Consider the following 71,552-nt stretch of genomic DNA (forward strand, 5'->3'; position numbering starts at 1 on the left):
ACCAATCTTTTTCTCTTCACATACCTGCAGAAACTTTTACAGTCAGTTTTTATGTTCCCCGCAAGTAAATATTGATATTAGGCTAAGATACAACACAAGAAATGAATTTATTTCATGGAGGTGCTTTGGGATGTTTGATAAGGAGGGTATGAAGCCATATGCTGTAAATGCAAATATATTCCGAGATCATTTATTTTGAACTGGACTGTACTCAGCAGGAAGTACTCGCTGCTGTGGTGCACAGGAAAATTCTGCTCTGTGTTTACATCTTACTGTGCTTGTGAGAGAAGGGTTTTATTCCAAGACTAAATAACGTGGGAATCAAGTTCGATTTCCCTACACTAACATTCAACCCAACTTTGCACAATATATTCAGAAGGATGCTAAGCTTCTGGCAGGATAATGACGGGTTGGGAAAGGCGTCTCACTAATCCATCCCATATGTTCCTAACACCACCGCCCGGATCTCATTGAGAAGAACAATTCTAAACATTGTTGAAGGTGAATTTGCAGACAGGAACTGAACGACCTTCATAAACATGCATGATGGTGGATAAAAGCAAAATACTGCGGATGCTGGAAATCTGAAATAAAAACGAGAGATGCTGGAACCACTCAGCAGGTCTGGCAACATCTGTGGAGAGAGAAGCAGAGTTAATTCCGAAGAAGGGCCACTGACCCGAAACGTTAACTCTGCTTCTCTTTCCACGGATGCTGCCAGACCTGCTGAGTGGTTCCAACATTCCTTGTTTTTGTTGTATTCTGGTGGAACCGCCTCCTGCCTTCTCATTAAGAAAGTGAAAGTGATCATTAGAAAGTGGAGCAGCGACTGGTTCAAATGGCCTTAAGAAAACACCTGGAAAATCTGAACAAAGATCTTTCCTGTTCTATCTGCCTTGATTTTTTCCAAGACCCGGTGTCTCTGGATTGTGGACATGTTTTCTGCAAAGCCTGCATTTTGATCTTTTGGGAGGATGGGAACTGCTCGTGTCCGGAATGTCGACTCTTTTTTCCAGGGAAAGTATTGAGACCCAACAGACCGATGGCGAATATCGTGACGACCGTCCAATCGCTCCTGGAGACTTCAACAGAGAGAGAGAATAGCGAGGGGCTGAATTTGTTCAGTGGGACCAGTCAGAACATCATTGACCCAAGTCTGCAGCTCACTGCTAACAGCAGACATATCAAGGTGCATTCAGTTTGCTTCTCAGCACTCTGCAAGTCATTGTTCAGCACCCACTTGTATCAGTTGTGGGGTTACACCTTTCTATATTTCTGTAAATGTCTAATATCTCATTGATTAGTCCTGATATCCTGGATTGCTCGCCAGTTCTGGGCTACTTTACAAGGGTTGGGAGATCAGTTTCTTTAACAGTACACGTCAGCAGTATTTCAGGCACTATGGGCGTTTCCAGCCAGAGGAAAATACAAAGCAAGTAGACTTTCTAGTAGTTTTGACTGAATGTATTTGGGCTAAAGTTTTTTTTCTCTCTGCACACTATTGTTTTTGTTGCGCTTGCTCACTCATTCTCCAACAAAAGAGAACTTCACCATTTCCCCTTGACATCAAATCCGCCCCCCCACCTTTCCCCCCGCCACCCCTGAACATCCTGGGGATCTCCGTTGACCAGAAACTTAACTGGACCAGCCATATGAATACTGTGACTACAAGGGCAGGTCAGAGGTTGAGAATTCAGCAGCAAGTAACCCACCTCCTGACTCCTCAAAGTCTGTCCACCCTCTACAAGATGGAAGTCAGGAATGTAATGGAATATAGGAACATAAGAGCAGGAGTAGGTCCTTCAGCCCATCGAGCCTGCTCCACCATTCAATCGGATCACGGTTGATCATCCACTTCAATGCCACTTTCCTGTACTTTCCCACTATCCCTTGATGTTATTAGTATCCAGAAATCTATTGAGTCCTGTTTTGCACATGCTCAATGATTGAGCTTCCACAGCCCTATGGGGGAAAAAATTCCAAAGATTAACCACCCTCAGAGTGAAGAAATCCATCCTCATCTCAGTCTTAGATGGCCTACACCTTATTCTGAGACTATGGCCCCTGGTTCTAGACTCACCAGCAAGGGGTAACATCCTATCCATTACGCGCTGTAAGAATTTTGCAAGTTTCAACGCGATCGTCTCTCATTCTTTAAAACTCTAGAGAATACAGGCCAAGTTTCCTCATTCTCTCTTCATAAGATAATCCCGCCACACCAGGGATTAATCTGGTGAACCTCCATTGCACCCCCTCTATGGCAAATATATCCTTCCTTAGATAAAGAAACCGAAACTGTACACAATTCTCCAGGTGCAGTCTCACCAAGGCTTTATACAATTGCAGCAATGGAATATTCTCCACTTTCCTGGATAGGCGCAGCTCCAGCATCACTCAAGAGGCTCGACACCATCCAAGACAAAGCAACCACTCGATTAGCACCCCATTTACTCACATTCACTCCCTTCACCAAAAGTGCATGCTGCTGCAGTGTGTACCATCTACTAGAAGGACAAGGGTAGTAGGTGCATGGGAATACCACCACCCACAATTTCCCCTCCAAGCTACACACCATCCTCATTGAAACTATATCGCCTTTCCTTCACTGTTGCTGGGTCAAAATCTGGAACACCCTCACGAAGAGCACTGTGGGTGTACCTATCCCACATGGACTGCAGCAGTTCAAGAAGGTGGCTCACTACCACCTTCTCATAGGCTTATAGGCAATTAGGGATGGGCAATAAATGCTGGCCTTGCCAGTGACGTACACATCCCAGAATGAATTAAAAAATTAAATATGCCTATGTAAAATGCAACAACATTCTGAATCTCATAAAATTATGATGATAACTTGTCAATAGTTAAGGGACATCAATTTGTAAGATGTCAGAAGCACTTGCTCAGCTGTGTAATTGTAGGGTATTACATAGAGAATGTAGGGATCTTCATGGTTGGAGCATGAATTATGAAATCCATGGAAAAGAAAAATGAACTGTTAACATCAAGTTTTACCATTTTCTTACTGTGTCCTGGAAGATGATTCCAGACATTAATCACTGTTATGTGAAGAAGTTACCACAGCCCTTAACTTGTTTTTTTATTAGTTTTTGCTCATATCTTCAGGGCATAACTTGAAATAGCACCCTCAATTTGTCTTAAATATACTTAGTATCTTATTTGACTCTATAAGGTCTCCTCTCATTCGAAGACTTTGGAGGTTGGAAATTGGAGTTTAAAAAAAAAACTTTATTCCTAACTCAATCCTCTGATGATTGGAATGAACCTCATGTCCATCTTCTGTTCTAGATAGAAGATGAATATAATACTGCATTATTACTTTTGTAGAGAAGGGTACAGCAGCTCACAAACCGCTTTGATGCTGAATTTGCTGATTTGCACCAAATTCTTAACCAAGAAGAAAAGGAACTGAAAAGACGATTCAACCAGAGAGAGCAAGAAATATTACACAGACTGGGGAGTGGCACCAGAGCAACGACCGAAATGAATCCTTCCTTCAAGCAAGTGATGTGGAATTTTCTGAAGGTACTTATTGAACCTATTGCTCCTGTTGACGACACAGTTATAAGCGTGACACACTCACTATTCAAAGCAACAAAAAATCTTCCCTCCTTTAGAAAGTGCAGATTTCACTTATCTTCTTCAGACAAATTTCATCCAAGCTTGGGGGAAATATGAGTTGGAAGGTTACAGAAAGAGAAGCTTGCTGTTTTACATCAGTGTAATTATACAAATATTCACTTGCTTTCTGCAAGGTTGGATTTTTTTTTTATTCAGAACACGCTGAGATTCAGATAATGGGACTGTGCAGGAGTGTTCTGCATAGAAGAATAGTGAGACAGAGGCAAAGTGCATGGAAGGAAGAAGAAGGGATGGCGTTGCTTTGTAGCAGCTACAAGTAGCAGAATCAGCTATGGAATTGTATTGAACTGATATTAAAAAAAACATGTTCCTCAATGCAATTGCACACAATGTACTAACACACAAGATGTATACAGGTTGTAGTGTTTGGCTTTAGAAGGTTTTGGTTTGTAGTGGGGGTTGTGTAGATCCACGATCACTAATATAACTTTATTCAGGTCTCATCAGAGGTCGGAGTTAATAGATATTGTCCTTATAGGGATGCTTCCCTGGAATTAACAGCCGCAACTAAAATTCTCAATGGATGTGGGCACATGGCTGAAAGTTGTTGATAATATGTTAACTAGTAAACTTTCCTATTTCCCACTGCTACTTTGTGCCTTTCTTTTTCTTTTTACACCAATACCTTAGGCAAAATGGTATTAAGGCATAATGTGTAAAAGAAACATTGCAATGCATCCAATTCATGCTGCATTAGAATTCATATTTCAAATTAATATTAAAAAGTGTATCCAGACAGTTCTACTTCAATCACACACTTTATCACATAACTGAATTCTTAACAGTGTTGATCAGTATGCTACAGAGCAGAGCTTTACAAAATGGGAAAGTGCCCCATCAATGTTATCATGCTGGGGTGGGGAAGAAAATAATATCCTCATGGTGTATGCAATTGTTTCTTAGATAGAGGAACCATGCCGGGGACATGAATCGCCAATGTTAGGCTCAGCAAATAAGTTTGGCAAAGTAGTGAAACATCTAAGCTCACTTAACGTACCAGGTTACCCTATTACTATCTAATCGAAAACTATCAATATTCGTAATAATGAATCTATCAAATTCATATTTTATATATTTATTTTTATTTCAGGAGATAAAAACAATTCTTAGTGGGTGAGTATTTATAGATGTTGTTACTTGATTTTTCTGTCTTGCACTATAAGAACGGTGCAATGTTGATCTACAATTATTAATCTATTTTCTTATTGCTTCTGAAGATCCGATGATGAGATCAGACAAGAAAGCAAAGTTCCCGTCAATATGCTGATTGGTGAATTTGGAGGCCCCCTTCAATACATGGTGTGGAGGCAGATGAGGAAATCGATTAAACCAGGTAGGCACCAGTGTTCCTTGATGTACAAAGTCAATTACTGATCACAGTCTCTACCAACATCCATCTACCCATTAAAATCCTGCTGATTCCAATCATACAGTACTTATGATAAGCTTCAAATTGTGATCACAGTTTTAAAATATTATCTGTTTATTCACCTAATTCAGAAGGATTCAATGAACATAATCAGATTTCCCCCCGGCAGGTAGCAGAAATATAGGGCGAATTTAGTTAACCCGTCGTGGGTTCCGGGGGCAGACTTGGAAGTGGGCCCTGTCGCCGTTTACCGCGGGTGTGTCCGTCCCATTGCAATCATGCAGTGGGCGGCCAATTATTGTAATGGAGGCACAAGGCCTTGTCCAATTATGTGACGGGGCGGGCTCCGAAAGTACTGATTATGGCATCAGATGACCATGGAGCAGGTGCTGGCACCATATTTAAAGCACTGTCAGCCCCGCTTGCATTGCTGCCTTTGAGTCATTAATCTTTGCTGATCACTACTGAACCCGGTGTGGTAGTGACTCCTGGACCACTGCCCTATTCCCCCCACCCCACCACCACCACAGTATGGCAGAGACAAGACGCCAGATGGACCCACGCTTCAGTGATGCTTCCCTGAAGATTCTCCTCCAGGCTGTAAGGGAAAGGCGGGAGGTCAGGGATGGCAAGAAGACACCCTCCCGCCTGACCAAGCAAGCCTGGATGGAGAACGTGGAGGAGCTCAGCAGTCCTGGGGTCACCCACCCTGAACATGGGCGCACTGCAGGAAGAGACTCAACAAGCTCCTTCATTCTGTCAAGGTGAGTCCTCCATACCTCTCTCCTCTTTGGGGCTTGCATGTGGCTACACGAGAGGCAGTGCGACATGGGGAGGGAGACACCACAAAGGTGCCGGCAAAGGGGGTTAGGCATCACCACATCCTGCCAGAAGCATGGCTGCATCTCAGCCACAGGCCACCTTCTTTCACTGCTCACCCCCATTAACTCCCCTGAGCGCTGACGTGGGCAGGAGCCAAGTAGGAAACCCTAGCAGGGGACAAGGGGCTGCCACTAGCAGAACTGTTCTCTCACTATTTCTATCTACTATGTCCCTCTTTCCATTCGCAGGACAAGTGGGCTCATAACAACAGGGAAACCTCAAGGACTGGTAGAGGAATTCCACACGTATGGCCTCTCTCGACAGCTGAGGAGGAGGCACTGAAGTTAGCGGGGACCCAGGGCGGTGCTCAACAGTGGAGCCTCCGCACAAGAAAGTGAGGATTATCCGTCATTCGACAACCAACACATTTCTGGAGATCCACATCACATATGGTTGGCATAACGAGATCGGCAATGACTCACCCACACACATTTGTGTTCTCTCATTCAGGTCGGCATCCTCAGGAGGCTCCAACAGAAGGGGGACAGCCATCAACCTCTACGGACGAGCGCTCAAAGGAAGCACCATCACATGACTCTCCAGCACCTTCCACCCGCGCAGATACCTCCATCTCGGTGGGACTGAATTCGGTCTTAGAATCAGGGTCACAAGCTGGTCAGAGAACCGCACTAGTGCCCGAGCAGCTGGTTGAGGCTGTGTCAGCCGAGGCCACTGACAGTCAGTGAACTGTGAATGGCCACGCCCATGCTGAGCCCCAGGCTGATGACAAGCCTCTGGTGTCGACAGCACAGGGCATGCTGGAGTTGCAGAGAGAGGTAAGGCAACATCTGGCAGAGCTTCCAGAGGCCATGCACTGCCATGAGCGGACGGTAGTGGAGTCCATCCATGCCATGTGTGCTGCCATATCTCAGCCATGTGAGTGCATGGCTTCCTCCATTGAGAGGCTGGCGACCCTCATGGAGAGCCAGATTCCACAGATGCATCCAGATGTGCACACCATCACCTGGGCCATGAGCTCAACACAGCAGTGGCAAGGAGAGAGAAGGACAAGGCACCTAGAGTCTTCTGTTCAAGTGATACTTGAAAGGAAGGAGAGGCTGAACTTCACAGCTGGGGTATCCCCTCAGGGCTTTCTGAGCGTGAACAGTGGCTCCTCAGCCCCTCCGCCAGTGAGTCCAGCTCCAGTAGCTGCGATGCCTGAGGAGAGTCCTGCATCTGTGCAGGAAACCCTCGGGCAGCTGTGTCCCTCCAGGCCTCAGGCAGCCAGAGGGCAGCTGCCAAAGTCAGCCCATGCCATGGGGCAGCCTGATTTACAGCCTGCCTCCAGCCCAGCTGCTATTGTAGGGGTCACACTTCAAAGAAACACACATAAACGTATAAAGAAAACCACCTCGACCCACTTGGAGTTTCAAGGGTGTCTGTCATTTGCCATTTGTTTTGTGCCTTAAAGTATTTTTTTGTTTTTGACGTTAACGTTCATTGTGGAAAATGCTTATTCTTGCGTGCCTTATTTGTGAGATGCTGACTTCACCCTTCCCTCTTATTGGGCTGCCAGTGTAGGCACAGCCCTTTGGTAAGCATCTCAGATGTGCCAGAGTGCATGGTTAAGCCGGGCACTCGGCATCGAATTCAGGGAGAAAGGAGGTGACTGACTGAATGCATTGAGATGAGACTTTATTGATTTCACTTTGAGGGCGCATCAAGGAAGCGGGTACATATGCGAATGTCTCTTGCCTTCCTGGCCCATTGCTCAATTATGCCTGGCCTCCAGAGCAAGGGGTTCAAAATCCAGTGCTGCCTGCTCATCACCCTCCTCCATGTCTGGCGATCAATCATATCCTCTCCATGCAGGGCCTCCCCCCTCTGCAGTGCTAGATTGTGCAGAACACAGCAGATTACCACAATACACAAGACCCTTGCTGGGGTATACTACAGGGCTCCACTGCATCGATCGAGGCAGCAGAATCTTATCTTCAGCAGCCCAATGGTCTGCTCTATGGTTGCTTGGATGGCAATTGTTATATCTCTCCTCTGCTGCATTGCAAGTGTTTCTCACAGGTGTCAGTATCCATGTCATCAATGGGTAGACCTTGTTCCCAATCAATCCCTGAAGGTGAGCAGGGGGCCTGAAAATCTGCAGCACCTGGGACTTTTGAAGTATGTAGTCATGCCGGGAAGCAGGCACACACCCGCAGGAAACGTTTTTGGTGGTTGCAGACCAGTTGAATGTTGATGAAATGGAAGCCCTTCGTGTTGATGACCGTTGGAGCATCGATGGTCACATGCGTGCAGTCTATCGTTCCTTGCACCCGGGGGAATCCAGCGATGGGCCTGAATTCAATGGCCTTCTCGGCCTGACTGCCAGGGTCGGTCCGGCAGCACACATAGTCACTGGCCCTCTTGAACAGGGCATTGCTCACCTCCTTGATGCAGCGGTGGGCTGCAGCCTGGAGACCCCATACATGTTCCCGGTAGATCCTTGGAATGATCAGGATGCGTAAATGTTAAGTGCCACAGTGATCTTCAGGGCCACTGGTATAGGGCATCCACCGAATCCCATAGGTCGCCAGTCATCGTGCAGCATGTGCGTAGTTGGTGACACCCTCCCTGGGGAGCTGCAGTCCTCGCTGACAATGCCACTGGGACATTTGGAGTTAGCTGAGTCAAGTCCAGTGCACTCTCTCGCGCAGGTGGGCCCTTCTTGGTATGGCTGGCTGCTGTTGCTCTTATTTTTATGGTTCTTCAGCTGCCTCTTGGCCCTCCCTCCATCGGAGGCACTGCATCACACCACAGTGGTCCACAAAGAGAGGGTGGATCAGAACCATGCCAGGTGATCTGTAGTCCACCAGAGCGCTGTCCTTGCAGAGACAAAATTGCCTTGGCACCTTTGCCTTTGCTACTCCTCTCGGCTTGTGCGCTAATGGCCCTCAGTGCCCACCCTTGCTGAAAGTCAACCCTCTCACCTGATTGTATGGCCACCCATACAGATCACCCAGCTGTATGGCCACCCAATACCACATACAAACTTTACTGCCAGCCAAGATCACGCCCACCCGGTACTGCCACTCGAGACCAAGCCCACCAGTGTCGAGTGCACAGCACTGCAGGCTGACAATGACCTCCACTCCCTCCTCTTCCCTATCCAGTGCTGGTCATGGCCATGGTGCCGTCACCTTTCAGCAGCGGGGGATTCAAAGGCATGTGAGGGCTTCCCGTCGTTCACTTTCTTCCAAGCCCCCCATTGAAGTTGCTTTCAATTACATGCACATGTGTTATAATTATCTGTTCAGCAATTTAAATTGCCAGCCCATCACCTCAAGGCGGCACCACCACCTTGGAGCTTTCCCTCACTGATTAAATCCGGAACCGACGTAACAACATCGGATTTCCAGGCGGAGGTGTCCAGCGCTATTCTCCGGCTCCCCGACATCTCCATTCCTGCTCCAAACAGCCTCACTAAATTCAGCCCATAGTTTCACCGTGTTTTGAAATTATTTTTGTTTCGATGGAATTAGGTGAAGAATTATGTTATAATCTTTCGTACGTGCACATGATAGTTCAACGTTTAGACCGGAAATGGTAGAACATTTAATCCCAATTGGGGGCAATTTTAACCAAACTTCCCCATCTGGAAACTGACGAGGTCAGGTGAAAGCAATAATTAATGTTCAGGTGTGTTTTAATGCTTTGAGTGGTTGATGTACTGTTTGAACCCATCAAGGTATTTGGAGTAAAATTTAAATGAAGCATGATATGTAATCTAAAAATTACCAATATATGTTCCATACTCAAGAGTACTACAGCCTATAGTAGGTTACATTATAGGTGCTAATCTTCTTGTTTCTTTACAGCATTGACACATTTGACGTTGTACCCGAATTCTGCTCACCCCAGTCTCATCTTGTCTGAGAGCATGACCAGAATGAGAGTTGGTTATGTGAAACAGCATCTCCCAGACAACCCAAAACGATTTCAACATTGTATCTGTGTGCTGGGGTCAAAAGGATTTACATCAGGGAAACACTACTGGGAGGTTGAGGTAGACCAGGGGGCCAAGTGGATGGTCGGCGTAGTGAAAGAATCAGTGAACAGAAAAGAGTTCAGAGCTCTGAGCACGCAGAATGGCTACTGGGTCATAAGTCCTTATACAACCAATTGGATGCAATGGTTGCTGGAATTCTTTGTACAGAAGGAAAGAAACTTGAAACAGGTTGATCACCTCACACTTCAAGTGAATCCAAAAAAGGTTGGCATTTATTTGGACTATGAGGGAGGGCAGGTGTCCTTTTACGATGCTGGGAATATGTCTCACCTGCACACACACTGTGGGAGAATGACTGGAAAACTGTTTTCTGTCTTTTCACCCGGAAATGCCTCAAATAATCAAATGAAGCTCCTTCAGATGTCGTCATAAATCCGATTTGCGTCGTTTTATTGCAGCGACAGTTATGCTGGAGAAATGAATTGCTAAAAATCAGATTTAACGTTCATATTTTAGAGTCATGTTGTAGATTATAAAAACAAAACACAACCACCATTCCTTTGCTGTCACTCTGGGTTATCTTGTGGATGTCTTTGGAATTATTAAGAAGTAATTGGCATTGTTCTGGAATGAATTATTGCTGTATTCCAGCTGAACTGAAACTGTGAGCTTGTATGTTATTGAATAAAGGACATAATAAGGGAAAGGTGTGATTAAATGCCTGTGATTTCATGGGTTCACAACCAATTTCAATCCAGGATGCTGGATTCAATTCATTTTGGCTGGTTTGCTTTACAGATTGTCAGGACTTTAGAAATTGAAGACCCTAGTGGTAAAATTTACAAAGTAACCACACTTAAAACAACAGCAGATACTGAGGGGTGGAATTTCATCCAGACAAAATCACAAATGCAGCAGTTCTTTCAAAGACAGAGCTCCCAAGTGCGTTGGCACTAATCAAACAGAGGCAGCTTCGGTGGATCGGGCACGTCTGCAGGATGGAAGACAGTCACATACCCAAGGACCTTCTGTATGGTGAGGTATCCGGGGCCAGAAGACCAGTGAGGCACTCAAAGCTCCGCTTCAAGGATGCTTGCAAGTGTACCATGAAGGCCCTAAATGTTGACTATCGCACCTAGTCTGGCAAAAGAAGGAAATGGCAACACATCCTGTGGACTGATGTGCACTGCCACGATGACCAGTGGCTACAGCAGCTTGGTAACAGGCTGCAGTGTCAAAAACAACAACTCACAGTGCCACTTGGCAGCTTCATGTGTAGCACTTGTGGCAGAACCTGCCTCTCAAGGATTGGCCTTCACAGCCATCAGCAAAGGTGCAGCAAGAGAAGACACCCCACCTAAATGGATTGTTTGCTGCGTGTCTATCAACTTTCAGAAATGGAAGGATGCGAACAGACAGAGCTTCAATTTGGGTAGTCGAGCAAAAAACAGGCGTTATCGCATCCGCCACACATTATATACCCTGCTTCATATTTAGTTGTCTCAGTCAATAGAACTGAATATCAGGCAGGAAGTAGAATGGGCGACTGATGTCATGTGGCTGCTTTTGCACCCCGCCTATCTCCAATTTCACCAAAAAGTTTCTTGGCTAATATCTGGCCCAATCCATTAACTTAAATCCACAAGCTGCTATCTGGATGGATGTCCTCAGATGTAATAATACACACACATATATATTAAATATCTATCTATATATATATATATATGAGAGAGAGAGCGGCTATCTGTGACAATTGATTTCCTGTAGACCTAATTAACCACACTTTCCACACAACTATTGCTACGTCTACATTTGTAGTGAAAATGCTCACATAAACTTGTCACTCTGATTTCTCAATCTGGACAAGGGTCACAACAACATGGCTAAATCCCTCCATTGTACCATTAAAGTTTGCACTAGAAGATCTTAGCCTTTCCCAAGATCCGGAGCTTGGAGCTAATATTATTTGCCCAGAGCTGTGACTCTGTGAGCTGAGTTCAGATGGATCCATCTGAGCAACTGGCCAATTAAGTGACTTAATTAGGAAGGAAAATCAGGCAGGGTGCTTAACACTAAGTCAAACTAGTACCGCCCATTGTGCATCAATTCGCAGGTTGAATTTCACATCCTGAAATAGGAACAGCAAGGGCAGTTTTTTTGACCGGATGGAGCACTGAAAATCCTCCCACCCCAAATGTGGAACAACAGAGGGAATAATTAATATTTGTATAACCTTCTGCCTTTACACATTTCATTTCTTGAATTGTTTAATTATAAATTTTACAAAATGACGTAATTAACGCCAAGAGCTGAGTTTATATCATAGTGTAAAATGGACGATATTGGATTAGTGACCCATTATAAGCCTCTTCCGATTTTCCTGGTTGCCAGTAGTGCTGATGGTTTTGTCACAAGCTGAATGTTTTCTATGCACTGCTTAAAGCTATTGCTTGACTGAATATCTGAATTTGTTGTGATCTGGAATGGACTGCCTGAAAGGGTGGTAGAAGCAAGTTCAAAAGTAACTTTCAAAAGGGATTTGGATACAGACCTGCAAATAAATCATGTTGTAGGGATCTGGGGAAAGAACAGGGCATTGGGATAATTAGATAGCTCTTCCAAAGGGCCAGCACAAGCAAGATAGAAGTTCTGAAGAGTCACTGACCTTAAACGTTAACTCTGCTTCTCTCTCCGCAGATGCTGCCAGACCTGCTGAGTATTTCCAGCATTTCTTGTTTTTATATACACAGGAACCACCTCTGTGTTTGAGTCCCAAACCAAGTTACTGAGAAATCTTCATTTGTAGAGGTTATCTATGCCTGCTTACATGAGGTCCCTCATAGGACAACATTTATTCAACGTAGGTGATGTGTGGAAGAAGCAAAAGGAACACCAAGTACGAACATGGGAGTTCAACCAACTGAAAGGGTGAATCCTCAGGGTCAATATTATGCTTGAAGAAGTTTATCTGATTAGGATAATGTTACCCATCAGATCACTGGCTTGCTGAATTATTTCAAGATGACAGTGCAAATAAAAAGGTCCAGTCTAAAGTTTATTCCTTCAGCTTCCACAATAAGGTAGGCTTCGTTCTTACATATTAACGTTGTTCTGGATTACTGCTCGCTTCAGGTACTGGGTACCAGGTTTGTCACATAATCTTGACCTGCCTCTGAGCTCCCTTCATCTGGCTAAGCATCGTCATCAGGTCAACCCCAACTAGACCCTGTTTATGCTTTCTCCTCTAATTTTATACCAATTTCTCAGGCTCTTCATCAGATACACAAAAGGCATCTTCTTCCATGGCGGTGTAAGGACCTACACAGTTCAGCTTGCTTGGTGCTGGTCATAATGGTGCTCATTACTGTAAATTCCATTTCAAACCCCAGCCTCTGAACTCACTGCTTTATCAGTGGATCAACAATATTGAATAACAAAAACCTTTTGACAAAGTGGGTGCTGAAATTTAATTCCAATGGCCTGAAAAGTGTTCTTGCACAATGGATGGCACATTGACAAAAGATGTATGGCAAAACACAGTTTTAAATATGGGACTGCTTTCCAGTCGGGTCCGGTAATTGGTAAAGTGTCCCACAGTTCAGTGTTGGGCCTTGTCTTGTCTATTATACATATTATCATTCTGGAACTGGGCACAGATAACATAGTTATCTCAGTAACAGGAATATTTAAAGACACTGAAATGTGTTTTGTAATGCTTTAATGCGGCACAGTGGCGCAGTGGTTAGCACCGCAGCCTCACAGCTCCAGCGACCCGGGTTCAATTCTGGGTACTGCCTGTGTGGAGTTTGCAAGTTCTCCCTGTGTCTGCGTGGGTTTCCTCCGGGTGCTCCGGTTTCCTCCCACAGCCAAAAGACTTGCAGGTTGATAGGTGAATTGGCCATTATAAATTGCCCCTAAAATAGGTAGGTGGTAGGGGAATATAGGGACAGGTGGGGATGTGGTAGGAATATGGGATTAGAGTAGGATTAGTTTAAATGGGTGGTTGATGGTCAGCACAGCCTCAGTGGGCCGAAGGGCCTGTTTCAGTGCTGTATCTCTAAATAAAAAAAAATAAATGTTACATACCGGTATGGGATGTGGGCCAGTGTGGTTCACAGATCCAATGCCACCTGCTTTACACTATCATCAAAAGCTAAACTTACCCCTTGGTATTAATTGCATCATTTTGTATTATGTACAAATGAACAATTCGACATGATATAACTCGTGGTTAAATTAAATATGACATTATGTGATGAAGTCAGGATGTTAGGAAAAGGTAGAAATGGATTACAAGTGGAGCTGCATAGGTTTAATAAGTGTGGACCCAAAATTGGTAAATGTCTTTTAAGATAGGTAAGTGAGCTGCTCGGTGCCTCGGTGTGCAGAATTCGGCAGTACAGTATCACGTGGGGTACTGTGAATTCAAAGTGGCAGGAAGGGAGAGGCTTGCAAAGTGCAAGTTCAGTGTCAGCAGCTTCAGCCAAAACGAACAGGGTTCTATTACCCAGACTGTTCAACAACAAAACCACAATGTCACCCTAAGGGGCTTTGCTGAGGTCTTATCTGAATCAGCTGGTTGCCCCCGTGCAGAAATACTTTCAAACATAGCTGAAGGTACAGAGAATGGTGAACCCCAGCCTAATTCAACTGAGCCGTAGAGACAGACTTTGGTGCACTGATTTTAAAATCACTGTGGACAAGTATAAACTTGGAGGAGATCTGATTTCTGTATTTAAAATGATTAAACATTGATAGCATTCAGCTAGGTAGACATCAGCAGAAAGGTAAATAATGATGGATATAATGAGTGCCTGAATCAATATCACCCGTTGTACCTTGTCGTTAAAAGTTCAAATTATCCCATGTCTCTCCTCATACCGGTATGTGACAGACCATGAAAGCATTACAAAACACATTTCAGTGTCCTTTAATATTCCTGTTTCTGTGAAAGTGGCTAAAAGTTCCCATTTTGCTGAATGATGCAGCAAAATACATTAATTTATTAAGAAGTGTTATTATAAATGTGATGAGACACCGTTAGAGTAGAATAATAATTAAATATTCTTGATATTTAAGCAGTTTCAGTAAGTCTCCATTACAGATACTGTGGGGTCTGATAATGATTAAATGTTTATTATTGCTGTAAGGGGAGCAGTTTCAGAGACTCTCCTGTACAGTAAATGCTGAAGAAAGGGTATATTTTCTCCGTGAATGTATCAGTGAAAGTGAACACATCTGACAAGTCATCAGCGTCACATATTGATACTTGACCTCCTTCATAATCCAAGTAAACTCCAAGCTTCTGGGGTCTCACATTCAGGTAAAGAGAAGTTGTACATGAGGTCTGGGCTTTATACCTGTCACTCCACAGCTCCACAGCCCAGACCCCATCCTTCGGGCTCAATGCATAAAGTTCCTTCCGTGGCACAGACTCCCTCGCCACGCCCACTCCCCAACCCGTGTTGTCTCCCACATACACCTCCCAGTAATGTGTTCCCGATGTGAATCCCACAGACCCCAAGACACAGCGCCAGTTGCTGAATCTTTCCGGGTTGTCTGGAACCTGGTGCTTCCGGTCAGCGACTGTTACTGTCCTGCAGCTGTCGGATAAAAAGAGCCAAGGATTTGCTGTTTTTGCATCCAGGATCAGGGCAGCGGGAGCTAGAACTGAAACAGAGAAATATTGAGTAGTTAAGGCTTGTGAGGCAAACAATTCAATGGTCATTTCTTCTCTGGAAGTCTCCCCCGCTGTCTCTAATAATGCTGAACAGAAACAGGGATGAACAAGGTCAGGAGAACCAGCCGCAGATATCCCACACACAGGGATTATATTATGGGGTAGACATGCTACTTGCTGCCTGGCTGCAAAACCAAGGGTGGGGGACAGTTTTAACTTTTCGCCAGGATGTAAACAGATGAGAGGTGAATTGGGCACGGAATGGGAGGTAATACAGGCGGATATGACAGGTCTGATATTTAGTTCTATTGACGTCTATGTGACACTGCCTGCTCTCAGCTCCCGCCCACGTCCAGTTTCACTCTCATAGATGATTGCTATCTTCTTGTACCTACAGGTAATATACAAGACAGACACTGAGGACAATACAGGAGAGCAAGATTAGACATCATGCAGAGTAGGTGCTGTGTAGACCATCTGAAAAAAAAATCAAATTGCACCATATTCCCATAACATGATCTCATGACCCAAACATACCTTACAGCCAATGATCCACCGGCGGGACAGACACACCAGAGCTGACGGCACAGTGGTATACAGTCAGGAGGCAGTCGCACTGAGGAGTCCTCAACATTGACTGCAGACCCCAGGAGGCTTCATGTCATCAGGTCAAAGACGGGCAAGGAAAGCTCCTGCCGATTAACACATACCGCCCACCCTCAGCTGCAGAATCAGTACTTCGCTATGTTGAAAACCACTTGGAAGAATCACTGAGGGGGGCAAGGACACAGAATATAACTCTGGTTGGGGGACTTCAATGTCCACCAAGAGTGGCTCGGTAGCACCACTACTGTCCGAGCTGGCCGAGCTCTGAAGGACATATTGGCCAGATTGGGCCTGCGGCAGGTGGTCACAGAGCCAACATGAGGGAAAAACCTGCTTGACCTCACACTCACCAATCTGCCTAGTGCAAGTGCACCTGCCCATGACAGCATTGGTAGGAGTGACCACCACATGTCCTCGTGGAGATGAACTCCCGTCTTCACATTGAGGCTGTCTCTTGGTGACCGGAGCGGCGGCTGGCAGACCTGGGAGGAGGCCGATTCGGAATGAGACCTAAAAATAAGAGAGCGGGGCTTGAGGCCCTCACTTACCTGGTGACCGGAGCAGCGGCTGGCGGACCTGGGAGGAGGCTGATCTGGAGCGGCGGCAAGCTCTGTCTCTGTCCGTGACAGCGCGCACTGAGATTCGAAAGAGAGGAAAAAAAACTTAGCGACATCACGTGAAATCTGCAAGATGATTGGTTGGGTAAGTAACTGTGTTTAAATAGCTTAACAAAATAGGGGGAAAGCTTTTTTTTTGGAAAAAAAACCTCAAAACCTACCGTATAAGTGATAAGGTGAATACCACCAAAGTGTGTTTTTCCAAATTAGTGTAATTTATGAAAAACTTTAGATTGCAGTGGGTACTGTTTCAAGTAGAACAAGGCCCCTACTGTAGTTAGTATTTTTATAGGGAGTAACTAATTAATCTAAAGGTAAGTCATGGCAGGAGAGCTCGCACCCGTGATATGCTCCTCCTGCGCTATGTGGGAACTCAGGGACACTGGAAGTGTCCCTGACGACCATGTGCAGGAAGTGTATCCAGCTGCAGCTACTGGCTACCCACATTACGGAAATGGAGCTGCGGGTGGATTCACTGTGGAGCATCCGCAATGCTGAGGACCTCGTGGATAGCATGTTTAGTGAGGTGGTCACACCACAGGTAATGGCTGCACAGGAAGAAAAGGGATGGGTGACCACCAGGCGGAGTAGTAGGCGAAGGCAGGTAGTGCAGGAGTCCCCTGTGGCCATCCCCCTCTCAAACAGATGTACCATTTTGAATATCTGGTGGTGGGGGGAGGGAAAATGACCTCCCAGGGGAAAGCAGCAACAACCAAGTTCGTGGAGGCGAGGATGGCTCTGCTGCACAGCAGGGAAGGAGAAGGAGTGGAAGTGCTAAAGTGAAAGGGGATTCTTTCGTCAGGGGTACAGATAGGCGTTTCTGTGGCCGCAAGTGTGACTCCAGGATGGTATGTTGCCTCCCTGGTGCTAGGGCCAAGGATGTCACGGAGGATATTCTGAAGGGGGACGGTGAACAGTTAGAGGTCATGGTTCACATTGGTACCAACAACATAGGTAGAAAAAGGGATGAGGTCCTGCAACAAGAATTTAGGGAGCTAGGTAGCAGATTAAAAAGCAGGACCTCAAAGGTTGTAATCTCTGGATTACTCCTGATGCCACATGCTAGTGAGTATAGGAATAGGAGGATAGAGCAGATGAATGAGTGGCTGAGGAGATGCTGCAGGAGGGAGGGCTTTAGTTTCCTGCATCACTGAGTCTGTTTCTGGCAAAGGTGGCACTTGAACAAGTTGGACGTGTTGCACTTGAATCGAAACGGGACCAACATCCTTGCTGGGAAGTTTGCTGGTGCTGTTGGGGTGGGGGATGGTTTTAAACCAAGTTGGCAGGGGAATGGGATACAGAGTGGAGTTACAGTAGAGGGGTGATGCACTGTCAAATATAGAAGAGAAACTGAGTCAGTCTGGAAGGCAGAGCAAATATAGACCTGTTAAGGCACAAGTGAAAAATGCAAGGCTGGATTGCATCTATTTTAATGCAAGGAGTCTTACTAGTAAGGCAGATGAATTGAGGGCGTTGATTAATACATGGGATTATGATATTATTGCTATCACAGAGACATGGTTGAGGGAGGGGTAGGACTGGCAGCTCAATATTCCAGGGTATCTTCAGGCGTGACAGGGGAGGGGATAAAAGAGGAGGTGGCATTGCACTGTTGATCAAGAAGTCAATTACTGCAGTAAGGAGGGATGATATCTTAGAAGGTTCCTCAAATTAGGCCATATGGGTAGAACTTAAAAACATAAAAGGGGGCAATCACTTGGCTGGGAGTGTACTACAGGCCTCTAAACAGTCAGAGAGAGATAGAGTAGCAGATATGCAGGCAAATCTCAGAGGTGTAAAAATAATAGGGTAATAATAGTCGGGGATTTTCAACTTACCTATTATCAATTGGGATAGTCTTAGTGCAAAAGGCTTAAAGGGGGTGGAATTCTTAAAATGCACACAGGAGCGCTTTTGGAGCTAGTATGTAGAAAGTCCTACAAGAGAAGGGGCAGTACTGGACCTAATCCGAGGGAATGAAGCTGGACAAGTGGTAGAAGTGTCAGTGGGGGAGCATTTCGGAGATAGTGACTATAACTCTAAGATTTAAGGTAGTTATGGAAAAGGACAAAGACGGGCCAGAAATAAAGGTACTGAATTGGTGGAAGGCTGATTTCACTATGATAAAACAGGACCTGGCCAAAGTGGACTGGGAGTAGTTACTTGTAGGAAAGTCTACATCAGACCAGTGGGAGTCATTCAAAGAGGAAATAGTGAGAGTTCAGAGCCAACATGTACCCGTTAAAGGTGAAGGTTAGGACCAACAAGTCCAGGGAACCCTGGATGCCAAGGGATATACAGGATTGGATAAGGTAAAAAAAATAGGCTTATGGCAGATTCAGAGGGCTGAAAACAGCGGAGGTACTAGAGGAGTATAGAAAGTGTAGGGGGTAGTTAAAAAAGTAATTAGGAGAGCAAAGAGAGGACATGAAAAAACACTGGTGGGCAAGCTAAAGGAAAATCCTAAAGCATTATGTAAGTATATTAAGGGCAAGAGGATAACCAGGGAAAGAGTAGTGCCCATTAGGGACAAAAGTGGCAATCTGTGTGTGGAGTCGGAGGATATCGGTGAGGTTTTAAATGATTACTTTTCATCTGTTTTCAGTATGAGAATGACGATGTAGGTGTAGCGATCAGGGAGAGGGACTGTAATATACTTGAACATGTTAGCATTGAAAGGGAGGAAGTATTAACTGTTTTATCGGGCTTAAAAGTGAATAAATCCTCAGGCCCAGATGAGATGTATTCCAGGCTGTTATGTGAGGCAAGGGAGAAGATAGCAGGGGCTTTGACACAAATGTTCAAATCCTCTCTGGCCACAGGAGAGGTACCAGAGGATTGGAGGACTGCAAATGTGGTACCATTATTCAAGAAGGGTAGCAGGGATAAACCAGGTAATTACAGGCCGGTGAGTCCAACATCAGTGGTTGGGAAACTATTGGAAAAAATTCTGAGGGACAGGATTAATCTCCACTTGGAGAGGCAGGGATTAATCAGGGATAGTCAGTATGGCTTTGTCAGGGGGAGATCGTGTCTAACTAACTTGATTGAATTTTTCGAGGCGGTGACGAGATGTGTAGATGAGGGTAAAGCAGTTGATGTCGTCTACATGGACTTCAGTGAGGCTTTTGATAAGGTCCCGCAGGTAAGAGCCCATGGATCTAGGGCAATTTGGTAAATTGGACCCAAAATTGGCTTAGTGGCAGGAGGCAGAGCGTTGTTTTTGCAAGTGGAAGCCTGTGACCAGTGGTGTACCACAGGGATCGGTGCTGGGACCCTTGCTGTTTGTAGTATACATTAATGATTTAGACGTGAATATAGGAGGTATGATCAGTATGTTCGCAGATGACACGAAAATTGGTGGTGTCGTGAATAGTGAGGAGGAAAGCCTTAGATTACAGGGAGATATAGATGGGCTGGTAAGATGGGCGGAGCAGTGGCAAATGGAATTTAATCATGAGAAGTGTGAGGTGATGCATTTTGGGAGGATTAACAAGGCAAGGGAATAGACAATGGATGGTAGGACCCTAGGACATACAGAAGGTCAGAGAGACCATGGTGTACTTGTCCATAGATCACTGAAGGCAGCAGCACAGGTAGATAAGGTGGTTAGGAAGGCATATAGGATACTTGCCTTTATTAGCCGAGGCATAGAATATAAGAGCAGGGAGGTTATGATGGAGCTGTATAAAATGCTAGTTAGGCCACAGCTGGAGTACTGTGTACAGTTCTGGGCTCCACATATAGGAAGGATGTGATTGCACTGGAGAGGGTGCAGAGGAGATTCACCAGGATGTTGCCTGGGCTGGAGAATTTCAGCTATGAAGAGAGACTGAAAAGGCGAGGGCTGTTTTCCTTAGAGCAGAGAAGGCTGAGGGGGGACATGATTGAGGTATACAAAATTATGAGGGGCATTGATAGGTTAGACAGGCAGAAACTTTTTCCCTTAGCGGAGGGGTCAATAAGCAGGGAGCATAGATTTAAGGAATGGGGCAGCAGGTTTAGAGGGGATTTGAGGAAAAATATTTTCACCCAGAGGGTAGTTATATCTGGAATGCACTGCCTGAAGAGGTGGTAGAGGCAGGAACCCTCACAACATTTAAGAAGTATTTTGATGAGCACTTGAAACGCCATAGCATACAAGGCTATGGGCCAAGTGCTGGAAAATGGGATTAGAACAGTATGTGCTGTATAACTCTATGATTCTATCTCTGTGCTAAATGAGACAGATTCAGAACAGATATAGCAGATCAAAACTGAACATCCATGATGCACTATGAGCCATCATCAGCAGTGGAATTGTGTTCAACCACAATCTATAACCTCATGGCCTTGCATATCCCCCACTCTACCATTACCATTTAAGGCAGGGGAACAACCCTGGTTCAATAAGCAGTGTAGGACAGCATGCCAGGAGCAACACCAGGTATACCTAAAATTGAGGTGCCAATTTGGTGAAGCTACAGCACAGGATTACATGCACGCTAAACAGCAGAAGCAGCATGTTCTAAACAGAGCTAAGTGATCCCACAACCAATGGAGCAGATCTAAGCTCTCGTGCATAGCGGTGTACAATTCAACAACTGACAGGAGGAAGAGGCTTCAGAAATATCCCCACCCTCAAGGATGAGGGAGCCCAGCACATTAGTGCAAAAGACAAGGGTGAAGCATTTGCAATCATCTTCAGCCAGAAGTGCCAGGTGGATGATCCATCTTGGCATCCTCCTGAGGTCCCCACCATGGCAGAAGCCCATCTTCAGACAATTTGATTCACTCTCCATGATATCAAGAAACAGCTAGAGGCACTGGATACAGCAAAGGCTATGGGACCCCTGACAACATCCCAGTTGTAGGATTGAAAGCTTGTGCTCCAGAACTAGCCGGGTCCCTAGCCAAGCTATTTCAGCACAAAGATAACACAGGCACCTACCTGACAACGTGAAAAATTGCTCAGAAATATCCTGTCCACAAAAGATGGAACAAATTCAATCTAGCTAATTACCCCATCAGTCTACAGTCAATCATCAGCAAACTAATGGAAGGTGTTATCGACAGTGCTATCAAGTGCCACTCACTGAGCAATAACCTGCTCACCAATGCTCAGTTTGGGTTCCGCCAGGGTCACTCAGCTCAAGACCTTACTGCACCTTGCTGCAAACATGGACAGAAGAGCTGAGTACTAGAGGTGAGGTGAGAGTGACTGCCCTTGACTCCAGGCAGCATTTGACTGATTGAGGCACCAAGGGGCCCTAGCAAAACTGCAGTCAATGGGAATCAGGGGGAAAACTCGCCAATGGTTAGAGTCATACCTAGCACAAAGGAAGATGGTTGTGGTTGTTGGAGGTCAATCATCTCAACCTCAATACACTGCTGCAGGAGTTCCTCAAGGTAGTGTCCTCGGCCCTACCGTCTTCAGCTGCTTCATCAATGACCCACCCTCCAACACAAGGCCAGAAGTAGGGATGTTTGCTGATGATTGCACAGTGTTCAGTACCATTCACAACACCTCAGATACTGAACCAGCCCGTGTCCACATAGCGCAGGACCTGGACAATATTCATGCTTGAGCCGATAAGGGGGCAACGAACATTCACGTCTCACAAATCGCAGGCAATGATGATCTCCAACAGGAGAGAATCTAACCATCTCCCCATGACATTCAACAGCATTACCATCCCTGACTCCACCACCAACATCCTGGGGGTTACCATTGACCAGAAACTTAACTGGACCAGCCACGTAGATACCATGGCTACAAAAGCAGGTCAGAGACTGGGAATTCTACGAGTAACTCACTTCCTGACTCCCCAAAGCCTGTCCACCATCTACAAGGCACAGGTCAGGACTGTGATGGAATACTCTCCACTTGCCCGGATGAGTGCAGCTCCAACAACACTCAAGAAGCCCAACACATCCAGGACAATGCAGCCCGCTTGATTGGCACCTCTATTGAAAAAAGGAGGGAAACACAAAGAGGAAATTATTGCCACTTAGCCAAAGATCTGTCATTGGGAAAATGCTAGAATCGTTATTAAGGAAGTAGTTGCAGGACAGTCAGAAAATCATAATACAATCAGGCAGAGTCAACATGGTTTATGAATGGGAAATCATGTTTGACAAGCTTATTAGAGTTCTTTGAGGATGTAACAAGCAGTGTGGATAAAAGGGAACCAGTAGATGTAGTGTATTTGGATTTCCAAAAGGCATTCGATAAGGTGCCACATAAAAGGTTATTACAAGTTAAGAGCTCATGATGTTGGGGGCATGGATAGAGGTTTGGCTAACTAACAGGAAACAGAGAGTCTGGAGAAATGGGGCATTTTCAGGTTGACAAACTGTAACTAGGGGAGACCCACAGGGATCAGCGCTTGGGCCTCAGCTATTTATGGCATATATTAATAACCTGAATAAAGGAACCGAGTGTTTTGCAGCCAAATCTGCTGTCGATACAAAAATAGGTAGGAAAGCAAGTTGTGAGGAGGACACAAAGACTCTGCAAAGAGATAGAGATAGGTTAAGTGAGTGGACTATAATGTAGGAAAATGTGAGGTTATCCGCTTTGGTGGGAATAGAAAAGCAGAATATTATTTAGGTGGAGCGAGACTGCAGAATGCTGCGGTACAGAGGGACCTGGGTGTCCTCATACATGAATGAGAAAAATTAGCATGCAGCTACAGCAAGTAATTATTGCAAGGGCGATGGAGTATAAAAATAGGAAAAGCTTGCTACAACTGCACAGGGCACTGGTGTGACCGCACCAGGATTACGGTGTACAGTTTTGGTCTCCTTACTTAAGGAGGGACATATTTGCATTGGAAGCAGTTCAGAGAAGGTTCAGTAGGCTGATTCCTGCGATGAAGGGGATCTGTTATGAGGAAAGGTTGAGCAGGTTGGGCCTAAACACATTGGAGTTTAGAAGAATGAGAGGTGATCATAGGATCACAGGAAATAGGAGGAGTAGGCCATTCAGCCCATCGAGCCTGCTCCACCATTCAAACAGATCATGGCTGATCATCTACCTCTACGCCATTTTTCCCCCACTATTCCCATATCCCTTGATGTCATTAGTATTCAGGAATCTATCAATTTCTGTCTTGAACATGCTCAATGATTGAAATTCCACAGCCCTCTGGGGTAGAGAATTCCACAGATTCACCACCCTCTGAGTAAAGAAATTCCTCCTCACCTCAGTCTTAAATGGCCTGCTCCTGATTCTGAGACGGTGTTCCCTTGTTCTAGACTCACCAGCCAGAGGAAACATCCTATCCACATCCACCCTGTCACGCCCTGTAAGAATTTTGTAAGTTTTAATGAGATCACCTCTTATTCTTCGAAACTCTAGAGAATCCAGGCCCAGATTCTGCAATCTTTCTCCTCATAAGACAATCTCGCCATCCCAGAGATTAGCCTGGTGAACCTCCATTACACTCCCTCCATGGCAAGTATATCCTTCCTTAGATAAGGAGACCAAAACAGTACACAATACTCCTGGTGTGGTCTCACCAAAGCTTTATACAATTGAAGCAATACATCTTCACTCCTATATTCAAATCCCCTTGCAATGAAGGCCAACATATCATTTGCCTTCTTAATTGCTTACTGCACCTGCATACCAGCTTTTCGTGACTCCTGAACAAGGACACCCAGATCCCTTTGGACATCAACACTCCCCAACCTCTCACCATTTAAGAAATGTTTTTTCGGCCAAAGTGGATCACTTCACACTTATTCACACTATATTCCATCTGCCCATTCACTTAGCCTGTCCAAATCCCCTTGAAGCCTCCTTGCAACTTATATTCCCACCTAGTTTTGTGTTACCTGCAAATTTGGAAATGATACAATTGGTCCCCATATCCAAATCATTTATATAGATTGTAAACAGATGTGGCCCAAGCACTGATCCTTGTGGTACACCACTAGTAACAGCCTGCCATCCTGAAAATGACCCATTTATTCCTGCTCTCTGCTTTCTGTCTGTTAACCAATTTTCAATTCATTGCAGGATATTACCCCCAATCCCATGTGCTCTAATTTTGTTTACTAACCTCCTGTGTGGGACCTTATCAAAAGCCTTCTGAAAATCCAAATACACCACATCCACTGGTTCTCCTTTATCTATGCGGCAAGTAACATCCTCAAAAAATTCCAACCTGTTTGTCAAACATGATTTCCCTTTCATAAATCCATACTGACTCTGCCCAATCATATAATTATTTTCCAAATGTCCAGTTATCTCATCCTTTATAATAGATTCTAACATTTTCCCGACTACTGATATCAAACTAACAGGTTTGCAGTTCTCTGTTTTCTCTCGCTCCTTTCTTAAATGGGGGGGCTTACATTTGCTACTTTCTAGTCTGTAGGAACCCTTCCAGAATCTATAGAATTTTGAAAGATAACCACCAATGCATCTACTATCTCTATAGCCACCTCCTTCAATACTCTGGAATGTAGCTCAACTGGTCCAGGGGGTTTATCAACTTTCAATCCAATTAATTTTTCAAGTACTACCTCTTTATTGATACTAAATTACTTTCAGTTCTTCATTTTTACAAGTCCCTTGGTTCCCTAGTATTTCTGGCAGATTTTCTGTCTTCCTCCATGAAGCCAGACACAAAGTAATTGTTTCGTCTCTCTGCCATTTCCTCATTGTCCACCACAAACTCTCCAGTCTCCGTCTGCAATGGACCTACATTCGTCCTTGCTAATAGTTTCCTTTTCACAGACCGAAAGAAGATTTTATAGTCTGCCTTTATGTTTCTAGCTAGCTTACATTCATAATCTCTTTTCCCTTCATCAGTTTCTTGGTCCTTCTTTGTTGGACTCTAAATTGCTCCCAAACCTTGGGCTTACCACTTTTTCTGGCAACCTTTTAAGCCACTTCCTTTGACTAAATGCAATTCTTATCTTCTTTTGTTAGGCACGATTGATTCACCTTTCCTGTTGGGATTTTGTGGTTTAGAGGAATGTATATTTGTTGCAAAGCATGTAATACTTCTTTAGATACCAGCCATTTCCTGTCTACCGCAAATCTTTTAATGTATTTTCCCAATCCACCATAGACAACTTGCCCCTCATACCTTCAAGGCATATGGAGAAGCAGGCAGGAAAGTGGAGTGAAGGCCACAATCAGATCAGCCATGATCTCATTGAGTGGTGGAGTAGGCTCAAGCAGCTGAACGGCCTACTCCTGCTTCTATTTCTTATGATCCACCACATTAAACATTCACTCGACCCCAGAAGGTTGTGGATGCTTCATTGTTGAATATATTTAAGGCTCTGAAATAGATTTTTAGTCTCTCAGGGAATCAAGGGATATGGAGAGTGAGTGGGAAAGTGGAGAAAAACCGAAGATCAGCCATGATCGTATTGAATGGCGGAGCAGGCTCAAGGGACAGTATGGTCTACTCCTGCTCCTATTACTAATGTTCCTACGTTCACTCCCTTCACCACTGACGCACAGTGGCAGCAATGTGTACCATCTACAAGATGCACTGCAGCAACTCAACAAGGCTCCTTCGACAGCACCTTCCAAACCCACAACCTCAACTATCTGGAAGGACAAAGGCAACAGTTGCATGGGAACACCACCGCCTGTAAGTTCCCCTCCAAGTCACACAGTGTCCTGACTTGGAACTATATCGCCATTCCTTCACTTTCACTGGGTCAAAATCCTGGAACTCCCTCCCCAAGAGCATTGTGGGTGCGCCTACACCACATGGACTGCAGCGGTTAATGAAGGCAGCTCACCACCACCTTCTCTAGAGCAATCAGGGCTGGGCAATTAATGTTGGCCTTGCCAGCGATGCTCACATCCCAAGAATGAATTGATAGATTGTAGAAAATATTGTTTTTGTTTTACTTTGTGTTGGATTATTCTTTATACTGAATTATTGAACATTAATTTGTTTCTAACTCAAATTCATCCATTGATAGAATCTGATTACCAATATATTTCTATTGTATTTCACCAAATTCACCAGCTTCCCAACAAAAACACAATGGGACAGAAGTTCGACTTGGGCAGTCTCACAAATCAGGCAGCATCACATTGGTCATCTGTTATATGCCACGCCCCATATTCAGTTCTATTGACTTTACTGAATGTGAATATCAGTCAGGGTGTATAAGAAATGACTCATGCAATACCACCCTTGTGCTATTGCTGAAAAATTTCTACAGCAAGATTACCTGGGGTGATCGTCTTCAACATTTGTTTCCAAGCTGTGTAATCCAGAGGGATCTTGAACTCCACTAGTCTGAGAACAGAACAACTTGGTTTGGGTTTTTTAAATTCAACCCTGGACCTGTAAAATGGCAAATTTAATACATTTTAAAGATCCCCATCAATTATTTATGTTAATTAAAACGCTATGTTGTTAGAAAGCAGATTTACAATGATTCCAATGCTTTTATTTAAAGCCAGAGGTCATTCTTATGTATTTAATGCTCTGAGCAGACGGGGCTTTGGGTTAATGAGTCATCAGAAAGAGGGCACCTCCAACAGAGCAGCACTCCCTCAGTACTGGACTAATGTGTCAGCCTTAACTTTTCTGCACAAGTCCTGGAGAGGGATTTAAACCTACAACCTTCTGACTTCGAAGTCAGTGTGTTGACAGAAATAGAACTTTACAGCACTGAAGGTGGCCATTGTGTCCATGCCGGACGACAAACAGCCCATCAGCCTAATCCCACTTTCCAGCTCTTGGTCCGTAGCCTTGTAGGTTATGGAACTTCAAGTGCATGTCCAAGTACTTTTTAGATGTTTTGTGAGTTTCTGCCTCTACCACCCTTTGTGACAGTGAGTTCCAGATCCCCACTACTCTCTGGGAGAAAAGATTTCCCCTCGAATCCTCTCTAAGCCTCCTACCTCTTACCCTAAATCTATACCCCTGGTTATGAACTCCTCAACCAAGGGGAATAGGGCCTTCCTATCCACTTTATCTAGACCCCTCATAATTTTATACACCTCAATTAAATCTCCCCTCAGCTTCCTCTGTTCCAAAGAAAACAATCCTCACCCATCCAATCTTTCCCCATATCTAAAATTCTCCAGTGCAGGCAACATCCTCCTAAATCTCCTCTGTACCCTGTCTAGTGCAATCACATCTTTCCTATAGTGCGGTAACCAGAACAGCACGCAGTACTCCAGCTGTGGCCTAACCAGTGTTTTAGACAACGCCAGCATAACCTCCCTGTTCTTACATTCTACATCTCACGAGTAAAGGCAAGAATGTGCTATGACTTTTTGACCACCTTATCTACCTGTCCAGCCACCTTCAGGGATCTGTGGACATGCACTCCAAGATCCCTCTACACTTCTCAGTATCCCACCATTTATCGTGTATTCCCTTGCCATGTCGACCTTCCCCAAATGCATTAGCTCACACTTCTCCAAATTGAACTCCATTTCCCACTGGGTCGCCCACCTGACGAGTCCATTGATATCTTCCTGCAGCCTACAGCTTTATTCTTCATTAACAACCACACCTCCAATTTTTGTATCATCTGCAAACTTCTGAACCATTCCCCCAACATTCAAGTCCAAATTTATTTATATATACCACAAAATGCAAGGGACCAATACTGAGGACTGCGGAATCCAACTGGTAACAGCCTTCCAGGCACAAAAACACACGTTGACCATTCGCCTTTGCTTCCTGCCTCTAAGCCATGGGCTTTTATTTTCAGGGCCAGTCTGCCATGTGGGACCTTTACAAAAGCTTTGCTGAAATCCAAATAGACTACATCAAATGTATTACCCTCTTACCAACTGAGTCACAACTGAAAGGGATGAGCAAACTCCCTTCTGGATTTTAGGATAGAATCTGAAATTTATTTAGAATAGCAGGGTATTGTACAAATGTATTAGGAAAAAGAGAATGTTAAATGTGAGGTAGGGCCTATGGGAGGAGAGGATAGATAATAAATATTTAATACAGGATAAACAGACTTGGTGGGAATACTTCACAATGCTTCATTTCATTGTTTACAGAAGAGAAGGTTTTAGGGATGAGATTAATCTTGAACATGTTGAAAATGAGATGAGAGATATTGGAACAAATAAAAAGGTATCAAAGAAGTTAGTTAAACTAAAGTAGGACAGAATACCAGAACCTAAAGAAATACATCCAAGGATCTTACTGGAAATGGGGGATAAAATTGTATATTACAGGTGACCAATGCAATCCCAACTATTCTGCGTCCCCACCCATGTCTCATTTCACACCCCATGATGTTTAGGGAGCTGGAGGGCAGAATGACCTCATCCTAAATAATTCAGTTAGCATTAGTTCTGTTTGGAAAACATTTCTACCAGATTTCCATTTAAGGGTCATTGCTCTGAATTTACATCAGCCATTAATTGCACATGCGTGTGTTGCTCACAACTTTCATCCATTCAAATTAAACACTGGAAATCACGGTTGGTGTGAGCATAATATTCTGATGTGTGCAATCGGTAGGCGAGGGTTATCTCTGGTCATCTGAATTTGCAAAGTCAGCCCTTCAGCAGTCAGTTGTGTTGATTAGGAATGCAATGCCTGAAAGGGTGGTGGAAGAAGATTCAGCAGTAACTTTCAAAACATAACTTGTTAGACACTGGACAAGGAAAATTTACAGAACAGTGGGGAAAGAGCAGGGGAGTGGGACGAAGGGGATAGCTCTTTCAAAGAGCTGACACAGTGAAAAAGGCCCAAACAGCTGTAGGATTCAATGAGTCCATGAAAATGATGAGATAATTGGCTTTATTAAAATATTGTGTCAGACAAAATATACTGGAATAAATCTGAAATAATTGGTAACAGTGAAAATATTTTACATCAGCAAAAAAAAACTAAGGGCGAGAAATGATTAGACCAAACATTTCGCTCCATTGCTCAAACACTCCTATTGCAGTTTATTCAACTGCCTTGTCAATGCACCTGATCATTTTGTTCCCACTATTTCATCACCAGATTATTCCAAAGAGTTATTATTATTAACTGGATTAAGCTTATTTTCGCTGATATAAATGTATATTATTTGGTACTGCTTCCTTTGTTTTATTTCAACGAATGTTTTGGTTACCTTATCTACTATCATTGAGTATTTTGTGTACCTTGATCAGAATTACCCTTTAACTGACTTCTTCAAAATATAAGGCACCTGACCTTCCCTATTTTTGCCCTGTTGCTCTCAGCTGCACTTTCTCTGGCAGTTGTGTATTCCTTTCAGCTGTGATTACCAGAACTAAACACAGTAATTGATGAGTGTGTTCAGACTCCACTCTTGTACATTGTGCAGTGACATTAATAATGATATAAATTTAACACAACTGGCAAAAGAACAAGAGGCAAGATGAGGAGAATGTCTTCTTTACACAGTGAACTGTTGTGGTCTGGAATGCACTGCCTGAAAGTAATAACTATCAAAAGGGAATTGGACAAATACTTGAAGAGTAAAATTTGAATTGCCATGGGGAAAGGGCAGGGGAGTGGAACTAAATGGATTGCTCATTCAAAGGGCCAGCACAGGAATGATGGGCCAAATAGCCTCCTTCTGTACTGTATGATTCTATGATTCCATGAATATTCACAGGATGATATGCACCAGGCATTTACTTAGTAGTTATAAAAATGTCACATACCTGTCAATAATCAACTTGATGTCCTGGAAAAAGAAAATAGTAAATATTACAGGGAGTTGGAGACAAATTTTAAGTAGTGATTATTTTAACAAAACTTTTACAAAATAGTGGCTGACCCGATATCCATTTTACACAATCACCAGAAATTAGAACCATAGAATGGTTACAGCATCGAAGGAGGCCATTGTGCCCATCGGGTCTGTGCCAGCTCTCAGATAGAGTAATTCAGCTTGTCCCATTCCCCACCCTGCATTTTTCCCCTTCAAGTTCTCATCTAATTTCCTTTTAAAAGCCGTGATTGAATCTGCCTCCACCACACTCTCAGGCAGTGCTTTCCAGATCCTAAAGACTCACTGCGTAAAAATATTTTTCCTCATGTCGCCCTTGGTTCTTTTCCCAATCGTCTTAAATCAGTGTCCTCTGGATTTCAACCCTTCTGCCAATGGGAACAGTTTCTCTCCATCTAAACAGTCTAGACCCCTCATGATTTTGAACACCTCTATTAAATCTATCAACCTTCTCTAAGTAGAACAAACCCAGCATCTCCAATCTATCCATGTAACTGAAGTCCCACATCACTGAAACTATTCCAATAAATCTTTTCTGTATCCTCTCTAAAGCCTTCACAACTTTCCTACAGTGTGGTGCCCAGAACTGAATACTCTGGCTGTGACCGAACCAGTATTTTATAAAGGTCATCGTAACTTCCTTTTAGAAGGAACTGACATTTATGCCAGAATTATTTTGATGGGTTTCAGAACTGAATTAAAAATATTATAAAAGAGCAAGGAGTAGAAACTCATCCTGGATAGTGGGACAAAAAAGGGCAGATTCACCTGGATCACCTGTTATATGCCCCACTCAATATTCAGTTCAATTGTGCTCAATAATATGGCTGTCTGGAATTGAACCAGCTATCTCGGGCTGGTGTCTCGGATGGATTTCTACCCACAGAGATTTTACTTACCTATAATTAATTAGTTTGACCTCATATATTCAAATGCATTCACCTACAACATTATTTTACAATCTGTGGATGCAAAGAGAAATCCAGGAAATTTCAGGTCACAATTAACTGGGGGTCTGTGGAGCTATGATAATCAAAGCTTTCAATTTTTCAGATGTGTTGGCAGATTGGTGCAAAAGTCCCTGGAAATTATGGTCTGGTGGTGTATATAAATGCATGAATCGTTATCATAATTTCCTGGGTCTTGTATTGTGTGGAACAAGCACAATGCTGTAGATGTGCCGATACAATGGTGTAAATTTCCAGGAAATTCTAAATGCCTCTAAGATATCTGCGAGATGGAATTTTTACAGCAATGCACATTCATTTTCTTAATCAGTCCTCCATCCTGTACCAAAATGACTTTACTAGTTAGGACACCTAAATTCACTGTTTTGATTAGATATATCAATTGGAATTAGCACCTGTTTTTAATTTCTTATTCACGATTTATTTATATGGTAAGCTATTATACCTGTAGGAACTCCATCTCCTGGAGTCTCAGTCTCTTCTGTATATCTATGATGATTTGGTTAATGGAGTCACTCTGTTCCGAAATGGCCTTGATGTTTGCTTCTATCTGCTGCATCAACACCCTTTCCTTTTCTTCCACTTTCTTTTTCTGGGCTTGTTCCTCTTCGTTTAGAAACTGGTGTAATTTACCAAATTTAGACTAAATCTTCTGCCGCAGTTTGTCCCCTTGGTTCTGATGAAGTAAACCGAACATTCTTAAACACAGAAACTTTGCAGGAACGACCTAATGATATATTTGATCATCTGCACAGCATAATTTAAATATGTATTAACATTGAAAGAACTAGCTGAAAAAAAAACAAAATGTTGTTGTAAATCACCTCCCACCTGCACCTGAATGCTACACAGGGACAAATAGGAGATGATATAATTATATTGGTTACAACAGTGCAAGTAAAGAGTTCGCTAATAGCTTAGGGAGTTCAGCCAGTGAGTACTTGAGCCATAGCAACACATTTCCCTGGTCTTCGTTTAGTTGGTTGTTCGCAACTACACCAGCAGCCAGGCTTGATATTTAGCTTCAGCGACCCCGAGTTCAAAAGGTGGAACAGTATCAGAGTCGCCACTCCTAATAATTATCCAGTGACATTTGTAGGAAAGTGCTAGGTGTGGTTGTCCAGTAAGGAAATTGCGCTATCTGGATGGCTTTTTATGAAAGTACTTCCATTTTAAAAAAAATTTGAGGACTTGCGTTTTAAAACTGAAAAAAGGATTCCATAGATGCTGGATTTATGTTTTGAAAAAAATAAAGATCATCGGAAGGTCTTTTCGACTTGGTTTATAAATAACCCTTACTGGAAGTCACCTGTCTTCCGAGAAGTACACAGCGGGGACTTTTTGGCCTTGGGAAGATGTTTACCGAGAAGTAACAGGTCAAGATCTATAGGGGTCAGGAGGCTTGACTCTTCAGATATTGTTTTGGTTTCGCTTTGGACAGGCAGTTGGGGTATGTACAGTATTTTGAAAAGGAGCTAAAAAAAAAAACCTGCCAAGGACAAAACCCCAACTCAGCCTTTTCCAGCTCTTTGAAAAGCCTGCTAGTTTTTCCATCTCTTTGAGAAGCTCTCAGATGCGTGTGTAAAAAATAGAGAAATTGATGCTGCATTCCTCCTGAAAGGCCTGCTTGAAACCCCTGTTGCTGCACTTCTCCCGAGATACTGGAAAAATCTGCGGGATAAATCCTCAACGTCACCTGAACAAATTGCTCCAGAAAAGGATCCCCGTGACCCATCACCGTATACCCGGACGACAGACAAAAAAAGGGAACATTGACATCTTTTCATATCTTCGCTGTTTTCTTCAAGAATTAGCGAGTATTTGGCCAAAGTATTCTTTTTGTGTTTTGTTTGTAACAGATCTCTAAAAAGAATATCTCTATTTTTTCTGGTTAACCCAGGTGTGTGTGTGTGTGTGAGAGGAGCTAGGGTAAAAGGGAACTTTCATATTTCACGCTGTGTGTTAATGCTTTTCTTTGTTACTGATAATATTTTTGTTTATGACAGAAACCTGGTTGGCAAGTTCAGTCAAAAATATCATCTCAGATAGATGTACCCGACTGATAAGTGATCAAACCAGTTCTGACTGTATGGATTTATGATAAATGGAAATGAGAACCCTGTCACAAAGTTTGATTTTAAAGAGACTAAATGAAATCCAAAGAAATGAGCTTACGTTGTGTCACCCACTGGATGGGAGAGAAATTTATAAATTTCTGCTTTTTTAAAAAATTTTTTTAATAAGCAATACATTGTCCAACATGTTACCAGTTACAGAATATCATTTTATTGTATAAAGATAGATTAAATGAGAAAGGGAAGCAACAGTGATATGGAACATCGGGCTGATTATAATGACCCTGTTTAGCTATTGTTTCTTTTTCTTTCATTTTCCAGTGGCAGGGAAGCATTCAGAATTCTGAAGAATTGGAAAGTTTGTTCAAATCCAGAACAAGCTCAAACATAAATCTCTGGCAGAAACATTCCCCCAGTTTTAGATTCCAAGTCAGGAATTACACACTTGAGGCAGTGATACTCTGCATCGGTTCCCCATGTTGATATTGGGAATTGGATATGTACTTGAAAAGAAAATGAATTCCAGACTATGGGAAAGATCAAGGGAGTGAAACTACTTCAGGTAGTCACTAACAAATCCAATAAAGAATTCAGGCGAAAGCCAGAGAGTGGCTGGATTCTAGAACTTGCTACCATATGGAGTGGTTCAGGCTAATAGCACAGATAACTTTAAGGGGAAGCTGGATAAGTATATGAAGGAGAAAAGAATTGATATTAATTCTGATAGGGTTAGATGAAATATGGTGGGCAGATGCTCAGCAAAACACAATTGGACCAAAGCGCCCGTTTGTTTGCTGTAAATTCCGTGCAATTAAATAGCTCATTCGAAAAGCCAGAACAGACACAATGGGCCCAATGGATTCCTTCTGTACTATATCACTCTATGTTTTTTTTTTATTATTTATTTCATGGGATGTGGACATCACTGGCTGGGCCAGCATTTATTGCCCATCCCTAATTGCCCTTGAGGAGGTGGTGGTGAGCTGCCTTCTTGAACCGCTGCAGTCCATTTTGGGTCGGTATACCCACAGTGATGTTAGGAAGAGAGTTGCAGGAATTTGACCCGGTGACAGTGAAGGGACGGCGATATAGTTCCAAGTCAGGATGGTGTGTGGCTTGGGGGGGTACCTTGCAAATGGTGGTGCTCCCAAGCATCTGCTGCCCTTGTCCTTCCAGGTGGTAGAGGTTGCGGGTTTGGAAGGTGCTGCCTGAGTAGCCTTGGTGTGGTGCTGCAGTGCATTTTGTAGATGGTACACACTGTTGCCATTGTGCGTCGGTGGTGGAGGGAGTGAATGTTTGTGGATGGGGTGCCAATCAAGCGGACTGCTTAGTCCTGGATGGTGTCGAGCTTCTTGACTGTTGTTGGAGCTGCACCCATCCAGGCAAGTGGAGAGTATTCCATCACACTCCTGACTTGTGCCTTGCAGATGGTTGGACAGGCTTTGGGGAGTCAGGTGGTGAGATACTCGCTGCAGGATTCCTAGCCTCTGACCTGCTCTTGTAGCCACAGTATATGGTGTGTTAGCTTTTATTAGTAGGGGGATCGAGTTTCGGAGCCACGAGGTCATGCTGCAGCTGTACAAAACTCTGGTGCGGCCGCACCTGGAGTATTGCGTGCAGTTCTGGTCACCGCATTATAGGAAGGATGTGGAAGCTTTGGAAAGGGTGCAGAGGAGATTTACTAGATGTTGCCTGGTATGGAGGGAAGGTCTTACGAGGAAAGGCTGAGGGACTTGAGGTTGTTTTCGTTAGAGAGAAGGAGGAGGAGAGGTGACTTAATAGAGACATATAAGATAATCAGAGGGTTAGATAGGGTGGATAGTGAGCGTCTATTTCCCCGGATGGTGATGACAAACACGAGGGGACATAGCTTTAAGTTGAGGGGTGATAGATATAGGACAGATGTCAGAGGTAGTTTCTTGACTCAGAGAGTAGTAGGGGCGAGGAACGCCCTGCCTGCAACAGTAGTGGACTCGCCAACTTTAAGGGCATTTAAGTGGTCATTGGATAGACATATGGATGAAAATAGAATAGTGTAGGTCAGATGGTTTCACATGTCGGCGCAACATCGAGGGCCGAAGGGCCTGCACTGCGCTGTAATGTTCTATGTTCTATTTATATGGCTACTCCAGTTCAGTTTCCGTTCAGATTCTATGATAATAGGCCCTCGGAAGACAGGGACACATCTCACCTTCAATTCTATTAGATGTCCTTCTTCTTCACTCTGACTTTTGGAAATGTCTTGAATTTGTTTCTGAAGGAAATCCAATGCCTTTAGCAGCTCCTCCTGAAAACAATTGGACAGAAGCATCATCCAGTGCATCAGAATGTTTCAGGATAATCCAGATAACGAAAGCAGTAACAACAACTTGTGGGAACCAGAAGGTAATATCAGAGAGGAAAACCAAGGTGCACAGAGAATTGGGAGGGACCGATAGCTCTCGAGTCGGAAATAGTAATGCATTAGATGGGGTCAGTGTAATAGGGATTGCAGTAAGGTCTAAATTAGGTTTACTGTACATGTATATTAATGCGCAAAGTGTGGTAAGTTAGGTTGGCGAGCTGCAGGGCACAGATAGCCAGCAGGAAATATGATGTCATGGCAATAACGGAGTCTTGGCACAAAAAAAAGAATAGGATGGGGACTAAATATTCCTGGATACAATGGCCGGAATTTTTACATTGGGCAGGAGGCCCTGCCCACAGGCCAAAAAGTCAGGGGCGACCCACGTCTGCCAGGCCTGGGGAGCGATGACAAGTTTTACACTCCCCAGACCCTTAATTGGTGATGGGCGGGACTTCCACCTTTCCGAGGCAGAAAGCTCCGCGTCCAAGAGCTGCCGGCCAATCAGCAGACCACCGGGATCGTGGATGTCTGCCCCGGAAGAGAGGCGTGTTTTGGGGCCTTGCCAGGGACAATCGCCCGGGCCCTGGAGAGGCATGGGTGGTTGGGGTGGGGGTGCTTAATTTCAGTGGGGGCAGCTAGGGCTTCGGGGTGGGAGAGACCCTCCATAAGGCACAGGCTGCCGAGCAGGAGGGGCCCCCCTCCCCCCAGCCCACAAGGAGGCCACCAGGTTCCTCCTGGCGGCCTTCTGTGGGGCCTAAGGTGCCTGGCAGCCACTGATAAAATACCATCAGTGGTGAGAGGAGGCCCTTAGGTGGTAATTAATTGTCCACTTAAGGGCCTTGATTGGTCTGGGGCTGGTGGGCTGTTTGTCGCCACCGCTACCCCTGGCAAAATTGCAGCAGGGGAGGGAAGGTGTCAGGAACGGCATCCCCCGCTTCCCACTCAATTTTTCGACCCCCCGCCCCCGAACCCCACCACCTGCCTGCTCCTTAAGGGTGGTGTAAATTTCCAGCCAAGGTGTTTAGGAAAGATAGGGGAGGTAGGAAAGGAGGACGGGTGGCTTTATTGATGAAGGAGAAGATTACAGTGCTGAAGAGACAGGATGTACTAGAGAGGTCAAGGGCAGAATCTATTCAGTTAGAGCTAAAAAAACAATAGAGCTACCAATGCACTCTGGGTGTGTACTATAGGCTGGGAAAGATATATAGGAACAAATTTGCAAGGTAATTACTGAGATGCGCAGGAATTATAGAGTAGATATATGGGGGACTTTAATTATCCTAATATAGACTGGGATAGTCATAATGTAAAGAGCAGAGAGGGGCAAGAGTTTATAGTGTGTTCAGGAAAATTTTCTCCATCAGTATGTTTCCAGTCCAATGAGGAAGGAGGCATTGCTGGATCTGGTTCTGGGGAATGAGGTGGATCAAGTGGATCAAGTGTCAGTAGGGGAACACTGAGGGGACGTCCAATGAGGAAGGAGGCATTGCTGGATCTGGTTCTGGGGAATGAGGTGGATCAAGTGTCAGTAGGGGAACATTGAGGGGACAGTGACCATAGTATCATAAGGTTTAGAAAAAGAAGGAGCACTTCTAAGTAAAGATAATTAATTAAGGGAGGGCCAACTTCAAGGGAGTGAGAGGGGATCTGGCCCAAATAAATTGGAATCAAAGATCAGCAGGCAAAACGGTCACTGAACAATGGGCTGCCTTTAAAGAGGAGATAGTTCAGGTAGAATCAAGGTACATCCCCATGAGGCAGAAAGGTAGGGCAATCAAATCCAGAACTCCCTGGATAATGAAAGAGATAGAGATGAAGATGAAGCAGAAAAACGGTGCATATGACAGATGTCAGGTGGATAACACAGTTGAGAACCAGGCTGAACATAGAAGGTTCAGAGGGGAAGTGAAAAAACAAATAAGAGAAGCAAAGAGAGCATATGAGAAGAGATTCATAGCTAACATATAAATTGTAAGAGGGTTGTGAAAGAAGGACTGGGGCCAATTAGGGACCTAAAAGGGGATTTATATTATACATGGAGGCAAGGGGCATGGCTGAGGCACTAAATGAGTAATGTGCTATCTATCTTTACCAAGGAAGAAAATACTGCCCAAGTCATGGTGAAGGAGGAGGTCGTAGAGACACTAGATGGGCTTAAAATTGATAAACAGGAGGCATTCGATCGACTGCCTGCACTTCAAGTTGATAAGTCACCAGGACAGGATGAGATGCATCCAAGGATACTTAGGGAAGCAAGGGTGGAAAATACAGTGGCACTGGCCAATATCTTCCAATCCTCCTTCAATACAGAGGTGGTACCAGAGGACTGGAGAATTGCAAATGTTGCGCCCCTGTTCAAAAAAGGGTGTAAGGAGAAGCCTAGCAACTACAGGCCAGTCAGTTTAACCTCAGTGATGGGAAAACTTACATAAATGATAGTTCAGAATAAAATTAATAGTCATTTGGACAAATTTGGATTAGTGAAGGAAAGCCAGCATGCATTTGTTAAGGGCAAATCACGTTTAACTAACTTGCTTGAGTTTTTCGATGAGGGTAATGTGGTTGATGTGGTGTGCATGGACTTCCAAAAGACACTTAATAAAGTGCCACATAACAGGCTTGTCAGAAAAGTTAGTGCCCATGGAATAAATGGGACAGTAGCAGCATGGATACGAAATTGGCTGAGTGACAGGAAACAGACAGTAGTTATGAATAGTTGTTTTTCAAACTGGAGGAAGGTCTATAGTGGGTTTCACCAGGGGTCAGTGTTAGGACCCCTATCTGTGGAAAGAGAAGCAGAGTTAACATTTTCGGCCAGTGACCCTGCAAATGTTAGAAATGTAATAGGTTTTAAGCAAATAAAGCGGGGGTGGGTCAAGAGATAACAAAGGGCAAGGTGTTGATAGGACAGAGGGTCATAGAGAATAACTGACCAGAAGGTCATGGAGCAAAGGCAAATGGTATGTTAATGGGGTGCTGAAAGACAAAGTTTTAGTGCAGAGAGAGTGTTAATTGACAGAAAAATGAATGAAAAATGAACAGCCCTGGCCCAAAGCACAAACATGGCAAAAAAGCAGTGGGGAGGCACGTTAAAAAATGAATGATGAAACAAACTTCGGCACCGACTTATTCCATGTGGATTCCAACTGAAGTTTTATCCTTCATGTTTTGAATCCACCCCAGATTACAGGTATCTTCGAGAAATACAACCTTCCTTGGACTGCTGTTCTCGCCGCATCCTGCGATCCACACTCAGTGCCATGCAACGACACATGTCGACTGGACCTCTCTCTCCAGACGCACCACCTCACCTTATCTCAAAGCTGTTCTACTCCGCAGTTTTATTTCATCCTTCGTCTTATCCGACGCATTAACAAAAAACTTTTTTCCTTCCTTTCAGGTGTTAAGAAACGCAAGCTCCAGCAGCTGATGGGGACTAATGCCCCTCCAGATCCTTCTTCCCCTTCACTTCCCTCTGACCCCGCCCCTTCTAATCTGACCCCTTGCCATGTATTCACTATACTCTCTGACCTTCCCTTCTCTGATGCTGAACATTCTGTACTCAGCAAAGGACTCAGTTTTTTCCCCTTACGCCCCCACCTCAATGAATTTCGTGCTCGGCATGATGTTGAGCTCTTCTTCCGTCGCCTCCGCCTCCGGGCTCACTTTTTTCACCAGGTGTCCTCCGCCTGATCAGCCGACCCATTCGCCCGCCTCCAGCATTCTCCCTCCACCTGGACCCCTCCCCCTGGCCTCTTACCCGTTCTTGATCTTTTTATTGAAAAATGTCGACAAGACATCGGCCGTCTCAATTTCTCAATTGATTATTTCCAGCATTTCTTGTTTTATTTCAGATTTCCAGCATTTGCAGTATTTTGCTTTTATTATATTGGATGTACTGTGAATTATGAGGAGGATAGTGGTAAACTTCAAGAGGACATAGACAGGCTGGTGGAATAGGTGGGCACGTAGGAAATGAAATTTAATGCAGAAAAGCGTGAAGTGAATCATTCTGGATTGGAAGCATGAGGAGAGGCAATATAAATTAAAAGGGTACAATTCTAAAAGGCTGCAGGAGCAGAAGGACCCGGGATTATATGTGCACAAATCATTGAAGGCTGCAGGGCACATTGAGAAAGCGGTTAACATAGCCTATGGGATCCTGCGCTTTATACATAGGGACATAGAGTAACAAAAGCAAGGAAGTTATGATAAACCTGTACAAAACACTGGTTCTTTTTTTAAATTCATTTGTGGGATGTGGGCATTGCTGGCTAGGCCAGCATTTATTGCCTGTCCCTAATCGCTCTCGAGAAGGTGGTGGTGAGTGACAGTGAAGGAACAGCGATATAGTTCCAAGTCAGGATGGTGTGTGGCTTGGAGGGGAACGTGCAGATGGTGGTGTTCCCATGCATCTGCTGCCCTTGTCTTTCTAGGTGGTAGAGGTTGCGGGTTTGGAAGGAGCCTTGGTGAGTTGCTGAGGTGCATCTTATAGATGGTACACACTGCTATCACTGTGCGTCAGTAGTGAAGGAAGTGAATGTTGAAGGTGGTCGATTGTGTTCCAATCAAGTGGGTTGCTTTGTCATGGATGGTGTCGAGCTTCTTGGGTGTTGTTGGAGCTACACCCATCCGGGCAAGTGGACAGTATTCAATCACACGCCTTACTTGTACCGTGTAGATGGTGGACAGGCTTTGGGGAGACAGGAGGTGAGTTACTCATTGCAGAATACCCAGCCTCTGACCTGCTCTTGTAGCCACAGCATTTAAGTGGCTGGTCCAGTTCAGTTTCTGGTCAATGGTAGCCCTCAGGATGTTGACAGTGGGGGATTCATCAATGGTAATGCCATTGAACATCAAGAAGAGATGATTAGATTCTCTCTTGTTTGAGATGGTCATTGCCTGGCATTTGTGTGCAAATGTTGCTTGCCACTTATCAGCCCAAGCCTGGATTTTGTCCTGGTCTTGTTGCATATGGACATGGGTTGCTTCAGTATCTGAGGAGTCGCCAATGGTGCTGAACATTGTGCAATCATCAGTGAACATCCCCACTTCTGACCTTATGATGGAGGGAAGGCCATTGATGAAGCAGCTAAAGATGATTGAGCCTAGGACACTACCCTGAGGAACTCCCGCAGCAATGTCCTGGGACTGAGATGATTGACCTCGAACAACCACAACTATCTTCCTTTGTGCTGGGTATGACTCCAGTTAGCAGAAAGTTTTCCCCCTGATTGCCATCGACTCCAGTTTTGCTAGGGCTCCTAAATGCCATACTTGGTCAAATGTTGCCTTGATGTCAAGGGCAGTCACTCTCACCTCACCTCTGGAGTTCAGCCTCAACTGAAGTATTACGTCCAGTTCTGGGCACCGCACTTCAGGAAAGTTGTTAAGGCATTAGAGAGAGTGCATAAAACATTGACGAGAATGGTTCCAGGGATGAGGAACTTCAGTTACATGCATAGATTGGAGACGCTGGGGCTGTTCTCCTTGGAGAAGAGAAGATTTGGACGAGCCGTTCAAAGTCATGAGGGGTCTGGATAGAGTAGATAAGGAGAAACGGTTCCCATTGGCAAAATGATCCAGAGCCAGAGAAATCAATTTAATGTGATAAAAGTAATTAAGTGATTAAAATAAACTGTCAGTTAGAAAGGCACAGGTTAATCAAGGATAGTCAGCATGGATTTGTGAAGGGAAGATCTTGTTTGACTGACTTGATTGAATTTTTTGAAGTACTAACAAGTAAGATAGATGAGGGTAGTGCAGTTGATGTGGTGTACATGGATTTTAGCAAGGCTTTTGACAAGGTCCCACATGGCAGACTGGTTAAAAAAAATCCCATGGAATCCAAGGAAATGCAGCAAGGTGGATACAAAATTGGCTCAGTGGCAGGAAACAAAGGGTAATTGTTGACGGGTGTTTTTGCGCCTGGAGGGCTGTTTCCAGTGGCATTCCGCAGGGCTCAGTACTAAATCCCCTGCTTTTTGTGGTATATATTAACGATTTGGATGTAAATGTAGGGGGCATGATCAAGAAGTTTGCAAATGACACAAAAATTGGTCGTGTGGTACATAGCAAGGAGGATAGCTGTAGGCTGCAGGAAGATATTGATGGTCTGGTCAGATGGGGAGAAAAGTGGCAAATGGAATTCAACCTGGAGAAGTGTGAGATGCTGCATTTGGGGAGGACAACCAAGGCAAAGGAATACCTGATTAATGGGAAAATACTGAGAAGTGTAGAGGAAGTGAGGGACCTTGGACTGAATGTCGACAGATCCCTGAAGGTAGGACAGGTCGATAGGTGGTTAAGAAGGCATATGGAATCCTTTCCGTTGTTAGCCGAAGTATAGAAAACAAGAGCAGGGAGGTTATGCTGGAACTATATAACTCATTGGTTAGGCCACAACTTGAGTACTGTGTGCAGTTCTGGTCACCTCATTACAGAAAGGATGTAATTGCACGAGAGAAGGTACAGAGGAGAATTACAAAGATGTTGCCAGAATTGGAGAAATGCAGCTATGAGGAAAGATTGGATAGGCTGGGGTTGTTCTCCTTGGAAGAGAGAAAGCGGAGGAGAGATCTGACTGACATGTACAAAATTTTGAGGGGCCTGGATAGAGTGGAGGTGAAGTGTCTGTTCTCCTTAGCAGAGAGGTCAGTGGCGAGGGTGTATAGATTTAAACTGATTGGTAAAAAAAATTAGAGGGGAGATGAGGAAAACATTTTTCACCCAGAGGGTGGTGGAGGTCTCGGCCTCACTGCCTGAAAGGGTAATTGAGGCAGAAACCCTCAACTCATTCAAAAGATGTCTAGATATGCACCTCAAGTGCCGTAATCTGTAGGGCTACGGACCAATGCTGGAAGGTGGGATTAGAATAGGTGGATCATTTTTCAGCCGGCACAGACACGATGGGCCAAGTGGCCTCTTTCTGTGCCTTAAATTTGCTAGGATTCGATGATGATTCTATGACTGGCAAAAGAAACAACAACGACAAGAGGAAAAACTTTTTTTTATGCAGCAAATGGTCAGGATCTGGAATGCACTGCCCGAGTGGAGGCAGATTCAACTGAGGCTTCCAAAAGAGAACTGGATAATTGCCTGAAGAGAAATATTTGGGAAAAGGTAGGGGAATGGGATGAGACGAGTTGCCAGACACGACAGGCCGAATGGTCTCCTTCTGTGCTGTAAACATTCTATGATTTATGCAGCGCATGTAATGGAAAAGAATCCACAGTATGGGAGACCAGGGGAGTACCACAGAATTTCAAAGTCACACATTTCCATTAAGTAACATTTACTTAATATAGTTTAACACTAAGATAAGTTATATGTTTCAAAGCTCATTGTTTTTAGCAATGGATAAACAGTAGACCTAGTACTCTTGCTCTGCATTACTGGGGGATAATTTTAACATTGGGCGACGGTGTAAAATGGGCGATATTAAAATAGTCGCCTTGGTATTTATAGGACTCCTCCAGTTCAGTTTCTGGTCAATGGGAAGTTTCAGGATGTTGATTGGACAGCGTTTATAACCAGCAGCCAATTCGAGGGACGCGGGGATGCAGAATCAGAAACAACCCAAACCCCACATGTGCACCGAGAAAGGACATACCTTATAGAGGTCAGCAGCTTCCTTTATCGGACTGACTGCATGGTCCTTGTGCTCACGGGACATTGAACACACCACACAGATCGCTCTCTGATCATCGCTGCAGAAGAGTTTCAGCTTCTCGTCGTGCTCCTCACAGTGCAAATCCGTCTCAGCCTGTTTCTGATCCGGGCTCAGTTTCCTGACACTCTCCACAATGTTGGAAGAACCCAGTTGGACCTGACACTCTTTTGGGTGAACTCGCTCCGACACTCAGGACAAGTGACATTCCCTTGTTCTGGTTCCCAATACTGTAAAATACAGGCTCGGCAGAAGTTGTGCCCACAGTCCAGGGTCACCGGATCATCGTAAAAAGACAAACAAATTGAACAGGTCACCTCATTTTTTATCTTTTCTAATTGCTTTTCAGACGCCATTTCACCACCACAGCTTCTGACTTTACTTTCTGTCTTTCACTTTGGCAGAGAACACAGCAGGCGTTCCGGTGGGAGGAGCGAGCCGAATGGTTATTAAAGGGACAGTACTCCGCGCACAGCAAGCTCCCACAAACTGCAATGTAATAATGACCAGATTATTATCCAATATAAAATAAAAGGTACAATTCTATAGTGGGTGCTGGAACAAACAGTCCTGGGGGTATAGGTGCACAAATCATTGAAGGTGGCAGGGCAGACTGAGAAAGTGATTGAAAAGGTAGACATTATAAAAACAAGGAAGTTATGATGAACCTTTATAAAACACTGGTTCGGCCACAACTGGAGTATTGTGTCCAATTCTCATTGGATCACACTTTAGGGAAGGACGTGAAGGCTTTCGAGAGGCTGCAGAAGAGATTTCTGAGAATAGTTTCAGGGATGAGGGATTTCAGTTACATGGATAGATTGGAGAAGCTGGGGTTGTTCTCAGAGAAGTTTGAGAAGATATTTGATAGAAGTGTACACAATCATAAGGGGACTGGACAAAAGAGATAAAGAGAAATTGTTGTCATTGGCAGAAAGCTCAAGAACCAGAGGACACCAATTTAAAATGATTGGCAAAAGAACCGATGCCGACACGAGGAAAATCTTTTTTATGCACCAAGTGATTCGGATCTGGAATGCACTGCCTGAGAGTGTGGGGGAGGAAGATTCAATCATGGCTTTCAAAAGAGAATTGGATAATTATCTGAAGAGAAAAGAAATTGCAGGGTTCCGGGGAAAGGGAGGGGGAGCGGAACAAGCTGAGTTGCTCTTGCAGAGAGCTGGCATGGACACGATGGGCTGATTGGCCTCCTGAGCTGCAACCATTCTATGATTTTTACATATCATCGTAATCTTTTCCCTTCACCTTTCCATAATCCTTATACATGCTCTAACAATTGGACTGAAACTCACACTCACCCTTAATCTCACCCTATCCCTCAATCTCATTTTTACCTTCAATCTCACTCTACCCCTCAATCTCACTTTTACCCTCAATCTCACCCTCACTCTCACGTGTACCCTTACCCTCACACTAACCCTTACCCTCAATCTCACTTTTACCCTCAATCTCACCCTTACCCTCACATTCACCCTTACCCTCAATCTCACCCTTCCCCTCAATCTCACTTTTACCTCCACGCTCACCCATATCCTCAATCTCAGTTTTATGCTCAATCTCACCCTTATCCTCAATCTCACTTTTATCCTCAATGTCACCCCTACTCTCAATCTCACTTTTATCCTCAATCTCACCCCTACTCTCAATCTCGCTTTTAGCCTCAATCTCACCTTTACCCTCAATCTCACCTTTACCCTCGATCTCAACTTTAACCTCAATCGCACTCTTTCTCCACAGTCACCCTTACCCACACTGTCTCTTTTTTATGTCCTTTTTCTCTGTCTTTTTTTTCTTCCACATGTTTCTGTCTCTTTTTTCCGTATTTTTCTCTGTCTTTTCTGTCTCTTTTTTCTCATCTATTTTCTCTGTCTTTTTTGTCCTTTTTTCTTTCTTCCCTCTCTGTCATTTTTCTCCCTTTTTCACTCTCAGGCTTTCTTGCTCACTGTTTTTTTGTCTCTCCGGTGCTTGTAATTTTCCCCCCACCTCGGAATTTATGGGGCACCCCCATCCTTGGCATTTTGGGGGTGGCCCCGCGGGATAGTTCAGAAAACCCCTCCCCAGAATTTCTGGGCACCCATCAAAATTTCCCCCACTGCATATTTCCCCCCGCCGCAAATTCTTCCCCTGAAAATCGTCCCGCCCACAAATTTCCTTCCCGCAAATATTTTCCCCCACAAAAATTCCATCCCCATGAACAGCCACCCATCTAATTAACACCCCCGTGTACAGACCCCCATCTAATTAACCCCCATCGTGAACAGACCTCCATCTAACACCGCTCCCCCCCCGCCACTGTGAACAGACTCCATCTAATATCCTCCTGTAAACACATCACCGTCTAATACCCTTCCATTAAAAAAACCCATCTAATACCTCAGTCCCCGTGAACAGACCCCTATCTAATACCCTCCCCAGGACAGACCCCCCCATCTAATTACCTCCACTGTGAACAGACCCTCATCTTATTACATCCCTGTCAACAGACCCCTATCTAATACCCAGCTGTGTACAGACCCCACATCTAATACCCCCTCCTCATGAACAGCCCCCCCTCCCATCTAATACCCTCACTTTGTACATACCCCCATTTAATACCCTCTGGTAAACAGACCCCCATCTGAACCCCTCATTAATAAACCCCCATTTAATACTCCCAGTGAATAGACCCCCATCTAATTTCCCCCCCTGTACCAACCCTCCCATCTAATACCCACCTCGAGCATTCTCCCCCCATCTAATTACCGCCCCTGTGAACAGACCCCCATCTAATACCCCCACTGTGAACAGATCGCCTCACATCTCATACCCCCATGAACTGACCCCACCTCATACTTCCCGTTAACAAACCCCATTTAATACCCCCCCATGAACAGACACCAATCTAATACTCCACTCCCCATGAACAGACCCCATCTAATTAGATAACAGACCCCCATTTAATCCCCCACCCTGTGAATAGACCTCCATCTAATTAACGCCACATTAATAGGCCCCTCTAATTACCCCCCCCCCCCCCCCATGAACAATCCCCCATCTCAACCCCCCTTGAACAGACTGGAGAAATTCCCCCCGCCCTCCCCCTGCCACTTTTTAAATGTGTACAAGCCCCCCCATCCCATTTTAAACCTGGACAACGCCCCTCATTTTAAATGTTAACTAATTCTGTCTGTGAATATCCCCCTTCTAATTCTCCCCCCTGCCCCCACTGTAAACACTCCCTCCTTTTATAAATGCCCTTCCTGTCCTGTAAAAGCCCCCTACTGATCCCCACCCTGTATAATCTCCCTCTTGAACAGTATCCCCACCCCCCCCGCCCCCACCCCGCCATGTAACTCCCATCCCAGTCAACAACTCCCTGTGTAATTCCAGCCTACATCAATTTCCTGGGTGTGGGTCCACCTCCCGATGGTCTGGATAAACTGCTGGAATTCTATAAAATGGCTCCCAGACCCCCGGCACCTTAAACTCATGTCTGGCCAAACGCAGGGCCAGGCATAGAGCAAGGACCCACGGTGGCTAACTGCAATTCTGAGCCTTTATGCACAGGAAGATCCCAGCCACAGAGACATACCTCCCTGCAGAAAGGTGTTTCACCTGTTCTCCTCACCACCACCATTCCCCTCCTTCACCTCCACCACCGCCCCCACCCCCCCAAACTTGGCATCAGGGAATCAAACCCTGAACAGAGAACACACACACACACACACACAACAGACACTGATTGGCACAGGGATAGGAGGAGGCCATTCAGCCCTTTGAGACTGCCCCACCAATGTAAAATCATGGCTGATCTGTCTCGTCCCCCATTGAAGCATAAGAAGACAGGCAGAGCCAGTCGGGGAGCAGATGCACGAGAGGGAAAGAAACACTGGGCTGGACTTTGTCGGTGCCAATAGTGCAACTTGGGCCGGGGGGAGGGAGGGTTGTGCATCAGCCGCCCGCTCAGCATCTCTCCCCTGTTTTTACTTCAATAGGAGCAAAATTCGGCAGAGATGGAAAGCAGGATCCCGGTTCACTATCACCCTGTACAACACCATGGCAATGAGTTCAAATACCCGCTCCCCCCCAGTCAGAGGGTCAGAGACACAGAAAGCAGAGATCCAGGGATTAGGGAAGAACTGACCGAGTGAGAAAGAGAGAGAGAGAAATAAATTGGGAGGGAGATGGAGAATGACAGACAGGCAGGGAGCCAGAAACCAGTGAGAAAAACTGAGAGCTGAGGGCAGAAATACCGAGAAGGGCAGAGAGAGAGAGAGAGATGGATAGGGAGATGGAGAAATACGCAGAGAGAACTGGAGGTGTAGAGAGAATGCATGATGTAAATATTGAGAAAGATCTACACAAAGAGAGCGATGCAGAGACAGAAAGACGTCGAGGGGCAGAGATGCAAAGTAAGATGTAGATACAGAATAGAGAGGGGTGTCTCGGGGGGGCGGGGTGGTGGGAGATGAAGAGATATATCTTGCAGCAAGAGAGGGGTTACATTGACTGTTCTGGAGCAGCGCTTCCCAAACTATTTGCTTTAGAGGCCCCTCCAGTCACCCTCTCCCTTGTTGTAAAAAGTCCAGACCCCCTAAAACACAAAATCAAAATACTGTGGATGCTGGATATCTGAAATAAAAACCATGCTAAAAGTACTGAGCATTTCCAGCACTTTGTTTTTATATTAGCCCCGAAAACACAAAGTCTTTTTGCTGTATATAAGAATGAATTAAACAATGACACATATATATTTATTATTATTTTCCTCTCTGGTTAAAGCTCTTGTCCAAGGATCCCTCGTGCTAAAGGATTCTCTCTCTGTCTTGTCAATGCTGCAGTTTCCAAAAAGATTTGTCTTGAGTATAAGAGAAATAAAATTGATTAAAACAAAGGATTTTGAAAATACAAAAAACACAGTAAGAGCCCAAGGTCCTTTCTCTCACTCACTGAAATAAACAATCTCTCAGAGACACCATCTTACAAACATATCCCCCGATACAGAGCCAGAGAATGGGAACAGATTTGAAATGTGAGACAGGGTTTTAGGAGCTGAGTACATGCCTCTTCTTCTTCTTTGACCTCCTTGTCTCGGGAGACAGTGGGTAAGCGCCTGGAGGTGGTCAGTGGTTTGTGGAGCAGCCTATTGTGGAGTACATGCCTCATCTCATCTTCTCATCTTCATCTTTGGCCTCCTTATCTCGAGAGACAATGGATACGCGCCTGGAGGTGGTCAGTGGTGTGTGGAGCAGTGCCTGGAGTGGCTATAAAGGCCAATTCTAGAGTGACAGGCTCTTCCACAGGTGCTGCAGAGAAATTTGTTTGTCGGGGCTGTTACACAGTTGGCTCTCCCCTTGCACCTCTGTCTTTTTTCCTGCCAACTACTAAGTCTCTTCGACTCGCCACATTTTAGCCCCGTCTTTATGGCTGCCCGCCAGCTCTGGCGAACGCTGGCAACTGACTCCCACGACTTGTGATCAATGTCACAGGATTTCATGTCGCATTTGCAGACGTCTTTAAAGCGGAGACATGGACGGCCGGTGGGTCTGATACCAGTGGCGAGCTCGCTGTACAATGTGTCTTTGGGGATCCTGCCATCTTCGATGTGGCTCACATGGCCAAGCCATCTCAAGCGCCGCTGACTCAGCAGTGTGTATAAGCTGGAGATGTTGGCCGCCTCGAGGACTTCTGTGTTGGAGATACGGTCTGCCACCTGATGCCAAGTATTCTTCGGAGGCAGCGAAGATGGAATGAATTGAGACGTCGCTCTTGGCTGACATACGTTGTCCAGGCCTCGCTGCCATAGAGCAAGGTACTGAGGACACAGGCCTGATACACTCAGACTTTTGTGTTCCGTGTCAGTGCGCCATTTTCCCACACTCTCTTGGCCAGTCTGGACATAGCAGTGGAAGCCTTTCCCATGCTCTTGTTGATTTCTGCATCTAGAGACAGGTTACTGGTGATAGTTGAGCCTAGGTAGGTGAACTCTTGAACCACTTCCAGAGCGTGGTCACCAATATTGATGGATGGAGCATTTCTGACGTCCTGCCCCATGATGTTCGTTTTCTTGAGGCTGATGGTTAGGCCAAATTCATTGCAGGCAGCCGCAAACCTGTCGATGAGACTCTGCAGGCACTCTTCAGTGTGAGATGTTAAAGCAGCATCGTCAGCAAAGAGGAGTTCCCTGATGAGGATTTTCCGTACTTTGGACTTCGCTCTTACATGCCTATTGTCCTGTTAATCCAGGTAACAAAGCCAGCTCTGAGCAGAGACATGACAAGGAGCTGCTTCCTAATGACCTGCAAACTTTTCACTCCAAACCCCATTATGGACTATAGAAACAAGAAATGCTGGAACCACTCAGCAGGTCTGGCAGCATCTGTGAAAAGAGAAGCAGAGTTAACATTTCGGGTCAGTGACCCTTCTTCGGAACTCCCAGAAATTCTCTCTTAAACTGAGATGAAGGTGCTCACACTTAATCACTGCCCCAGCATTTAATTTAATTGAAAATCAGACATCCTGCAAGGGTGGGAGATGGGGGGTTTGGGGCGGAGGTGCTTCTCTGCAGGGGCTGGCAGCTGGGCAGTGGCTAAACACTGCAGTCCCCCAGAGCCTGTGTCTATCCCTCTGTGTTTAACCTGTCATTTCAGCTGTTTCTCTCTATTTTGGTCTCCCGCTATTTCTCTGTGTGTCTCTCTACATCCGGTGTGGTAAGCAATACCCAACTTTAAAATGGGTATAAAGATTGCTGCGATTAATGTGCAATGTGTTTCGACCTTGGATTACCTCGCCAAGGTCAAAGCCGACCTACTGTTTCTGCAGGAGTGTGGAATACCACACCTCAGCACCTACAGGCAATGGTCATGATGGTGAGCCCATGGGCCATCGATCTGGTCAGGGGGAAACGATTCCCGTTCCTCCGGCCTGGGTATTCTGCTGCGCGGAGGCAACTTCACCATCTTCGAAGTTAGGGAGGTGGTGGGCGGTCGCCTTCTCGTAGCAGACGTAATGTACATCAATGCTCCGCTCCGGTTGATCAACGTGTACGCCCTGATTCAATGCAGCTGACCGTCTTCCAGCAGCTCCCACTGCTGCTGGCGACATCCAGGCCGGTCATTCTTGGTGGTGACTTCAACTGCATCATTGATACAGCTGGACGATCCGGCAGTGACGACAGCAAACTTGATAGTACACCCAGATTCCTAATGGAAACAGTAAATGATGCCAAGCTGCACGACGTCTTCAGCAAACCTGCAGACGGAGCGCTGCGTAGATATACCTGGTCAAGATCGGATGGGTCTGCCTGTTCCAGGATTGATTTCTTGTTTGTGTCCCGTGCTGTCACGGTCAGATCCACTGACGTCAAGCCAGTGTTCTTCTCTGACCATTGCCTCCTATTGGCTGACTGTCACCAACAGGATGACCAGCGGGTTGGCAGGGGGACATGGAAGCTCAATGCTACACTGCTAACCCCAGAGAATGTTGAGGAACTCAAAAGGGATTGCAAATGCTGGAAAACTGTAAAACCCCTCTTTGAGTCTCCAGTTCACTGGTGGGAAGTGATTAAGCAGAACATCAAGAGGTTATTTATCCTCAAAGGTGTTCAGAGGGCAAGAGACAGAGGGAAATATCCCGACTCCAGTAAAGCATGCAGAATCTGTTCCTGCTGCAGTCCGTGGGGGTCGAGGTCGAGGAGGCTCTCCAAGAGGTGAAGAGCCAGCAGGCCTCGTTCTTTGCCACGTAGGCCTCCAGAACATCCTCCGGTCCAGAGTTCGCTCCGTTGAGCAGGATGAGACGTGCTCGCACAGAGAGAGCTCTGTGATCAGCAGCCTGAAGGAAGAGGATGGCTTGGTAACGTCTTCGCAGACCGACATACTAAGGATTAACAAATCCTTTCCTGCCGGCTATACAACGTGAAGCCCATGGAAAGCATTGCCTCCCAGTCCTTCCCGTCATCTATCACAGACGTCTTAGATGACAGTACACGGGAGAGTCTGGACAAACCGCTAACTCTGATGAGCCGACTAAGGCCGTCAGATCCTGCGAGACGAGTAAAACTCCCGGAAGTCGGCCCTGTAGGACTGAGTCGGCCCAGACCTGTTGGAAGTGTACGAGAGTATTCTTCTGGCCGGCAGCATGTCGAAATCCATGAGGAAAGGCATCATCACCCTCATCTACAAGCAGTAGGGGGAGAAGGCGGAGCTCAGAAATTGGTGGCCCGTCCCACTGCTCAATGTAGACTACAAGATTCTGTCCAAAGTCATAGCCAGTCGAATCCAGCCTGATTCACCCTGATCAGACCTGTACTGTACTCGGCAGGAAGATCTCTGATAGTCTCGTGCTACTCAGGGATATGATTGCCTATGTACGGGACAGGAGGGTGGACACCTGCCTCATCAGCCTGGACCAGGAGAGTGTTTTTGACAGGATATCACACACCTACATGATGGACATGTTCTCCAAAATGGGATTTGGGGAGGGAATCCGCAAATGGATCCAACTGCTCTTTACAGTCATCGGTAGCGCAGTCTCAATCAATGGGTGGGAATCAGAAAATTTCCCGATCCAATCTGGAGTCAGACAGGACTGTCCTCTCTCACCTGTCTTGTTTGCTGGATGTATTGAACCTTTTGCTGAGTCTATTAGGAAGGATGCGAGCATAAGAGGGGTGACAATCCCAGACAGCGGAGGCACTCAGGTTAAAGCCTGCCTGTACATGGATGACATCACCATCTTCTGCTCGGATCCACTGTCTGTTTGCAGACTGATGAGCGTCTGCGACCAGTTCAAACTGGCTTTGGGAGTCAAAGTAAATCGTGGCAAGAGCAAGGCCATGTTCTTTGGGAACTGGGCTGACCGATCCTTTGTCCCTTTCACCATCAGGTCAGACTACCTGAAGGTGCTGGAGATATGTTTCGGAGGGTCTGGGGCATGCGCCAAAACCTGGAAGGAGAGAATAGCCATGGTGAAATATAAACTGAGCATGTGGGAGCAGCTTTCTCTCTCCATTGTGGGTAAGAAACTGGTATTCAGGTGCAAGGCGCTCACGTTGTTGCTGTATGTGGCGCAGGTCTGGCCCATACCCCACTCCTGCGCTGTGGCGGTCACCCAAGCCATTTTCCGCTTTATCTGGAGATCAAAAATGGACCGGGTTCAGAGGACACGATGTTCAAACCTCTGGATAATGGGGGAAAAAATGTATCCGATATCGCCCTCTGATGGCCATCTTTGTGTACAGCTGCATGAAGCTGTGCATAGATCCCCAGTACGCAAACACCAAGTGTCACTATGTGCTGAGGTTCTATCTGTCCCCAGTGTTGCGAAGGATGGGTCTGGTCACATTGCCGCGGAACGCTCCATCCAGTTGGACCGTGCCGTACCACCTATCATTCGTGGAAAAGTTTGTGCAGAAAAACACCTTTGACCTCAAATCCATCAGGTAAGTTGTCTGCAAGGAATGTCCTCAAGGCCCTATAGGAAAAGATGGTGGATCCTGTTGGATGGTTCCCCGAGCAGACTGCCAAAGTCATTTGGCAGAGTGCCTAATTGCCAGAACTTTCAAATAAGCACAAAGACGTAGTGGTGAGAAGGGCCATCTCGCCAAATTCTTCCTGCACAGCGACCCGGGTTCAATTCTGGGTACTGCCTGTGTGGAGTTTGCAAGTTCTCCCTGTGTCTGCGTGGGTTTTCTCCGGGTGCTCCGGTTTCCTCCCACAAGCCAAAAGACTTGCAGGTTGGTAGGTAAATTGGCCATTATAAAATTGTGCCTAGTATAGGTAGGTTGGAGGGAAATATAGGGCCAGGTGGGGATGTGGTAGGAATATGGGATTAGTGTAGGATTGGTATAAATGGGTGGTTGATGGTCGGCACAGACTCGGTGGGCCGAAATGCCTGTTTCAGTGCTGTATCTCTAAACTAAACTAAACTAAAACAAAAACAAGAAATGCTGGATTCACTCAGCAGGTCTGGCAGCATCTGTGGAAAGAGAAGCAGAGTTAACGTTTCGGGTCAGTGACCCTTCTTCGGAACTGACAAATATTAGAAAAGTCACAGATTATAAACAAGTGAGGTGGGGGTTGGGCAAGAGATAACAAAGGAGAAGGTGCAGATTGGACCAGGCCACATAGCTGACCAAAAGGTCATGGAGCAAAGGCAAACAATATGTTAATGGTGTGTTGAAAGACAAAGCATTAGTACAGATTAGGTGTGAATATACTGAATATTGAACATCAGCAAGTACAAACCTGAAGAAAAACAACCTGAAAAAAACAGTGGGTGAGCAAACTGAACAAACTAAGATGAACTGAAATAAATACAAAAAAAGATTGTAAAAAATGTAAAAAGGAATGCCAAAAAAAAAGGGAAGAAAAAATAACTAAAAATGAAAGTAAAGTGGGGGGCTGTCATGCTCTGAAATTATTGAACTCAATGTTCAGACCGGCAGGCTGTAATGTGCCTAATCGGTAGATGAGATGCTGTTCCTCGAGCTTGCGTTGATGTTCACTGGAACACTGCAGCAATCCCAGGACAGAGATGTGAGCATGAGAGCAGGGGGGAGTGTTGAAATGGCAAGCAACCGGAAGCTCAGGGTCCTGCTTGCGGACTGAGCGGAGATGTTCCGCAAAGCGGTCACCCAGTCTGCGCTTGGTCTCCCCAATGTAGAGGAGACCACACTGTGAGCAGCGAATACAGTATACTACATTGAAAGAAGTACAAGTAAATCGCTGCTTCACCTGAAAGGAGTGTTTGGGGCCTGGGATAGTGAGGAGAGAGGAGGTAAAGGGGCAGGTATTACACCTCCTGCGATTGCAAGGGAAGGTGCCCTGGGACGGGGACGAGGTGGTGGGGGTAATGGAGGAGTGGACCAGGGTGTCGCGGAGGGAACGATCCCTTCGGAATGCTGACAGGGGAAGGGAGGGGAAGATGCGACTGGTAGTGGCATCACGCTGGAGGTGGCGAAAATGGCGGAGGATGATCCTTTGGATATGGAGGCTGGTGGGATGAAAAGTGAGGACAAGGGGAACCCTGTCACGGTTCTGGGAGGGAGGGGAAGGGGTGAGGGTAGAGGTGCGGGGAATGGGTCGGACACGGTTGAGGGCCCTGTCAACCACAGTGGGGGGAAATCCTCGGTTGAGGAAAAAGGAGGTCATATCAGAAGCACCGTCATGGAAGGTAGCATCATCAGAGCAGATGCGTCGGAGACGGAGAAACTGGGAGAATGGAATGGAGTCCTTACAGGAGGTAGGGTGTGAAGAAGTGTAGTCGAGGTAGCTGTGGGAGTCAGTGGGCTTATAATGGATATTGGTAGACAACCTATCCCCAGAGATGGAGACAGAGAAGTCGAGGAAGGGAAGGGAAGTGTCAGAGATGGACCATGTAAAGGTGAGAGAAGGGTGGAAATTGGAAGCAAAGTTGATAAAGTTTTCTAGTTCAGGGCGGGAGCAGGAAACGGCACCGATACAGTCATCAATGTACCGGAAAAAGAGTTGGGGGAGGGGGCCTGAGTAGGACTGGAACAAAGAATGCTCGACATATCCCACAAAAAGACAGGCATAACTAGGACCCATGCGGGTACCCATGGCGACACCTTTTACTTGAAGGAAATGCATGGAGTTGAAGGAGAAGTTGTTCAATGTGAGAACAAGTTCAGCCAGGCGGAGGAGGGTGTTGGTGGATGGGGACTGGTTGGGCCATCCTTCGCAACACTGTTGACATGCAGCCATGGGGTGAAGAGCTATCCCCACCCCAACATGTCTATTGAGGCCTGCGTTAAGGCAATGGCCGTGGTTGTCGGCCCCTCGGCCATTGTTGCGGCCTCAAAGATGTATGGGAAGGCTGTGTTCTTTTTGAAGACCGAGCGGGCGGTGTCCCTGGCCCTGAGTAAAGGGCTCACTGTGGGGGGGACCTTCCTGCCAGTGGACCCTCTGGGGGCCACTGCGCATCGGATAATGTTGTCCAACGTCCCACCCTTCATTCCCAGTGAGCTCCTCCTCCCCCACCTGCACCATCTGGGGGACGTGAGGTCGGGGATCACCCCAGTCCGGCTTGGTCTTCGGGAGCACTGCCTCCAACATGTCTACTCCTTCCGCCGCCAGTTATTTATGCAGCTGGCGCGGGAGGAGGACACGGAGGGCCAATTTAATGTGGAGTTCCAGGGGACGGCCTACCGCGTCTTTTGGACCTCGGACGGGGCGCGGTGCCACGTCTGCAAGGGGGTGGGGCATGTTCGTAAGAACTGCCCCAACCTCCCGGCCGCCAGCTCCACCTCGGCGGCCCAGAGTGGTTCCACAGCACCTCCTCCCACTCCCCCAACACATCCAATAGACACCGCTCAGTCGGTTCTGGAGGCTGTGGTTTTCACAGCCTCCGGCGGGGAGGGGAGCGTCCGTCCGAGCGGAAGGAAGACACGGGGAAAAAAGAAACATCATGAGGCGCGTCCCCTGGACACTTTGACTCAACCCGAGCCTGAGCTCAACCCAAAACCCATTCCCATGGAATCCACCTGTCCCAGGGCTGGGCTCAGGCCCAGGGTGAATAAAAAAAAGGAGAGTGTGGAGGTGGAGGCCTCTGGTGATATGGAGGTCTCTGAACCTCCGCACACAACTGGGAAAAAGAGGAGAAGGCACCCCTTCACAGAGGTAACAAGGGGCCCTGAGGCGCAGGGCCTATCTGTTGGAGGGGAGCTGTCTCCTGTTTCGGGTCCCCAGGTTTCCCCTACCGCCACCACCAAGGCTGCAAAGTCCGGGCAGGAGCACACTATTCCTCAGGATGGAGGGGAGGGGAAGGCCCCGGTACTTGAGGCCCCTCCTGAAGGAGTAAGTGGGGCCCTGCTTTGTGGTGGGGGAGCCTGGGACGCCGCCCATTCCGCCACTGCTACTGGGTCGGGTGCCCTAAATGAAGGGGAGGGCGAGGCCCCAGAGGGCCAGCCCTCCCAGCCGGAGTCCACCACCAACCAGGAGACACCCGATCTGGTGAAAACTGAGAATGCTGCCCCATCTGCTGGGCCTGTGGGTGCTGGCGGAGCGGGAGATAGCCTCCTCCCTCCACCTCCGGTCTCGGCTCCGGCTGGATTTCCGGAGTCGAGAACTTCTGTCTCCCCTGGACCACACATTGGCCTGGGGGTGGAGGTGGAGGGGGGTCCCGAACTGCTGACATCCACAGGCTCCAGTTTCATAATAGAACCCAGAGAGGACTCCTCCGCCATCGATCCTGGGGGTGGGATCATGACGGAGGCAGGACCATGCTGGCGCGGCCGGGACGTCCGCCCCACAGTGTGTGGTGGATGTGTCGGCCGCTGGCGGTGACGACCTGGAGGAGGATGGGGATTCGGTGTTGGGCACGGAGGATGACCTTGATTCCATCGCCAGTGAGGTGGTGGAGTCCCTCGTGCCTCCCACCGAATCTCCTCTCATCCCCACGGCGGAACTCCGGGATTTCCTCGCGGCTTGCAGGAGTTGCCGCGATAAAGTTCAGCTGGCCCTCGGCCATTGGTCGAGTCTGGCGCTGATCATCCAGTCCGTCCGTGCCGCCCTGAAGATAGCGGGCAAGCGCGCGGGCGTGAAACTGGTTGAGAGGCGCCGTTTTAATGTGTTCCTCAATGGGTTGCTGGGGGAGTGGAGGGCCAGGTGCACTTCCACTCCCTCCTCACAGTGAGCTGTTGGTGACGGGTTTTAAGTACCTTTGACATGAAGATAACCATAGCCAGCCTCAACATCAACGGCAGCAGAGGGGCTCACCGCAGATTTCACAATCTCTCAGTCCTTAGGGAAGGGAGATACGCGGTGAGCTTTCTGCAGGAAACCCACACCATTCCGGGAGACGAAGCCACCTGGCTCCTGGAGTGGCAGGGTGGGGTCTACATGAGTCACCTCACCCCTATTTCTAGTGGGGTGGCTATCTTGTTGGCCCCGACTTTTCAGCCGGAGATCTTGGGGGTCAAGGAGCTAGTGCCGGGCCGCTTGCTCCACCTCGCCGTTCGCCTGGGTAGCGTGCCGCTCCACTTTGTGAACGTGTACGCGCCCAGGCCCGGCGCGTTGCAAGCGCGCTTCTTTGAAGAAGTGTCCGCTCTCTTGAGCTCCATCGATAGCGGCGAGTGCATCAGCCTCGGGGGGGATTTTAACTGCACCCTCGAGGTGGGGGATCGCTCCGGTCCCCAGCGCGGCCAAGCGTCGGTGGAGAAGTTGAGGGGACTGATCAGCTCCCTTAACTTGGTGGACGTCTGGCGGAATCTCCATCCCGACTCCAGCGCCTTCACGTGGAGGTCTGGAGGAGGGGGGTCGCGAATCGACCGCCTCTACATTTCGCAGGCGTACGTCTCCCGCGTTTCGGCGGCCTCCATGCGGCTGGTGCCGTGCTCGGACCCCCGCCTGGTGTGGGCGGAGTTCACTCCACTCCGCACGCGGGCGGTGTCCGCATACTGGCACTTTAACAACCGGCTGCTGGAGGACGTGCGATTTCGGGACTCGTTCTGCCGATTCTGGGCCGACTGGAGAAGGAAGCAGGGGGGCTTCCCCTCCTTGAGGCTATGGTGGGATGTGGGCAAGACTCACATCCGCGTCTTCTGTCAGGAGTACGCGAAGGGGTCGACCAAGAGGCGGGAAGCCGAGGTCGGGCACCTTGAGAGGGAGGTGCTCGACTTCGAGTCCCGCCTCGGTCATGCCGTCGCGGACCCGGCCCTGTGGCAGGCGTACAAAGAGAAGAAGGGCGCGCTGAGGGACCTGCAGCTCATAGGGTCCCGAGGCGCGTACGTGAGGTCGCGGATCCAGATCCTGGAAGATTTGGAACGCGCCTCACCCTTCTTCTACTCGCTGGAAAAATGGCGGGGGGTCCGTAAGCAGCTCATCGAGCTGCTGGCCGACGACGGATCCTCCATCACGGATCCGGAGGGAATGGGCCTCCTGGTCCGTACTTATTACAGTGTGTTGTTCTCTCCGGATCCGTCCAGCGAGGATGCGCGCAGAGTTTTGTGGGAGGACCTGCCGCAGGTCAGCCCGGAGGGCGCCGAAGGATTGGAGACTCCGTTCACGTTGGCGGAGCTGACTGGCGCCCTCCACCAGCTCTCGAGGGGCAAATCCCCAGGGCTGGATGGGTTGACCGTGGAGTTCCTCAGGGCGTTCTGGGACGTCCTGGGGGACCATTACGCGCGGGTCCTGGGGCAAAGCCTGGCGACCGGGGAGATGCCCCTCTCGTGGCGCAGGGCGGTCATCGTCCTGCTGCCGAAGAGGGGCGATCTCCGCCTGCTTAAAAACTGGCGTCCGGTCTCCCTCCTCAGCACGGATTATAAGATCTTTGCCCGGGCTATGTCTACCCGCCTGGGCTCCGTGCTGGCCCACATGATCCACCCCGCCCAGTCCTACACGGTCCCGGGCCGGTCCATCCAGGACAACATCCACCTGGTCTGGGATCTGATCCATCTTTTCCAGAGGACTGGTCAGTCAGTCGCCTTTCTCTCCCTCGATCAGGAGAAGGCGTTCGACAGGGTGGATCACGATTACCTTTTCGGGACTCTGCGCGCTTTCGGACTCGGGCCGCATTTTGTGGCCCGGGTCCGACTTTTATACGCCGCCGCAGAGTGTCTAGTCAAAGTTAACGGGTCCTTGACGGCGCCCCTTCGCTTTGGGAGAGGAGTGCGTCAGGATGCCCCATGTCCGGCCAATTGTATACCATCTGTGTGGAGCCCTTCCTGTGCCTGCTTCGCAGGAGGTTGACGGGATTGGCTCTGCGCGAGCCGGCCATGCGGGTCGTCCTCTCGGCTTACGCCGACGACGTGCTCCTCGCAATCACAGATCCCGTTGACTTGCGGAGGATGCACGATTGCCAGCAGACCTTTTCTGCCGCGTCCTTCGCGAGGATCAATTGGGAGAAATGTTCCGGACTCCTGGTTGGTCAGTGGCGGGTGGACTCCCTGCCGGAGGAGATGAAACCTTTTGCATGGAGCACCACGCACCTCCTCTATCTGGGAGTCCACCTTAGCCCCGCTGAGGAAGCCTGGCCGGCAAACTGGCAGGAGTTGGAGGCGAAAGTCACTGCTCGGCTGGGGTGCTGGACAGGACTGCTCCGAGTGCTTTCCTACAGGGGCCGAGTGTTGGTCATAAACCAACTGGTGGCCTCCACGTTGTGGTACCGGTTGGTCACTTTGGCCCCGCCCCCTGTATTTGCCACCAAGATCCAGAAGAAACTCGTCGATTTCTTCTGGGGCAAGAGGAAACACTGGGTCTCTGCCGCGGTCCTGAGTCTCCCGATCGAGGAGGGCGGTCAGTCGCTGGTGTGCGTCCGCACCCAGGCTGCGACTCTCCGCCTTCGGACCCTGCAGAGATACCTGTACGTCGAGCGTCCTCCCAGATGGTGTGCGCTGGCGACGTATTTTTTCCGCCAGTGTCACTGCCTTCAAGACGACACGCAGCTCCCGGTGGAGTCCGTTAGCCGCGCCTCTCTGAGGGAGTTGCCTGTCTTTTACCGGGATCTTTTCCGAGTCTGGAACATGGTCGCCTCCAGTCAGGGCGCTCCCCCGCCGGCGGAGGAGAGCGCCTCGGCTGTCCGGGCGGCCGACTCCGGGGACGGTCCGGCGGGCGGAGGAGTAGCCGAAACCCCCGGGGCGCCCCTCACTGCGGGTGGCGAGGGGGCTCGGGAGTGCGGAGCGATCCCGGCCGAGTTGACCCCCGCTCGGCCGGAACTGCTCATCGGACCCAGGCCCCGAAACCCTCCTCGGGAGCTGGTCCCGCACAACCCGAGCCGCCTCTCGGAAATGCCCTCCGTGCCATTCCAATCGGCGCGGAGGGGTTTCCTGTACGGGCTGTTCCTGCACACTCTCCACTTCCTCGCCCTCGTCAGCCGGCCGGACATGCCCTGGCGGTCCGCGTTGCCATCTGGCGGCGAGGGGAAACCCCGATGGAGGTCTCTCTACGCGGGAGTCTTCCCCCTTTACATCGGGGACCTGGGGTGGAGGGTGCTGCACAGAGCAGTCCCGTGCAATAGGCTTTTAAGTAGGTTCACGGACTCCCAGGCCAGCTGTACTTTCTGCGGCCTGGACGAGTCCGTGTTCCACGTTTATACGGAGTGTGCGAGGTTGCAGCCCCTATTTGAGTATCTGAAGGGGCTGCTCCTCAAATTCTGGCTGCACTTCAGTCCCACGCTCCTGATCTTTGGGCACCCGGTGCGGAGGGGCTCGGGCCGGGAGGAGGATCTCCTCGTCGGTCTGCTCCTGGGCCTGGCCAAGGTGGCAATTCACAGGTCCAGGTTGCGGGCCGTCGGGGGGTCCGTCCTCCCCGATTGCCTGCCCCTCTTCCGCGGTTACGTTCGCGCCCGGGTGTCCCTGGAAAAGGAGCATGCGGTATCCGCCGGTACGCTTGAGGCCTTCCGCGACCGGTGGGCACCGCAGGGACTGGAGTGCATCATCGACGCCGAGAATGGCATTTTAATTTGTGTTTTTTTGTTTATTTATCTGTTTTAATAAAGTTATTTTAAAACTGTAAATATGTACATAAAGGGGGCCTGAGGGATAAAGGCCCCCTCGATGTGAAAAATATAAAAGGGGCCTGGGGTATAAAGGCCACCTTAAAGAAAAGAAAAGGATGGGGGTTGGATACAGAGTAAAGCTCCCTCTACAAAAAAAAAAAAAAAACGGGGGTTAGATACAGAGTAAAGCTCCCTCTACACTGTCCCCATCAAACACTCCCAGGACAGGTACAGTACGAGAGAAAAAAAAAGAAAAAAAAAAAAAAACTGGGTTAGATACAGAGTAAAGCTCCCTCTACACTGTCCCCATCAAACACTCCCAGGACAGAGAAAGCACGGAGGTCGATAGATGAGCAGGAACAATTTGCGTTCTGTAGTTTGAAAGGGGGAGCCGGGGGGGTGGGGGGGGGGGGTGGCGTCTTTGAAAGCACCAGATAAAAGCTGGTGGTTCTGGAAGAAAAAAAAAAAACGGAGTTAGATACAGAGTAAAACTAAAAAAAAAACTGGGTTAGATACAGAGTAAAACTAAAAAAAAACCGGGGTTAGATACAGAGTAAAGCTCCCTCTACACTGTCCCTTCAAACACTGCCAGGGCAGGTACAGCACGGGGTTAGATACAGAGTAAAGCTCCCTCTACACTGTCCCATCAAACACTCCCAGGACAGGTAGAGCTCTGATTGGTTAGTGCGTTTGGAGCATTTCCTGTCTGCAATCCGGGGGAGTAGCTGTATCTGCAGCTGGCAGGTGCAGCAGCAACTGCAGAGGAGACTGCAGAATGGACAGAGTCTTGCAACTGGACAAGTGAATCCATCGAGAGGAGGCAGGAAGGCTGCAATTATTTTTGGAGAGGTGGGTGTCGGAGCACCTGAAAGACTTTTTTGTTTGGACTGTTTGCTGGAGGGAGAAGAGGCTGGAAGACCCAGGGGTGGGGCTGCCAAAAGCTGTAGGGAGCCCCTGTATTTGTATTTTGTATTGGTGTTGATTTCCATCCTGCACACAGGGAGCTTCTTCCCCACCCCAACTGCCTGCTCAGGCCAGCTGGAGTTGCCTGGGTGAAGGAAGTCTTTGTGAAACATCAGAAGAGGTGAGTACCGGGAGGCCCTAGCCATCATGGGTGAAGAAGCCTCTCCAAACTGGAAGACAACTGTAAGACGTGGAATGACTCTATTAAAGTGCTCCTACGACCAGTGGAAGCGAAAATCCCTTGCAGCCTTTCTCTCCCTTCCTCCACTCTGTCACCTATTCCTTTAAATTCCTACCCCTATCCTCCTCTGCTCCCACACCATTTTGTTTAAAGTTTGCTTTTTGTTTAAACCTGGTCAATTTGCTTTGTTTTTTAGGGGTGGGCGTGACTCTTAGACCCCATAGCTGCTGTGGCTGCTGCAGCTGCTCCTGTGGCCCCGTCACCTTTTGCTTTAATAACATCTAAGCATGAGGTCAAGAGCTATGTCCATCCGAACATGACGATAAGGGGCATGCGTGAAAGCAATGGCTGAGGTTGTCGGCCCCTCGGCCATTGTTGCTGCCTCTAAAATGTATGGAAAGGCAGTGTTTTTCCTGAAGACCGAGTGGGCGGTGTCCCTGGCCCTGAGCGAGGGGCTCACCGTGGGCGGGACCTTTATGCCAGTGGACCCCCTGGAGGGTCATTCTGTCCAATATACCGCCCTTCATTCCTGGTGAGCTCCCCCTCCCCCACCTGCATCATCTCGGGGAGGTGAGGTTGGGGATCACCCCTGCTCTGCTCAGTCTTCGGGAGAACAGCCTCCAGAATGTCTACTCCTTCCAGTTATTTATGCAGCTGGTGCGGGAGGAGGTCTCAGATGGCCACTTCAATGTGGAGTTCCAGGGGGCGGCCTACTGTGTCTTCTGGACCTCGGACGAGGTGCGGTGCCATGCCTGCGAGGGGCTGGGGCAAATTCAGAAGAGCTGCTCCAACCTCCAGGCCACTAACTCCACCTCCATAGTCCAGGGTAGCGCCACAGCACCTCCCTCCATTCTCTCTGCACCTGCAACAGACAGCGCTCACTCGGTTCCGGAGGCCTTGGTTTGCTCAGCCTCCAGCGGTGGTGCGGTGGGGAGGGAGGTGCCTGTCCGAGTGGACAGAAGGCATGGAAAAAGAATAAACACCGAGAGGCGCGTCCCCTGGATACTGCGGCACAACCCCAGCCTGAGTTCAGCCTATGGCCTATCCCGGGGAACCTACCTGCCCCAGGGCTGGGCTCAGCCCCAGGATAACCAGGTAAAAGGACGGTGAGGAGACGGAGGCTTCTGATGACATGGAGGTCTCTGAACCTCCGCGCCGTAGTGGGGATAAAGAGGAGAAGGCACCCCTCCACAGAGGCAACACAGGGCCCTGAGGTGCAGGGCCTATCTGCTGGAGGGGGGCTGTCTCCTGTTTCGGATCCCCAGCTGCCCCCTGCCGCCACCACCATCAAGGCTGCAAAGTCTGGGCAGTAGCTCCCTACCCCTCAGGATGGAGGGACGGGGGAGGCCCCTGTACATGTGGCCCCTCCTGAAGGAGAAAGTGGAGCCCTGCTTGCGGTGGGGGAGCCTGGCAAAGAGCCTCCCTATCTGCCACTGGGCCGGATGCCCTGAGTGGAGGGGAGGGTGAGACCCCAAAGGGTCAGCCCTCCCAGCTAAAATCCACTCCTGACCGTGATGTACCCGACCCAATTATGGGTGTAAATGCTGCCCATCTGCTGGGCCTGTGGGCGCTGGCGGGGCAGGAGATGGCCTCCTCTCCCTGCCTCTGGAGCTGGCTGGATTTCCGGAGTCGGGAACTACCATCTCCCCCGGGCCACTCACTGGCCTGGGGGTGGAGAGGGGTCCTGAACCACTGGTGCTCATATGCTTAGATCCACAGAAGAACCCAGAGCGGACGCCATTGATCCTGGGGGTGGGATCGTGACGGAGGCGGGGCCAGCTGGCGCGGCCGGGACATCTATCCCACAGTGTGTGGTGGGTGTGTCGGCCGCTGGCAGTGGCGACACGGAGGATGATGGGGACTCGGTGTGGGGCACGGAGGACGATCTTGAATCCATCGCCAGTGAGGCGGTGGACTCTCTCGTGCCTTTTACCAAGTCTCCTCTCATCCCCACCACAGAAACCGCAGAACTCCGGGACTTCCTCGTGGCATGCAGGGGTTGCCGCAATAAAGTTCAGCTGGCCCTCGGCCGGTGGTTGAATCTGGCGCTGATCATCCGGTCCATCCATGCCACCCTCAAGAAGGGGGGGAAGGGCACGGGTGTGAAACTGGTTGAGAGGCGCTGGTGGGTTTCTGGGGGAGTGGAAGCGAGGTGCACTTCTGCACCCTCCTCACACTGAGGTGACGGTGGCAGGATCAAAGTACTTTTGACATGCAGATAACCATAGCCAGCCTCAACATCATCGGCAGCAGGAGGTCTCGCTGCAGTTTCACAATCACTCAGTCCTCAGGCAAGCGAGGTATACGATGAGCTTTCTGCAGGAAGCTCATATCGTTCTGGGAGATGAAGCCACCTGGCTCCTGGAGTGGCAGGATGGGGTCTACATGAGTCACCTCAACCTTATGGGGTGGCCATCTTGTTGGACCCGACTTTTCTGCTGGAGATCTTGGGGGTCAAGGAGCTTGTACTGGGCCGCTTGCTCCACCTTGCCGTTTGCCTGGGTAGCATGCTGTTCCACTTTGTGAATGTGTATGCGCCCAGGCCTGGAGCGTTGCAAGCGCGCTTCTTTAAAGAAGTGTCCGCTCTCTTGAGCTCTATCAATTACGGCGAGTGCATCATCCTTGGGGGGGATTTTAACTGTACTCTCGAGGTGGGGGATCGCTTCGGTCCCCAGTGCGGCCAAGTGTCGGTGGAGAAGTTGAGGGAACTGATCAGTTCCCGCAACTTGGTGGATGTCTGGTGGAATCTCCGTCCCAACTCCAGCGCCTTCAAATGGAGGTCTGGAGGAGGGGGGTCACAAATCGACCGCCTCTACATTGCTCAGGTGTACGTCTCTCGCATCTTGATGGTCTCCATGCGGCTGGTGCCGTTCTCGGACCACCACCTGGTGTGGGCAGATTTCACTCCGCTCCACCCACGGGCGGGGTCCACATACTGGCACTTTAACAACTGGCTGCTGGAGGACGAGCGATTCTGGGACTCATTCCGTTGATTTTGGGTCGACTGGAGAAGGAAGCAGGGGGGCTTCCCCTACTTGAGGCTATGGTGGATGTGGGCAAGACTCACATCCGTGTCTTCTGTCAGGAGTACGCGAAGAGATCAACCAAGAGGCGGGAAGCCAAGATCGGGCGCCGAGAAAGGGAGGTGCTTGACTTGGAGTCCTGCCTCCGTCATGCCGTTGCGGACCCGGTCCTGTGGCAGGCATACAAAGAGAAGAAGGGCGCACTGAGGGACCTGCAGCTCATAGGGTCCCGAGGCGCGTACCTGAGTTCAAATATTCAGAACCTGGAAGATTTGGAACGTGCCTCACTCTTCTTCTATTCGTTGGGAAAATGGCGGAGGGTCCGTAAGGAGCTCGTTGAGCTGCTGGCTGACGACGGATCCTCCATCATGGCTCCGGAGGGAATGGGCCTCCTGGTCCGTACCTATTACAGTGCGTTGTTCTCTCTGAATCCCTCCAGCGAGGACGCGTGCAGAGTTTTGTGGGAGGACCTGCCGAAGGTCAACCTGGAGGGCGCCGAAGGATTGGAGACTCCACGTTGGTGGAGCTGACCGGCGCCCTCCACCAGCTCTCAAGGGGCAAATTCCCGGCCTGGACGGCTGACCGCAGAGTTCCTCACGGCATTCCAGGATGTCCCGGGGGATGATTTATGTGCTGGTCCTGGGGAAAAGCCTGACGACTGGGGAGATGCCCCTCTCGTGGCGTAGGGCGGTCATTGTTCTGCTGCCGAAGAGGGGCGATCTCTGCCTGGTTAAGAACTGCTACTTTCTCGGAGAAAACTCGGAGAGCAGAGTTCCAGACCGGTAAGTGTAAAAAACTTACCTCGGGGATTCGCGGCCTACATTCACGGAGAAGACCCGGAGGGCGGACTTCCAGACCGGTAAGTATAAAAAACTTACCTCGGGGATTCGCGGCCTACATTCACGGAGAAGACCTGGAGGGCGGAGTTCCAGACCGGTAAGTATAAAAAACTTACCTCGGGAATTCGCGGAATACATTCACGGAGAAGACTCGGAGGGCGGAGTTCCAGACCGGTAAGTATAAAAAACTTACCTCGGGGATTCGCGGAATACATTCACGGAGAAGACCCGGAGGGCGGAGTTCCAGACCGGTAAGTATAAAAAACTTACCTCGGGAATTCGCGGAATACATTCACGGAGAAGACTCGGAGGGCGGAGTTCCAGACCGGTAAGTATAAAAAACTTACCTCGGGGATTCGCGGAATACATTCACGGAGAAGACCCGGAGGGCGGAGTTCCAGACCGGTATGGTACCTCGGGTGGGGAAAAAAACCTGAAAAAATGATGTCACAGGAAAGCTGTGACCTGATTGACTGGTAGGGAATCTGTACCGAATTTGAAAATAAAACTTTTAAAAATTGGTTAAAACACTAATCAACGAATTAATAAGTAGAGTAACTAAACCAGAGGGAGGAGATTACTGTATTTAGATAGCATTTAGTATTTATTATAGAAATCTACCATTAGGGACCACATAGTTAAGTGTATCATAATTTAGTAAGGATTTAAAAAGCATTTATTTATTTTAAATTAATTTATTAATTAGTGCCAGAAATGACAGCGTTCCGGGCGACTACATCTGCAGGAAGTGTACCCAGTTGCAGCTCCTCACAGACCGCATGGATCGGTTGGAGCGGCAACTGGATGCACTTAGGAGCATGCAGGTGGCGGAAAGCAACATAGACAGGAGTTTTAGAGAAGTGGTTACACCCAAGGTGCAGGCAGATAGATGGGTGACTTCTAGAAGGGACAGGCAGTCAGTGCAGGAATCCCCTGTGGCTATCCCCCTCTCTAACAAGTATACCGTTTTGGATACTGTTGGGGAGGATGGCCTATCAGGGGAAAACAGCAGCAGCCAGAGCAGTGGCACCACAGCTGGCACTGTTGTTCAGCAGGGAGGGACAAAGCGCAGAAGAGCAGTAGTTATAGGGGACTCTATCGTCAGGGGCACAGATAGGCGCTTCTGTGGACGTGAAAGAGACTCCAGGATGGTATGTTGCCTCCCTGGTGCCAGGGTCAAGGATGTCTCTGAACGGACAGGAGGCATTCTGAAGCGGGAGGGTGAACAGCCAGAGGTTGTGGTACACATCGGTACCAATGACATAGGCAGGACGAGTGATGAGGTCCTGCAGGGGGAGTTTAGGGAGTTAGGTAGTAAGTTAAAAAACAGGACCTCTAGGGTTGTAATCTCTGGATTACTCCCTGTGCCACGTGCCAGTGAGGGTAGAAATAGGAAGATAGTGCAGCTAAACATGTGGCTGAACAGCTGGTGTAGAAGGGAGGGTTTCAGATATCTGGGGACCATTGGGATCTCTTCAGGGACAGATGGGACTTGTACAAGAAGGACGGGTTGCATCTAAACTAGAGGGGCACAAATATCCTGGCTGCAAGGTTTGCGAGCGTCACTCGGGAGGGTTTAAACTAGTGTGGCAGGGGGGTGAGAACCAGAGCAGTAGGACAGCAAGTGAAATAAATGAGGAGGACATAGTAAATAAGGCCAGCAGGATTAAGAGGAAGAGCAGGCAGGGAGATGTTGCTGAGCACAGCGGGACTGGTGGTCTGAAGTGTATTTGTTTCAATGCGAGAAGTAAAACAGGTAAGGCAGATGAACCATTAATGTGCGTAGCATTAAATCGACTACGCGATGTGTTTCAACCTTGGATTACCTTGCCAAGGTCAAAGCTGACCTACTGTTTCTGCAGGAGTGTGGAATACCACACCTCAGCACCTACAGGCAGTGGTCTCGATGGTGGTCCCACGGGCCATCAATCTGGTCGGGGGGTAATGATTGCCGTTCCTCCGGCCTGGGTATTCTGCTGCGGGGAGGTAACTTCACCATCTCCGAAGTTAAGGAGGTGGTGGGCGGTCGCCTCCTCGTAGCAGACGTGATGTACAACAATGCTCCGCTCCGGTTGATCAATGTGTACGCCCCGGTACAACGCAGCGAGCGGCTGACCGTCTTCCAGCAGCTCCCACTGCTGCTGGCGACGTCCCGGCCGATCATCCTAGGCGGTGATTTCAACTGCATCATCGATGCGGCTGGACGATCCGGCAGTGACGACAGCAAGCTGGACGCTACGTCCAGATTCCTAATAGAAACAGTTAAGGATGCCAAACTGCACGACGTCTTCAGCAAACCTGCAGATGGAGCACAGCGTAGATACACATGGTCAAGATCGTATGGGTCTGCCCGTTCCAGGATTGACTTCCTGTTTGTGTCCCATGCTGTCACGGTCAGATCCACCGATGTCAAGTCAGTGTTCTTCTCCGACCATTGCCTCTTACTGGCCGACTGTCACTTACAGGATGACCAGGAGGTTGGCAGGTTGACATGGAAGCTCAATGCTACACTGCTGACCCCAGAGAACGTTGAGGAACTCAAAAGGGATTACAAAGGTTGGAGGACCGTGAAACCTCTCTTTGAGTCTCCAGTTCACTGGTGGGAAGCGATCAAGGAGAACATCAAGAGGTTCTTCATCCACAAAGGTGTTCAGAGGGTGAGAGAGAGTCAGAGGGAAATGTCCCGACTCCAGAAAAGTATGCAAAATCTGCTCCGGTTGCAGTCAATGGGGGTCGAGGTCAAGGAGGATCTCCAAGAGGTGAAGAGCCAGCAGACCTCGCTCTTTGCCAAGGAGGCCTTCAAGATCATCTTCCGGTCCAGAGTTCGCTCCATCGAGCAGGATGAGACGTGCTCGCGTTACTTCTTCCAAAAGGTACACAGAGAGAGCTCTGTTATCAGCAGCCTGAAGGAAGAAGATGGCTCAGTAACGTCTTCGCAGTCCGACATACTAAGGATCAGCAAATCCTTTTATGCTGGATTGTATGACGCGAAGCCCACAGACAGCAGAGCCTCCCAGTCCTTCCTGTCATCTATCACAGAGGTCTTAGATGACAGCAGGAGGGAGAGACTGGACAAGCCACTAACTCTGGACGAGCTGACAAAGGCCATCGAGTCCTTCGAGACGAGTAAAACTCCCGGAAGCGACGGCTTACCGGTCGAGTTATACTCGGCCCTGTGGGACTGGGTCGGCCCGGACCTGCTGGAAGTATATGAGAGTATGCTCCTGGCCGGCAGCATGTCAGAATCCATGAGGAAAGGCATCATCACCCTCAATTACAAGCAGAAGGGAGAGAGGGCAGAAATCAGAAATTGGCGGCCCATCTCACTGCTTAATGTTGACTACAAGATTCTGTCCAAAGTCATAGCCAGTCGGGTCAAGTCTGCTCTGGAGTTGGTGATTCACCCTGACCAGACCTGTACTGTACCCGGCAGGAAGATCTCTGATAGTCTCGTGCTGCTCAGGGATACGATCGCCTACGTACAGGACAGGAGGGTGGACACCTGCCTCATCAGCCTGGACCAGGAGAAGGCTTTTGACAGGATATTGCACACCTACATGATGGACATGCTTTCCAAAATGGGGTTTGGGGAGGGAATCTGCAATTGGATCCAACTGCTCTACACAAACATCAGTAGCGCAGTCTCAATCAATGACTGGGAATCGGAAAGTTTCCTGATCAAATCTGGAGTCAGACAGGGCTGTCCTCTCTCCCCGGTCTTGTTTGTTTGCTGTATTGAACCCTTTGCTGAGTCTGTTAGGAAGGATGCGAGCATAAAAGGGGTGACAATCCCAGGCAGCAGAGGCACTCAGGTTAAAACCTCCCTGTACATGGATGACGTCGCTGTCTTCTGCTCGGATCCGCTGTCCGTGCGCAGACTGATGAGCATCTGTGACCAGTTCGAACTGGCCTCGGGAGCCAAAGTTAACCACGGCAAGTGCGAGGCCATGTTCTTTGGGAACTGGGCTGACCGATCCTTTGTCCCCTTCACCGTCAGGTCAGATTACCTGAAGGTGCTGGGGATATGTTTCGGAAGGGCCGGGGCGTGCACCAAAACCTAGGAGGAGCGAGTAGCCAAGGTACGACAAAAGTTGGGCATGTGGGGGCAGCAATCTCTCTCCATTGTGGGTAAGAACCTGGTCATCAGGTGCGAGGCGCTCACGTTGTTGCTCTACGTGGCGCAGGTCTGGCCCATACCCCACCCCTGCGCTGTGGCGGTCACCCGAGCCATTTTCCACTTCATCTGGGGATCTAAAATGGACCAGGTCCAGAGGGACACGATGTTCAAATCTCTGGACAAGGGCGGGAAAAATGTACCCAACGTGGCCCTCATCCTGATGACCACCTTCGTGTGCGGCTGCATCAAGCTGTGTGTGGATCTCCAGTACGCAAACTCCAAGTGTCACTATGTGCTGAGGTTCTATCTGTCCCCGGTGTTGCGCAGGATGGGCCTGGTCACATTGCCGCAGAACGCTCCATGCAGTTTGACCGTGCCGTACCACCTATCCTTCGTGGAGCAGTTTCTGTGGGAAAACACCTTTGACCACCGGTCCATCAGGCAGTGGTCTGCACGGATGTCCTCAAGGCCCTACGGGAAAAGGAGACGGGGGATCCTGTCGGATGGTTCCCCGAGCAGACGGCCAAAGTCATTTGGCGGAATGCCTCATCACCAGAACTTTCACACAAGCACCAAGATGTAGCTTGGGTGGTGGTGAGAAGGGCCCTCCCCATCAGATCCTTCATGCACGCCCGAAGTCTCGCCCCCTCTGCACAATGCCCCTGCGGTGGCTGTGGTGGGGAAGAGACGGTTGCCCACCTCCTCCTGGAATGTGTCTTTGCAAAGCAGGTGTGGAAAGAGATGCAGTGGTTTTTGTCGAGTTTCATCCCAAGTAGCTCTGTAACACAGGAGTCTGTGCTCTACGGGCTGTTCCCAGGGATGCACACCGAGACAAGCATCAACTGCTGCTGGAGGACTAGCAATTCGGTGAAAGACGCCCTTTGGTCTGCCCAAAACCTGCTGGTCTTCCAGCGCAAAGAGTTGTCCACCACCCAATGTTGCAGACTGGCACATTTCAAGGTCCAGGCCTACGTGCTGAGGGACGCACTAAAGCTTGGGGCAGCCGCAGCAAAGGCTCAATGGGGAAAGACCACAGTGTAAGGTCCCTCCACCAAGCTGGACTGAGGGGCTGGATCCATGGGAAACCCCTCGAACTGTATCGGAGAAATTTTGTGTGCTGTAAATGTAAAAATGTATATGGCATGACAATGAAATGGAAGGGCTGTGAGGCAACTCATGATTGTATAGAAGGTAACTGATCACCTTTGCACTGTCTGTGTTCTTTGACTTGATGCTGTTTTAAACTGTTTGAGAATGTAATTTTTACAGATTTTTATGAATAAAGTATATTTTGGAAATAAAAAAAAAGTAAGGCAGATGAACGTAGAGCTTGGATTAGTACTTGGAAATATGATGTTGTTGCTATTACAGAGACTTGGTTGAGGGAAGTGCAGGATTGGCAGCTAAATGTTCCAGGCTTTAGAAGCTTCAGATTGGATAGAGGGGGATGTAAAAGTGGTG

General features: G+C 47.8%; 3 protein-coding genes across 3 annotated transcripts; 1 reads left to right on the forward strand and 2 right to left on the reverse strand.

The window, feature by feature from the left end:
• The first annotated feature begins 813 nt into the window (after nucleotides 1–813).
• LOC137345988 (zinc-binding protein A33-like) lies at nucleotides 814–10,547 on the forward strand. Its single transcript, XM_068009258.1, has 5 exons — nucleotides 814–1,189; nucleotides 3,346–3,543; nucleotides 4,751–4,773; nucleotides 4,878–4,993; nucleotides 9,724–10,547. Exons 1-5 carry the CDS (start codon nucleotides 839–841, stop codon nucleotides 10,284–10,286), a joined length of 1,251 nt encoding a protein of 416 aa, XP_067865359.1. The 5' UTR covers nucleotides 814–838; the 3' UTR covers nucleotides 10,287–10,547.
• A 3,204-nt stretch (nucleotides 10,548–13,751) lies between these two features.
• Nucleotides 13,752–32,072, reverse strand: LOC137346232 (zinc-binding protein A33-like). Its single transcript, XM_068009665.1, has 5 exons — nucleotides 31,869–32,072; nucleotides 30,388–30,410; nucleotides 26,952–27,067; nucleotides 16,689–16,775; nucleotides 13,752–15,524 (listed from the first exon to the last, which is right to left on the reverse strand). Exons 1-5 carry the CDS (start codon nucleotides 31,980–31,982, stop codon nucleotides 14,992–14,994), a joined length of 873 nt encoding a protein of 290 aa, XP_067865766.1. The 5' UTR covers nucleotides 31,983–32,072; the 3' UTR covers nucleotides 13,752–14,991.
• On the reverse strand, nucleotides 31,968–43,903 carry LOC137346234 (E3 ubiquitin-protein ligase TRIM39-like). The gene is given in 4 exon segments (XM_068009667.1): nucleotides 31,968–32,099; nucleotides 35,690–35,785; nucleotides 43,458–43,663; nucleotides 43,666–43,903. Coding segments are annotated over 4 exon segments (540 nt in total). The 5' UTR covers nucleotides 43,871–43,903; the 3' UTR covers nucleotides 31,968–32,066.
• Nucleotides 43,904–71,552: the final 27,649 nt, after the last annotated feature.

The sequence above is a fragment of the Heterodontus francisci genome, chromosome 29 (assembly GCF_036365525.1).
Source record: "Heterodontus francisci isolate sHetFra1 chromosome 29, sHetFra1.hap1, whole genome shotgun sequence".
NCBI classification, from domain to species: Eukaryota; Metazoa; Chordata; class Chondrichthyes; order Heterodontiformes; family Heterodontidae; genus Heterodontus; species Heterodontus francisci.

Excerpts from the sequence above, each read along its gene's own strand:
- LOC137346232 (XM_068009665.1), bottom strand. The coding sequence starts at position 31,982 with ATGCAGCAGATAGAAGCAAACATCAAGGCCATTTCGGAACAGAGTGAC. Across the intron at positions 16,776-26,951 it reads GTTGAAGACGATCACCCCAG|TGCGCGCTGTCACGGACAGA; the intron begins GTAATCTTGCTG and ends TTCGAATCTCAG. Across the intron at positions 15,525-16,688 it reads GCCGCTGCTCCGGTCACCAG|TTCTAGCTCCCGCTGCCCTG; the intron begins GTAAGTGAGGGC and ends TCTCTGTTTCAG.
- LOC137345988 (XM_068009258.1), top strand. The coding sequence starts at position 839 with ATGGCCTTAAGAAAACACCTGGAAAATCTGAACAAAGATCTTTCCTGT. Across the intron at positions 1,190-3,345 it reads CTAACAGCAGACATATCAAG|AGAAGGGTACAGCAGCTCAC; the intron begins GTGCATTCAGTT and ends TTACTTTTGTAG. Across the intron at positions 4,994-9,723 it reads GAGGAAATCGATTAAACCAG|CATTGACACATTTGACGTTG; the intron begins GTAGGCACCAGT and ends GTTTCTTTACAG.